Source organism: Theropithecus gelada, chromosome 8 (genome assembly GCF_003255815.1).
Source record: "Theropithecus gelada isolate Dixy chromosome 8, Tgel_1.0, whole genome shotgun sequence".
Lineage (NCBI taxonomy): Eukaryota > Metazoa > Chordata > Mammalia > Primates > Cercopithecidae > Theropithecus > Theropithecus gelada.
In genome coordinates, this window is record NC_037676.1 from 9801596 (window position 1) to 9873684 (window position 72089).

Sequence of the window (72089 nt, forward strand, 5' to 3'; positions counted from 1 at the left end):
TGTTGTTGTTTTTTTGTTGTTTTTTTTTTTTTTTTTTTTTTTTTTTTTATTGATTGATTGATTGAGTTGGATTCTGGCTCTGTTGCCCAGGCTGGAGTGCAGTGGTAACCTCCAACTCCTGGGTTCAAGTGATCCTCCCACCTCAGCCTCCCGAGTAGCTGGTATTACAAGTGTGTGCCACCATACCCGGCCTTTTTTTTTTTTTTTTTTTTTTTTTGGTATTTTTAGTAGAGACAAGGCTTCACCATATTGGTGAACAGGCTGGTCTTGAACTCCTGTCCTCAAGTGACCTACCCATCTCGGCCTCCCAAAGTGCTGGGATTACAAGCATGAGCCACCATACCCAGCCTTGTTCCTTTTTTCTGTCTTTAGAATGTCTTTCTTCCTATCTATGCTTGTGCAGTTCTTATTTAGAATTCAAACCTCAAGAAAATCACATCCACTTAGATGAGTTAACTGCAAAGTCTAAATGTGAACCTTCTGAAAATGCTGATTGTGAGGGTAACCTTGTTTAGAGAAATACAACTGTCACCTTCTTAATTTCCAAGAAGTTCAATAGATGTCTCTTTGAGGCCATGCTTAATCCACTAATTGACGAAATAGGTCGCTAACATTCAGAGGAAGCACCTTCCTTCTAACATTTCACTAAGTCAGTTAAACACGTGTCCACAGAAAGCAGCAGCTCAGTAATGAGGAACCCTTTACCGACGTGAATCACTACAGATTCCCAATGTTTCCACCATTTCTGAACCATTTTCCAGGAAAGTAGGAAAAGAAATGCTTAGGTTTCCTTAGCTTGTTTTTTCTTTTCTGTATAATTTTGACTTTATTTTATACTCCCTAGTAAGTTTACCTGCTACCTCTTTTGAAGCCAACATTAATGTAACTACACATCAATTTCTGAGTGAAGATTTCCCCAACTGCACCATCTTACTCTTCCCCAGACACTCTCGCCACAGCAGCCACCAAAGTGTTGGCTTCTTCTCCCCAAACATAGCACATTCTCTGTGCTTAATAAAGGAGTTCTGAATTAACTACCCAATGAATGGATTCGAGAGACATGAAGAACTTACTATTGTTAAGTATAATAGTTAATAGAGGCTCAGAACTAAACAGAAATATACAGCATTGACAAAGCTAGGCTATATTTAGTAATTCTTTACCTCAGCTTAAAAATATATATGGTAGACAGACAGAGAGACAGACAGACAGATAGATATTGATATAGATAGATATAGACACTTTAAATATATATATACTTTTAAATACATTTAAACTAATATTTATGGAACGTTTACTATGTCTCATAGTACCTGCATGCCTTATACTCTAACTCTATGTAGTGGGTAATATATAAGACATGCGATGGCTGAAGTAGACTTTCACTTTTATCTGTGATACAGTTGCTTCTAGTAGGACAACATTCTTACCCAGAACAAGTAACAATCCAGACAAAATACAGAGAGTGAGAGATGGAGAAAGAGTAATGAAAAAAAGAGAGAAAAACAGAGAAGTGAATGGACACATGAGCTGATGGGCAGATGAATAGATAGATGATGATGATGATGATGATAGGTTAGATTGACAGATTGATTGATAAAGAGATTGATGATATATAAGCTACATGATAGATAATAGATGATAGAGTGATAGAAAGATAGAAAGATATTTACCTTAATAGATATATTAATATCTATTAATATTAAGAGAAAAAACACTGAATGAATAAAAAATAAAAACACCTTTCTTTTCTATTTTTGAGTTCTAGGATTATCTTGGATATTTTCACTCTTTTCTTCTACAGTAACATGCTATCAATCCCACCAGTGCATTAAAAAATTCTCAGGCATTATATTGATTGATATAGATGTAAATAGATAATATATGATAAAGTGATAGAGTGATGATAGAGATGACAGATAGATAGAGATAGATGAATGATGGAAATAGATAGATAGATAGATAGATAGATAGATAGATAGATAGATAGGATACTAAGACAGACAGATGATACACAAGAGAGCTGTGAGAGCAGCCAGTGGTTCGAGGCCCAGTCCTAGTGAGAATTGTGCCTCCTAAAGTGGGCACTGTCTCTGCACATCACTTTCTATCTCTGAGCACTTTGCTGATTTGTGGCTGGGTTGAAGGTAAGGAAGAGGAAAGAGTGCTGCTGTTGAGAAGCAGAGGAAACAGCAGAGCTTCCCGCAATACTGTGAGGCTGGGGAGAGAAGAATTGGAGTCTGGGCCTGACAATGCATCCAGGATTTGAGAGGCCAAGATCCTGAAGAGAGGGAAGGCTCAAAGATCAGAGCCCAAATCTCAGCACCAGGTTTCACCTCAAAGTACTCCATGAGCATAAGGAGGCAAGCAAAAAGTGGTGAGAAACCAAAGCAGAGCTGCTGTCGGTTTTCCAGTGCTCTTGAGTCGGGGTTTAGGACCCCCCAAAAAGGTGGGGCCACGTTAAACAAGGCAGACTCTCCATTTGCCAATGGTGTATATTCTTTGGTGAGTTGTCCGTCCAGACCTTTCGCCCATTTTTTCACTGGGTTGTTTCTTTTCTTATTGTTGAGATTTAAGTGTTCTTTGGGCAGCAGTGCTTTAATGGATGTATATTTACAAGTATTTTCTTGCAGTCTGTGGCTTGCCTTCCCATTCTGTTGATCATGTCTTTTGTAGAGCAGACGTATTTAATTTTATTGACGTCTGGCTTATCAATTACTTTTTTCATCGATTGTGTCTTTTGTGTTATTTCTAAAAACTCATTGCCATACACAAAGTCATCTAGATGCTCTCCTAGAATGTGTTTCTGAAAACATTAAAACACAAATGGAAATTCTAGAACTGAAAAATACAACTAATGAAGTTAAGAACTTGACAGTTCTCATAACACTTACTGTCTCTCCTTTTTCCCTAAAGCCAATATGACCCCCATGCTGTGGGTCACATTCCCTCACGTGGAATAATCCCAGCTCACACAGTGTCTGGAACACTTTGTGTGACCATTAGCTGGAAAGGAAAACCTCAGAATTCATGGAACAGCTGAAAAATACTCAAAAGGGCATGGACTCAGTAGTGGATCAAAACCAGCCCTGTGTTAAAGGCTGATCTCATGTCAACTAAAAAACTTAAAAGCAAGCTTTGAAATAATCAAACTGTTTGGGAAAAAAAAAACCCTTCACTGTACTAGAGCCAAGCTCAAAAATATTTCTAGAATACAAAAATATCCAGCAACCAAGAAGTTAAAGTTCACAATATCTGATATTCAATTAAACATACCAGAAAAATGCAACATATAATGAGGAGAAAAATAATAGTAACATGTCCATAAAATTGGTAAACAAAGACATTAAAACAGTTGTAACTATGTCCCATGCACTGAAGAAGACAGAGAATAGATTGAACATACTAAATAAAGACACAGAAATGGCGTGAACCCGGGAGGCGGAGCTTGCAGTGAGCTGAGATCCGGCCACTGCAGTCCAGCCTGGGTGACAGAGCGAGACTCCGTCTCAAAAAAAAAAAAAAAAAAAAAAAAAGACACAGAAGATATTAAAAGATCCAAATCAAACTTTTTGAGATGAGAAATATAATGCCTGAGAATTTTTTAATGCACTGGTGGGATTGATAACATGTTACTGCAGAAGAAAAGAGTGAAGATAGCCCAGATAACCCTAGAACTCAAAAATAGAAAATAAAGGTGTTTTTATTTTTTATTCATTCAGTGTTTTTTCTCTTAATATTTTATTTTAATAACTAATGAAAATAAATCAAAAATAAAATAGTAAGAGAAAAAAACACTGAATGAATGAAAAGAGCATTGAGGAAAACTTGAAGCAGACAAATACACATGCAGTGTCCCCAAAGAAAGAACTCAGACAAAAGAAAACAGTTGAAAAAATAATGTCCACATTTTTTCTAAATTTTCTGAAAAATATGACTGTGCAGGCACAAGAGGCTCAACAAACATCAAGCTCAAAACACATAAACCACACTGCACCAAGTCACATCATAATCAAATTGCTTAAAGCCAGTGATTAAACAGGAAACCTTAAAACAGGGCAAGAAAAAGAAACACAGTGTATGTATAGAGAAGTGAAGATAAGAATGACAGCAGACTTCCCATCAGAAATGATGCAAACAGGAAGACAGTGACACAGTATCTTTAAAACGCTTGAAGAAAAGACCGTCAACCTAGAATCCTATACCCAGCAAAAAAAAAAAAAAAAAAAAATTCTTTCAAAAACGAAAGTGACGCAGCCCAGGTGGTGTCAATGGACACTTAGTGGGGATCCCAGCAGAAAGAAGGTGTCCCTGCCACACACACCTCTGATAAGGGAATCGGGACTTGTAGCCCACCTGATCATGCTCCTGCAGTAATAAGACAGCACCTCTTTCCTCTGCCAGTATGGTGCCTACTAAAATATAACAATATATATAAGACCCAGAGTCTCTTAACATAATACGCAAAATGTCTAGGTTTCAATAAAAAATCACTCACTCCTACTTTATGCAAATAACTTCCTCTCCTAATCCACAAAGTCATCTAAAGCCAAACATAGGAGATCCGTCAACTTCCCATTATCCCAACTACCTTCCCTCCCTGAAGCCAGCATCCCCGAGCTGTAGACCCCACTCCCTCATGGTGCTTAGGATGGGGATACGGTCAGTCCCTCACACCTATGTCCTCCACAACTGCATCTCTGTTGCTCAGTTGGGCCCTTTCCCATCATTATTGGAACATTTTTCAGGTCTCTCCTAAACTTAAAAACAACAAACAGTAAAAATCCTTTCTCAGACCCACTTTCTCCTCCAGCTGCTGCTCTGTCCTTCACAAGCAGTGTTCTTGAAAGAGTTGTGTATAGTCACATTTTTTCCATTTCTTCACTTTCCACTAACCCTATTCCAACCTCCCTTCCACTCATATCACATCACTAACCAAAATAGCTCTAAGCCACCAATGACCTCTGTGTCACCAAATCCACAGGACATTGTCAGCTCTCAGGTTACCTGATCTCTCCCCATTAGTTGGTCCACTTGACCCCCACCCCTTCCTGAAGCACAGTTTCCTTAGCCTCCGTCATGCCACACTCATCTCGTTTTCTTTCTGTACCTGTTTTCTTCTTCCCCCTTGGCTGGCTCTATCTTCTTCAGCCCACCATTAAGTATGGAAGTTGCTCCCACGCACTTCTCAAATCACTCTTCCTGTCTAATCCCCTGCTCCTTCCTAGGCAACCCCAAACACATGCTGTGTAGGAATGGCTTTAATTACTCTCACCTCCCTGATGGCTTCCAGAGGGAGGCTGGGCTCATGTTGAGTTGTCCCTCACACCTCCTTTGAATGATAAAATGGAACCTTAAACTCAACAGGTCAAAGACTAAACTCAGGAGCCCACCTGATCTGTTTGTCCAGTATTTTATACCCATGAATGGCCCATGCCAGAAACCTTTGATACCTCCCTGGGGCCCACACAGCTTTAAAATTTTCCCTCCTAAATACCCCACACATCCATGCACTTCGTTCCAGCTCCATTGCCACCCAACTCGTCCATACTTGATGGTGTCTCACCCAGATCCTGCAACAGTCTACACTCCCCACACTCCCACTTATCCCTTAGGATAAGGCTGAGGCCCTGCACCCCGACACCCACACTCATCCTCCAGGCTAAGGTTGAGGCCCTGCACACTCACCCACACTCATCCTCCAGGCTGAGGCTGAGGCCGAGGCCCTGCACCCCCACACCCACACTCATCCATAGGCTAAGGCTGAGGCCCTGCACCCCGACACCCACACTCATCCTCCAGGCTGAGGCTGAGGCCGAGGCCCTGCACGCCCACACCCACACTCATCCATAGGCTAAGGCTGAGGTCCTGCACCCTCACACCCACACTCATCTGTAGGCTAAGGCTGAGGCCCTGCACCCCCACACCCACACTCATCTGTAGGCTAAGGCTGAGGCCCTGCACCCTCACACCCACACTCATCCTCCAGGCTGAGGCTGAGGCCCTGCACCCCCACACCCACACTCATCCGTAAGCTAAGGCTGAGGTCCTGTGCTCCCTACACCCATGCTTATCCCCCAGGCTAAGGCCCAGATGAATATCTCAGAGTGCAGATCAGAGCAGCTCACCCACACACCCGTGAAAGCCACTGGTGTTTTAACAAGCAGCAGACGTACTGTGTGAAGCCCTGCATGGTCTGGCGGCCACACCACTCTTCACAACGCTCTGCATGTCCGTGGAGCTAAGCTCCTTTCTCCGCCAGTCCCCTGACCTGCACAGGCTCTTTCCCACCCTTTGCATTCTGCACACACGGTCCTGCTCCCTACACAAACTTCAGCAGAAGCCCCGACATTTCAGATGCCTTTTCTGACCCCGGTCAAGGTAAGGTTCCCTTGTGGCGGATTCGCCAAGAGCTGGGTTTCTCTCCGGCAGAGCCCTCCTTTGTGTCTGCAGGGTAGCTCATGGCAGGGATGTCTGGCCGGCCTGCGTTGCCCACTGAACCATGAGCACTGGGGGTTCCTCTGACCGGGGAGGTCCCAGGACCCCACTCAAAGTTCACCACACAAAATACACTCAACAAATACTTGCTTACTAGACAAACCAACCAAATAAACTAGCTAACCTGCCTCCTGTAATCGCAGCAAGACATTTAGCGGTGATAAAACCGATATTCTTCCCAAACAGCAAGGCAATTAGATTTCTTGGAGTTGGGCATTACTCAGCATCTCTGTAATACGGTGCAAAGTTTTCCATATTGTGTTAATCAAAACATATCCTAGGAGACCTGGCAGCAGGCCATGGCTATGTGCCTGGCAGATATCATACGAGCATCTGCTTGCATGACCCCCCTTGTATCCATCCACGGGGGTGTAGAGGGTGCCGTGACTACACACTGGGGCCTGAGGAACACAAAGTCCAGCTCAGGGTGGTCAGAAGTTTCCTCTCCAACCAGCAACGTTCGTCTGGACATGGTAGGGATGGAAATGCTCTCCGTGGACGGAAAGCCATTGAGTCCACAGACCTAATGCACACAAGGAGAGGAAAGGACGAGATTTCGGCCGTCGATCACGTGTCTAGGCAACCACAATTTCCCAGATCATGATAAAATTCAGGGTTATAATGTCATTCTTAATGCAGTACCCCTGGCTGTGTTCTAAAGCTGTGAAAGCTGCCGGTCTGCTGAGTCAGCACTGTGAGACAGGCGGCCTTTCTCCCAAGTGTCTGGCCCAGACGACCAAAGTTTGTGCAGAGATGACGACTGTCCTAGATTTGCACCTTCACTCTGACTGAAACAGTGCCTTGCACGTTGTAGAAGCTCAATAAATACATGTGCGTTCATGGGGAAGGCATGGCTTTTGTCCTGTGGCGACTGTTGACGGGTTTCTATCTTCAGAGGTGGTGGCATGTGGCCTCCAGCTATCGGGGAGTTTATCTCCAAATGCCATTCTGTAATCACACCAAGGCTGGGCCAGGCTCCGTCTGGCCACGTTGCCCTGAGCCCATTGTCAAGGGCACTGGCGCCGGGCCTAGTCTTCTGTTTGCTAATCTGTTGGTAAAGTTTCGTGCCCTGTGGAAAATCTCTTCACTGACCCGCAGCCCTGGCTTCCTCATCTGTAAGGTGAGCGTGGGATTAGATGATCCTCTGTAAGCTCCAATACGCTATCGTTTCAATCCTGAATGATTGTGCTGGGGAAGGGAGCCTTAACGCGCACGAACAGGGCGACCAAATGCCCGGCTCAGAACGGGATCCAGGAAACAGGACCCAGAGTGCAGCCAGCTGTGCCCAGGGAGGATTCCGTTCTGAAAGTGCTCGAAGGCTTAGCAATCACAAACTATGCAATCAAGCCATGTGTTCATAAGAAGAGTGCTTGTAATAAAACAAACATAGATGTCAGGCGTAAGAGCCATTCACTGTCAGGGGCCACCTGGTCCTCTGAGGAGCAGGAGGTGAGTCGCGTGCTCCAGGCCTCCAGAGGGGGCCGGGAGGGCAGAGACCAGGACAGGGTGGATGCCAGCCCCAGAGACATCCTAGACTGGGTAGAGCAGAGGAGAACATTGCCCTCAACCCCTCACTTCTCCCTGCGAATGTAGAAATGGAGGCCCAGATAGGTTTAAAAACCAAAAACAAAAGGCAGGGGTCACATTGCTGTGCATTTAAAGGGTATGGACTAAAATTCAAATATCTCAATGTCTACGCTTTGTGATGTTGCCTCCAGGAGAGGAGGGAGATGCAGAAAGCCAGGTGCAGGCCCAGGTGGGGCCAGAGTCCAGGTGCGGGCCCAGGTGGGGCCAGAGTCCAGGTGCAGGCCCAGGTGGGGCCAGAGTCCAGGTGGAGGCCCAGGTGGGGCCAGAATCCAGGTGCAGGCCCAGGTGGGGCCAGAGTCCAGGTGGAGGCCCAGGTGGGGCCAGAGTCCAGGTGGAGGCCCAGGTGGGGCCAGAGTCCTGTTCTGCATGTGACGTGAGCCAGACCTCCCCTCAGGTAGCTGATACTCCCGACTTCTGCACTGCCAGTCAGGCTCAGTGTGAGGCTGGTGGGGATTCATCCAAAACCGGTTTCTCAGGTCAAAAGTGTTTTAAACACATGGAAGTCAGAAATGGTCACGAGCATCCAGTGTCCTGTCATTAATATTTCTCTTCACCGTTGTGTCCTGGAGGCCTCGTTCCTGGGTAAACATGGACTGGAATGGGAGGATCCTGGGACTGGAGGGAGACAGTATCTGCCCGTAGTTGGGAGCTCAGCTAGGGAAAGGCTGCAAACACCAGCAGCAGCAGCAGCAGCGGCGGCAACGGTTTCCCCAGGAGGCCGAGTTCTGTGGTACCTGAGGTCAAGAGCGTGCATAGAGTTCACCCATGGCTGGTCCTAATGTGAGTGAACCTTCAGATTCGGCCGTGTTGGCAGCCGCACCTGCCCCATATGGACCTCGCACAGCAGGGTCCTGGCTGACTCAGCCAGCGGGAGGACGCGGGCGAAGGAAGCTTTCTTCTCAGGGCTCGGCGCAGGTCAGGGCTAACACTCACTGCCGTCCTCCTGCAGCGAAGCTTTTGGTCTCCCCTCTGGTTTAGAAGGAGAGCCATCAACAGCGAGGAGCTGGTCCTTCTTCGGGGTCCGCACTCAGCCCCCAGCCCCTTCAGCTCTGCTTGGTGCCACGCAGTTGCCACGGCCAAGCCTGCGTCCTCGCCAGCCACTCACTAGCTCTGTGACATTGGACAAGGCACCAAATAAATGAAAGGGGGTGAAAATGAAGGAGTTAGACAAAGGCGTCTCTGAGGTCTGTCTCTTCCCCAAATCCCACGATCCTGCTATAATTAGGAACAATACAGCTTGTCACCCAAACTGGGACCTCGTAAGAGAGAAATGATTAATAAACACTGCAGGAGAACAGGCGTGCACCTACGGCCACCCGAACTATTAATATAATCAGCAGAATCAACACAACTAATGCCCAGCTGTGGAAGTATTTGACATTGTACATTTTGCAGAACTATGTGCATTTAGGAGATATTCTATGCAAAATGAAATATTGAAAGCAGTTGCTCCTTCTGATAATATTTTTTTCTCCAAAAGGCCATTATGTTTCCTTCTAGATGGGTTAACAGCTGAGTAAAGATTCAGGTTTTCCATGTATTCCCCAAGAGCGCTGCACTTGATTATTTTCTTCTGTAGACATGTGGTGTTTTCATAGACTCGCTCACTAACCGTGGGCTTCTCATTGCCATTCTCCTTTAAACATTTCTCATCAGAGACTTCGCTACTGGTAAAGGACCCCGAGAAAAAAATGCATGGATAATACATCAGTGGTTAAAATATCCTAAATTAATAGAGAAGTTTTTTACATAACATTTTAATTTTGCTCAATTATATATACAATGCACAAGCTTGTGCTTATGGCCTAAAAGTACTCAATTATTCATAAATTAAAAGATGACTTTCTTGAGTTAAATTAAGGGATGACTTCAGAAAATTGAGCAAATCATTTTCAAAAGCATAAATACATGAGAGTTGATTTCTACCCTTGGAGAGGCAGAAACTGTCTCATTCCTTTTTTATTGTTAAAAACCGTTCCTGGGAACTGACAGATAATACACACTCAATAAATATTTCTTTTTCTTTTCTTTTTTTTTTTTTTTTTTGGAGACAGGGTCTCGCTCTGTCACCCAGGCTGGAATGCAGTGGTGCAATCTCGGCTCACTGCACCCTCTGCCTCCTGGGTTCACCCAAGTCTTCAGTTTCAGCCTCCCGAGTAACTGGGATTATAGGCGCGCACCACCACGCCCAGCTAATTTTTCTTTTCTTTTTTTTTTTTTCTTTTTGGAGATGGCGTCTTGCTCTGTCACCCAGGCTGGAGTACAGTGGTGCGATCTTGGCTCACTGCAACCTCCGCCTCCTGGGTTCAAGCGATTCTCCTGCTTCAGCCTCCTGAGTAGCTGGGATTACAGGCATGCACCACCAAGCTCAGCTAATTTTTGTAATTTTAGTAGAGATGGGGTTTCACCCTGTTGGTCAGGCTGGTCTCGAACTCCTGACCTCGTGATCCACCTGCCTCGGCCTCCCGAATGCTGGGATTACAGTGCCCGGCCAATTTTCCTATTTTTAATAGAGACGGGGTTTCGCTATGTTGGCCAAGCTGGTCTGGAACTCCTGACCTCAAGCGATCTGCCTGTCTCGGCCTCTCAAAGTGCTGGGATTATAGGCATATCCACCCAATATTTCTATATGTGGACATTACAAAGAAAATTTAAAAACTGAGTTAAGAGATGAGGGTGAAGTCAGGAATGAAACCTGTGTCAATACTGTAAAAAGTAGAGGTAAGCATCAACTGGTACCTTTTTGAATGTACAAAGTGATGTTAATTTATTGAAAATCAACAATATATAGGCATGTATGATCATATGACTTAAATCGTTCTGTTTTTTAATTCACTGCTACACATTATTATCATTTGCACTTGGTCAAATACCATTCCTTTAGCTTAAAGCTCAGACTTTTGGTCTCAGGATCCCTATGCACCCTAAAAAATTATTAATATATATTTTTAAACTTGTATTTAGGTAGATCATATCTACTTATATTGACCACATTAGAGTTTATATTTTTATAATATTTAGTTATTAATTCATTTTGAAATAATAATAATGATTCCATTGTAGGTTAACACAAAGAACTTTTTAAAGAAACTATTTTTTGAAAGAAAAATAAGCAGAGTGAAAGTCTTTTATATTTTTTTGCAAATCTCTTTAATGTTTGGCTTCAGAAAAGACAGCTGGATAGGTACTTTTGCATTTAATCTGCTGTGATTCCATTTTGGATCCAAATATATGAAGAAAACCTGTGTCAAGTAGCTGTGTAGTGGAAGAATAGAGAATAATTTTAGTAGTCTTTTTAGATAATTGTGAATGGCCTTTTTCGCTACACTAAAAATCTGATTTCTCAAAGATTCATTGCAATGTGGAATCTGAGATTGCCCTAGTGAACTTTTCACACTGTTACATTAAAATATTTTCATCCCTCTTGCATTTCAAAGGGATCTTTTACCATTTGTGATTTTGTAACATCACGCATCGGTCATTTGGAAAACAGTCGTTTGGAGTCATGCAGCTACTCCACATTTCATTATACCGCTGTGGATTACACACACATTGTTAATACAGCCACGGTCTCATCCGTATGATCAAACTAGTGTTCGCCTCCTGGATTGCCTACGAGGGTGTTAGAGGCGCTCGGGCATCTCCGGGACAAATCCGGCCTTGGAAGCCTCGCCGGTGAGCTAGCGACCCTCAGCCACTAGAGGGAGCGCCACACCGTCAGAACGGTCTTCATCCCTCTATGGGAAAAACCCAGCAAGAGCTGTTCCTTTAAGAAGAAATTCAGAGGCGTTTTACAGAAGAGAGACAGTTAAAATGTAAATAATGCCATACCAATCATCTGTTGCAATGTTGAACAAAAAGTTATATTAATCCTAATTCGGCTCTAGCTAGTTTTAGTAATGGTATCCAACCAACAACATATGTATAGGTAATGGCAAGCTAGTTATTTACAGCAATGCTTCTGTTGAAAATAAGTTTTGAAAACCTGGAAAGGGGAGATGAAAAGAGAGAAGATTATAAATGTATTTATTACTACTGAACTGTACACTTAAAATGGTAAAGATGATTAATCATGTAAATATATTTCATCTCAATAAAAATATTAAAAGATTCAGATGGAGACAGAGATACCTGTCTATAGATATCTCTATCTACCTCCACATGATATATTATATATATCAGCACATCGTGATGGTTAATTTTTATGTGTCAGCTTGGTTAGGCCACTGTAGCCAAATCTTTGATCATCATTATTCTTGACATTGCCATGAAGGCATTTTTAGGTGTAACTAGCATTTTCATCCATGGGCTTTGGGTCAAGCAAATTGCCCTCCACAGCGTGGATGGACTCACACACTCAGCTGAAGGCCTTCAGACAAAAAGCCTGACTTCCCAGGATTGTGCCAGGGACCGGCCTGAAGACTCAACAGCAACTCTTCCCTGGGCCTCCAGTCCACCCAGCACCTCCAGAATTACGTGAGCCATTCCTTAAGATAAATCTCCTTTTATGTTGGGTTTTGTGTTTTACATCCTGCTGGTCCTGTTTCTCTGGAGAATCCTGACATGCACACAAACATTCATGCATGCACACACAAATACACAACACACACACAAACATGCATGCTTGCACACGTGAGTACACAACACACAAACATGCATGCATGCACACACGAATACATGACACACAAACATGCATGCATGCACACACAAATACACAACACACGAACTTCAACGCATGCGCTCAAAAATACATAACACACAAACTTGAACGCATGCGCTCACAAATACATAACACGCATACACATGCATGCATGGACACACGAATATACAATATACACAAACTTGCATGCAGGCACACACAAATACACAACACACACACAAACATGCATGCACGCACACATGAATATACAACACACACATGCATGCACGCACACACGAATACACAACACACACAAATACAACACACACACACACACACACAAGCACTGAAGACTATCACCTGGGAAAAGAAGGAAATAAGAAAATCCCACAAAGTGAATATGAAAACAGTCTTCTTCTTGACAGTCTCTGTCACAAAAAATATTTTCAAGTGACAGCCTGACTTGGGAGCGAGCAGAAATAAAACCTGGCTGAAAGAAGGGGAGGAATGGAGTCAGTGAGCTCCCCAGGGACCCCGAAGAGGCATTCCCTGAAGGCGAGGATGCAGCTGGGTGCAAAGTTCAAGCCTCCATGCAACCCTGAGCATCCCCAGGAGACTCCCCAAGCCCTGAGCGGCTTATGGGAGTCCCAGGCTGAAGCTTCCCCACCACACCCGATGCCTGCAGAGGTCATTGTACATATAACCTGGAAAAGCTCCCTGATCGAAGAAGAAAAGTTATTCCTACAAGTTAATTTTAATGATTTATTTTGTTTGACCCAATATATCCAAAAGATTACCATTTCAACTACTTCACACAGAAAATCACTAATAAAATCTTACTTTTGTCACGCTAAGTCTATGAACTTGGTGTGTATTTTACACTCACAGCACATGTTGAATCTGACCAGCCTCATTTCAAATGCTGCAATTCTCCCTGTGCCCAGCCAGTGGCTTCGCCCAGGAACTGAACCTGGAGGGCTCCTTTCTGAGGCAGAACCCCACCCCAAACTGCAACTCCTGGGAGCAGGATTAAGCCCGAGTGAGACAGGATTGGCAGAGCCAGAAAAAAAGACAATGATCAGATCGACATGGGGGAAGGGGGCAGGCCAGGAAGCCTCAGCGAGTGAGACATCCTATTTTAAAACACGGATCAAAAACAAGAGCAGAGAATGGTCTGTGAAATTATAAAAACTTCATGTCCCCACCCTCCTCCTAGAGGTTCAGGAAAGTTAAATTCTTAATCTTATAGGCACTTTTATACGAATGAGCAACAGAAACATCAAGGTTACATCCCATAAACAGTCTTACACGGAGGAACGAGGAATAAACTAACTCTACAGGTGGAATTGAAAACGGGACAAATTCAATTCCAGTGAGGATAAGAATTGCGAGGAATCAGCCAGATGTGGAAAAAAGCACGAGTTCATCGAATGGGTTACCTTCTGAGAGGGATGGGAAACCAACTTCTTATACTAAAAACTGGGTAAATAAAAAGGAAAGAATCAAGTTCTTTTTTCCAGTCTCTTGAACGTAAATGGTACCACTGGGTAACCAAGTGTGGGTGAGGGGTGCATCTCCTTATAAAACTGTTCCAGCTGACATTTGAAAACAAGGTGATGAGATAGTAGCACCTTCTCAGACTCCTTTTCTGTTTTCCTCATTAAATTCTCAAATTCAGTTTTTTTCTTTCTTAAACATTTCTGAACTATATAAGATTTATTTTTAACATTCCCTATGTAGATGTGTGTTTTCTAAACAACAACTACTGGGAATTTGAATACCACTTCGGCCCTTTTGAACTATCTTCCACAGGTGTTGGCCCCTTGCTAATTGACAGGCATTTCTAACCCTAGTGCCTGTGTTATTTTATTTTAGTTTCCATGACTCTGTAATGGAGATTCTATTATTATTGTGATTTTATACATGAAGAGATGGAGGCTTTGAGAGGCTGGGCACGGTGGCTCACACCTGTAATCCCAGCACTTTGGGAGACTGAGGTGGGCCAATCTCTTGAGCTCAGGGGTTCGAGACCAGTCTGGGCAACATGACGAGACCCTGTCTCTACAAAAAGTACAAAACTTAGCCAGGGGTGGTGGTGCACACCTGTGGTCCCAGCTACCTGGTAGGCTGAGATGGGAGAATCACTTGAACCCAGGAGGAAGTCAAGGCTGTGGTGAGCCAAGATTGTACCACTGCATTCTAGCCTGGGTGACAGAGTGAGACCCTAGCTCATAAATAAACAAATAGATTTTCAGGGTCACATGTGGTATATGAGCAAGCCAGCCTGGAGTCCGAGCAAAGGATCTCAGCCTCAGAAGTGTGAGCTCCTTGCCTCCTTCTTGCAGGAATGTCTGCTGGGAAATGAATTATACCCCCGCCCCCAGGTCCTGGTGAAGCCCTAACTCCAGTGTGTCTGTGTCAGGAGATGAGGCCTACAAGGGGGTAATTTAGTCTAAAGGAGGTCATGAGGGTACAGCCCTCACATGGTAGGATGGTGTCTTTGCAGGAGGGAGAGGACACAGCAGAAGGTGGCTGTCTGCAAGCTGGGAAGAGAGCCCTCCCCAGGCACCGAGTCAGCCAGAATCTGTAACTGGGACTTGCAGCCTCCAGAACTGTGAGCAATAAATGCCTGCTGTTGGAGCCGCCTGGTCTGGGTGTTTTGTTCCCGCAGCTGCGCTGACTGGTACAACACTCACAGCAAAGCTTGTTTGAGTCTTGTGACCTACAGCCTTAAATTGCTATTTAACCATTACGGGTGAGCGCTCTTGCACCCACATCTGTGTTTCAGGCCCCCAGCCCCCGGAGCAGGGAGTACGCCCCGTGTTTCTTTTGACCCTCGACAGTCTACTCCAGCACAGTGCTGTCAGCAGGTGTGGTGGGAAGTCGATTGCTGAGTGAGGTCATGTTTCCAGGACGCACAACGCGGAGAGTGGAGCATGCACTTCAAGTCCTGTGTGCTCCAACTTAAGGAAGAGTATTCAGTGCTGCCCGCTCCCTCCCCTGCATCTCAACCACGCCCAGCTGTGACCATGGCCCCTAAGAAGCCTCCACTGTGGCTGGACACACGCAGAGGCTTTTGGTGGCTTTTAGTCTACCCCATGGGCCGTTGCTAGAAGTTTTGCTTCTCAGTCCCAAATGTTTATCTGCCAGAGATAAATCATAACAATACCATAGAACACGTGATCCGTCTATGATGAGCCTGTGAAATACGAGAACCGCAAACGCTGAAGAGGACTATTGGCCACCGATGATCCCAACTCTACGTAAAGGTACATTCACAAAATTCATGGAAAGTTCAAAAGAAAATTGGGCGAAAGTTTAAGACTTTCATGACACCCTAATAAAACACTCACAATGGCCCACATCAATGGCAATCTACCTCACTCGCAGGACGTGTTTATTTTGGAAACATAAGAAAATGTGTTTCTGGGCTTGCAGGCGAAGTGAGGGACAGCTCTAGGGAAGGAGCCAGGAAACCACAGCCTCCGGCAGAAGCTGCCCCGCTGCATGCAGCCCTTGTGCCAGAATGGCTTTGATGTTTGTTAAAGGGTTGTAAAAACAAAGCCACATAAAAACAAGACTATTTAACAAAGATTGCTAGGCCCACAAAACCTAAAATATTTACTATGTGGCCCTTTTCAAAAACAGTTTGCAAACCCCTGGTCTAGATCATCCAAGTTACAGAGTGATTTTTTTTTTCCATTTTATGTGCAAAAAGTTTAATTAAAATAGCAGCTTGGGCCAGGCACAGCGGCTGACGCCTATGATCCCAGCACTTTGGGAGGCCGAGGCGGGTGGATCACCTGAGGTCAGGAGTTCGAGACCAGCCTGGCCAACATGGCAAAACCCTGTCTCTACTAAAAATACAAAAATTAGCCAAGTGTGGTGGCAGGAGCCTGTAATCCCAGCTACTCAGGAGGCTGAGGAAGGAGAATCATTTGAACCTGGGAGGCGGAGGTTGCAGTGAGCCGAGATCACGCCACTATTCTCCAGCCTGTGCAACAGGAGCAAGACTCTTAAAAAAAAAAAAAAAGACACTGAGGGATGGGAGTGTGAGGTAGGAGTGCGCGTGCAAGTTACAATCCCTGACGAGACCCCCAGCCCACTGACTTGTCATTTGGAAAGCGACATTCCTAAACTGGCTACAGAGGGACCCCGCTCTGGGATGCCTCTGGCCGGTCTGATAAACGATATGATTTCCTTCTGCCAGCCTGCTTTGAGCTCTGTGGACAGGTTTCAAACATGGCTCTAAAATCCTGCAGTAACCCTGCAGCTTGACACAGAAAGTTTACTATGCAATGAAGCAAAGCTTCGAATCAGGCCAGTCTGTGTTGGCCCAGCTCAGTGTCATGCCTCCATCCTCACAGAGCATGCAGCATAAAGCCACCGGAACCTCCCCATCCACCTAACAAAGCAAGGTCCTTTGCAAAATAGCATTTTAAACCAATGAAGTCACAATGGCATAGATGAACTTACAATGGAAAATCTAAATAAAAATTTGTAAAGCAGACGCTTCCAAAACATTTGAAAATGTGAGGAAAGACTGCCGTTTTCACTATGCTAATATGTATACAATTAAAATTTGAGATTTTCCAAAAGGCGGCTCAAGGCTCCTTTGGTCGGTGGAATCCTCTAGGCTCACTCATTATAGTGACTTTTTTTTTTTTTTTTTTTTTTGAGACGGAGTCTCACTCTGCCGCCCAGGCTGGAGTGCAGTGACTTGATCTCGGCTCACTGCAAGCTCCGCCTCCCGGGTTCCCGCCATTCTCCTGCCTCAGCCTCCCGAGTAGCTGGGACTACAGGCGCCGCCATCACGCCCGGCTAGTTTTTTGTATTTTTAGTAGAGACGGGGTTTCACCGTGTTAGCCAGGATGGTCTCGATCTCCTGACCTCGTGATTCGCCCACCTCAGCCTCCCAAAGTGCTGGGATTACAGGCGGGAGCCACCGCGCCCGGCCAGTGACTTTTGTTTGTTTGTTTTTTGTTTTGAGACAGCTTCACTCTGTCACCCAGGCTGGAGCACAGTGGTGCAATCACAGCTCACTGCAACCTCCATCTCCCGGGTTCAAGCGATTCTCCTGCCTCTGCCTCCCAAGTAGCTAGGATTACAGGCCTGCTCCACCATACCCAGCTAATTTTTTGTATTTTTAGTAAAGACCAGGTTTTGCCATGTTGGCCAGACTGGTCTCGAGGAATCCACCTGTCTCAGCCTCCCAAAGTGCTGGGATTGCAGGTGTGAGCCACCACACAAGCCTATAGTGACTATTAACTCATCAAACTTGAATGTACATAGGACACCACAGTAGGCTCACATGAAGGGGGCCTGCAGTGTGTCCTGTGATTAGCACAATCACGATATGATTTCATTCATCATACAACATGCATTTTGTTTGAAAATAAAAATGCATTCGGCTGTCTAGCAAGCCTTTATTGTGTGTGTGCAATTTAAATAGTATACAATGTGCTGAAAAATTCTTTACATCCCCAGTTTGGTTTTGGTAGCTGTGATGGAATTTAAAAGAGTTTGATGTTTCTCTAATTCAATATCCTGAACGTGTTCTTCACATTTGGCCCCGAGACGTCATGTTCCCGCTCACCAGCAGGTGTCGGTGTCGGATGCGGTCCTGGCCTTGGACGTGCGGTGCCTGCTGATGGGCAGGTGTTGGAGACCCCGAAGCCGCAGTCGGAACCACATCTTCTCAGAGCAGGAGGCCCGTATTGAGCACTGTGTTCTAGCGTCTTGTTCTACGGTGAGAATCCAGAGCCAGAAATGGCCTCCTGTCACTCCGCCTTTCTGAGAGCAGCGCCCAGTGCCCGCCTCTCCTTCGCTCTGACCCAGCCCGGCCGCCTCTCCCTCCTGGCCCGTGGCCCTGGGAAGGCTCCGTCCTCCTCCCTGCAGAGGCTCCGACCCTGCCCAGCTCCCGCGGGGCTGCCCCCGATCCGGTCTCCAGCACAGCACCCTTCACGCTCCCTTCCCTAGGCTGATTACGACTTGTAATCATTCTGAGTAATTGCTTATATAATCTCATCAATCAAAACTGATGATGAAAAACATTTCATTTTCAGAAAAATGGATCGATACGCATTCATCAGTATGCTAATTCACCCATTTACTAGTCAGTCGATTTTTAGACCATCCCACTCAACCTCCAGCTCGCGTGGTCAGGAACCATTTCTGTCCTTCCCATTCTTGACTCCCCCGTGCTTCTGTGGCTGGTGAATCAACTGCGATGCGGGCGGAGGGATCAAACCAGTGGCTTCACCCTCAAACCATAGCGGCTTCACCCTCCAGCAGCCGCTCCCCTTCAGGGAACAGGATGGACAAGGGCAGCCATCGCTGGCGGGTGCGCAGGAGCCCAGCCTCTTTCCGACCAGTGGCTTTGCCGTTGGAGCCTGAGGGCGTTCACAGTGACTTGCAGGATGGCTGGAGCAGGTTGCCAGCTGCATATCCCACTGTGACCAGGCGGGTGTCCACGGGTACACCAGCTGAAAGGGCTGTGAACTTGAGCTGAGCCGGGCACTGCACGGCTGTGGAGAGGGGAAGTGGCACCGGCAACCCCCACGGCAGAGGACTCAGTGCCCAGCAGGCTGGGGGAGCTGTCAGATGGGAGGAGGCACGAAGCGGGAGGAGCCACGGAGCGGGAGGAAAGGCAGCTCCTCCTGGGGGTCCACATGTGGTTTGCTTTGCATTTTAAAAATTAGAAGAGGGAGTCCTTTGTCCCACCCCCAGCTGCTGCACAGCAACAGGAATGTCTAGCAACAGAAACACCGACATCTCACGACTGTTGGGTGTGACTTAAAGTGGAGGCCGGGGCAGACAGAGGGAGTCAGGGAGCCCGGGGCCAGTGTTCCCAGGTCACTCATGGTCCCTGCTCCTGTGGCTTGTGGAGGGCAGGACCCTCTGCTGCCACTTCTCGGCGGCCCCAAGGACAAACACACACACAGGCTCCTCTGTTTCAAGGGTTTATGGGGAAATGGAGAAAGGGAGAGGGGCGCAGTTAGGAAGAAGACTCTGGCCCTGTCCCTCAGCAGTCATGAGGCCGTGGTCACCGGGGCCTCCACTCTTTCTCAAGGAAGCCTCTCAGCACACTGCTGCCTTCCAGGGGCCTGGTCAGGACCTGCCTCTGTGGCCTCACTCTCCCTCTGGGTCCTGCCCCCGTTGGGAAGGAGAGCCTCCGCCCTGGGCTCAGGCTGGCTGCTTCGATTCCACCCTCCTGGGACCTGCAGGCCTCCCATGGGACACCTCCTCTACCTTGGCCTTGATCAGTGCGGACACCCAGCACTGCCTCAGCAGGAGCACGGAGCCCGCGTGGGTCGGGTGCAGGAGCACGGAGCCCGCACACACCAGGTGCAGGAGCACGGAGCCCGCGTGGGTCGGGTGCAGGAGAACAGAGCTCACTCATGTCAGCTGGGCGAGCGCTGCCCAGGCCCTGACCCCTGGCTGTAGGTGCCAGGGCGTGGAGCACTGTTGCCTAGAGATAGCCCTGGTTCTACCCCCCTCCAATACATCCATGGCATTGAGTAGGTCCCTAGTGCTCTGGCCCAGCTGGCGATGGTCCTTCCAAGCCTGGTGGCTGCACACACAGTGCAGCACCCACCAGGTGAGCCTCACTGGGCCCCACTGTCCTTCCTACCTCTCAGCCCACCTGGCATCTCCACAGATGCCCACTCCAGGCCCCCAGCCTCAGCCATCCTCCTCACCTCAAACCTGCCAGGTTGGTCCCCGCCCATAGCCCCTGGTGTCCCAGGTTCTGTCGGCTTGGCCTCCTCCAGGACGCCTTCCCTAGGTCCTCTCAACCCAGCTCCATCCCAAACTCTGGTGCCACCCTTGCCAGCAGCTCATGCCTGCCGGGCCTCAACAGATGGGGTCATTTTCAGGTCCCAGCCCCCCTGACAGTGGGATGAGCCGCGACTGCATCTCATTCATCTCTGCCCGGGCTGCACAGCTGGAGCTGGGTGCTGATTCATCTCTGCCCTGCTGTACACCCGTAGCTCAGTGCCAGCTGAAAGAATGACCTCCGCAAACGCTTTGATATTATCCATCCCAACCCAGAATACAAATATCTGATGCATTCAACCCAAACGACAAACAGGGAGGCATTTGGATTGTGCCACATATGTTGATTAAACATTTAACTAGACAGAGGAGTCAGAGACACAGAGTGAGGCAGAAAGGCCCAGCCATGCCTAAGGGTCCAGGGTCACAGAACGAGTCCACAACTCCAGCTACAAATCACTCAGCCCCATAGTTTGACCTTTTCAAAAGAACACAGAAAGGAACTTCAAAGGAAATCCTTGAATAGTTAAAAAGTATAAGGAATTAACATCTTAATGTTCTTTACTTCACTGCGAGGACCTCTTTAAACAGCAGAGACCACTAAGGGTTTCTCCAATGTGTTCCCTGAGTGCCATGGGGGAGGCAGGGAGTGGGTTCCAAGGTCTGGACGGTGCAGAGAATGGGCTGTTGTCCTCGAGCCCTGGTCCCCGTCCCTTCCGCACACAGGGGAAGACAATGGGCACCCTCTGTTCTGTGTTCTGTGTCTCTGTTTGCACAGAGGGGGATCTGTGACGGGGAGGTGGGGGGAAGCATTGGGGTACAAAGCTCGCCAGAGACGTCCTTTCTGCAAATCCTCCCAAGGAAAGGGCCTGGGAGGCGGCAAAACAGCAGAAAAAGAAAACAAACGGAAATTGCCAAAGCCGATTTCCATAGAAAATGTGAAGTGCTTTTATTGCATCAGTGTCCGGTGCCCAGCGCCTCTGCAGGCTGAGGACTGACTCCCTGCTGGCTGGGCCCCGCCCTGCTAGGAGAGTCCTGGGCTGCGCAGGCGCGTCTTGCTATCTGTGCCCGTCCAGGCTGTTTCTAGGTGACTCTGTGGCACTCTGTCCCCTCAGAGGGGACCGTCATGAAAGCACAAGGCCTGTGGTTCATTCCTCAGTCAGGATGGAATTTGACGTTAGAGCCACACACAGCACCACAGTGTCCGCAGGACTAAGACACCATGTGAACCACAAAACTACAGAGCAGTTTTAGGAATAAACATCTTCCAAATAGCAACAGCTGTTGAGCAGCTATTTAGCTGGAAAGGGAACGATGCTTGACCTCAAAACTGCCAGGAAATTCATCTGAAGGATAAGGGTAACTTTAATGGAACAGATTTTGTACCAAGTTGTCCTATATTATGACTCCAGCGGGGCCTGTCATCTAAAACCAAAGAGAAAATGTGTCTGTTTTGGCTTCTGCATGTATTTCAGGGATGATACGACATGGCGATGTTGCTAATGGACATAATGTATCTTTTTGATAGATTACGTCTTTTCTTAGATTGTGTGTGTAACGTCAATTACATTAGGACTATTTGACGTTTTCAAGATTTTCCAAATTATGCCGTGGAGGCAGGAGAAATTAGAAGACTATGCTGCAAAGGGTAACATCAACTTTTCAGTAAAACAAATGGCTTCACATTTTAATCTCACTCTTCTCTAAGTTCCTCCCCACAACCGAGCTACTCGATCTGCTTCAAAGTCCAGGAAGCTCACACTGTCCCACCCGAGCCTGTGATTTGGTGGAGGGACGACAGCTCCCGAGATGTCTTTGTGAGCACACAGGTGTTTAATGGGTGGTATAAATGTGTCAAGGTTGGAAGCCCGGTTTTGGGCAAAGTACATTCAGGAGCTGGAAATTACTGTGACAATTCTTCACAAGTATGCAGGCCACACACCTAGGTGCTCACAGGATTAGCTATAAAGTCTGTGAATGTGCAAAATTATTTTGAAGTCTCCTGCTGTCAGTGATAGCTGATACCTAAATTGTGTGAAAATGTTCAATTCTGAGTTTAAAACTGATTTCATTTTACAGGCTTTGGGGGAAGAAGAGGCTGTGACATCCAGCCTGCACCTTTCATAGAAGATGCTTTGTTCTGTGATTCGGAAAGGTGTTTTATACGCCTGGGGCTGTTTATTGTTTAGCATCTCTCACAGACAACTGTCTTTCAAACCCCCCGTTTCTCAAGTGTATCCTAATTCAACACCACTTCTTGGTTATGGCTTAGGTTTTGACAGTCCTGTTTAGTGTCCAATTTTGAATTCTTTTCCTGATTCCTGTTTTTGGTTTTGTCTTTTGAAGGCCATATGTAAGTGCAAGGAAACATGCTGAATTCTAATGAAACTTCAGGTTTGCATTCATTTCTTCAGGTGCTCATTTGACGTCCCTCCTACAATAAAAGGCTTCGTTTTTTTGTTTGTTTGTTTGTTTTTGAGATGGACTCTTGCACTGTCACCCAGGCTGGAGTGCAGTGGCACAATCTTGCCTTACTGCAAGCTCCGCCTCCCGGGTTCACACCATTCTCCTGCCTCAGCCTCCCGAGTGGCTGGGACTACAGGCTCCCGCCACCACGCCCGGCTCATTTTGTGTATTTTTTTTTTTTAAGTAGAGACAGGGTTTCACCATGTTAGCCAGGATGACCTCAATCTCCTGACCTCATGATCCACTGCCTTGGCCTCCCAAAGTGCTGGGATTACAGGCGTGAGCCACCGTGCCCGGCCGGGTTCATCTTTTTATGACACTTCTCTTCAGTCAGAGCACAGCTCTCCCTCACTTGCAGATGTGAGGCCACTGGGGTTTCCTCCAGGTGCCCTCACTGTAAGCTGTCAGGCTCCCCAAAACTTCCCATTGTAGCACATGGCACTTTCTTGATGACTTGTGTATTAACTTGAATAGAGGCTTGTACACCTATATATAAAGAGAACACGCTCAGAGGCAGAGTTTCTTATATAAAATCTATTCTTATTTCCTTTTATAAGAAAACTTGACAGTAAATTAAGAGATCAGGGAGTTTACATATTATATACTGTTATTAACAAATATTAAACATTTTCATTGTTAACGGATTAATGATTAACCCCAAAAAGAGAAACCATCAGGAAAAAAAGGATTGGATTTGATGTTCAATGATATTCAAGTTAAGGATTATTATTCAATAAAATATCCCACCAAAAAATGCTAACAGTTATGTGGAAGAATATATTTAACATTTCTAAAATAAACAAAATGGTAATATCTAAATCTATAAGAAATTATAAATCCACAGAAAACAACAAAGAAAAAATACACAGAAGTTAAATGGGCTGGTCACAGAGGTGAGTGGTTAATCAATAAATGAAGGCACTTTCAATCCCACAGGGTGGCAGATAAATGCAAATTAAAACAAGAGATTTTAGTTCCCTATCTGATGGAGACAAATGGAAAAGTTGCATCAAAGCAAGTGTTGGTGAGAATTGTGGCAGGACGCTGTGTGCCGAGGGCTGTGGGGTGTGCCCCACACAGCCTTGTGGAAACATGACCTGGCATCACAGTGTAGTTAGATAGGCATTATATCCAAGAGGCTTGGTGCATCCCAGGAAACCTGGCTGCCCTGTCACAGTGGAAAGCAACACTGGGAATCACCCATCCCAGTGGTCAGAACCTCTGCCATGGGCTAACGTGCTTGGAGTCCCAAATAAACTTAAAAAGCAGCCTAGACCACAAGGACGGCAACTCCTGGGCAAGCCCTGGTGCTGTGCTGAGCTCAGAGTCAGTGGAGTTGGGGGACACGTGGCCCAGTGAGATATCCGCCAGGGCAGCCGAGGGAGTGCTTGTGCAACCCCTTCTCCTACCCCCGGCAGCACAGCCCACAGCTCCAGGAGAGACTTCGTCCTTCCCCGGAGGAGAGAAAAGGGAAAACAGAGGAGGCCTTTGTCTTGCAACTTGGATACCTGGTCAACCACAGTAGAATAGGGCACAGAGTCCTGAGGCCCTCATTCCAGGCCCTAGCTCCTGTATAACATTTCTAGACACACACTGGGCCACAAGGCAATCCAGTGTCTTGAAGAGAAGAACCCAGTCCTGGCAGGATTCATCACCTGCTGACTAAAGAGCCCTTGGGCCCTGAATAATCAGCAGCAGTAGCCAGGTAGTACATGCCAGGGGCCTTGGGTAAGACTCTAAGACTTGGGTGAGACTCTTCAGGTGTGACCCAGCACATTCCAGGCTGTGATGGCAAAGAGGAGAGGCTCCTTCTGCTTGAGAAAAGGAGAGGGAAGAATACAGGTACTCTGTCTTGGTACCATCTTGGCCACAGTAGGGTGGAGCACCAAGCAGGCTCTTGGGGTCCCCAGTCCTAGGCGTTGGCTCCTGGACAGCATTTCTGGACCGGCCCTGGGCCAAAGGGGAGCCCATTGCCCTGAAAGGAGAGTTCTAGGCTGGCCAGCACTCATCACACACTCACTAAAGAGCCCCTGGGCCTTGAGTGCACATTGACAGTAGCTAGGCAGTACTTGTTGCAGGTTGGGAGCAATGGTGGCCATGGGGAGAGACTTCTCTGCCTGTGAAAATCAGAGAGAAGAGTGGGAAGGACCTTGTCTTGTAGCTTGGATGCCAGCTCAGCTGCAGTGGAATAAAGCACCAGGTAGATTCCTAAGGTTTCCAACCCCTGTCCCTGACTCACAAATGGTTTCTCTGGACCTGCCCAGGGCTAGGGGGAGCTCACTGCCCTAAAGGGAAGGAAAGAAGCCCAGGTTGGCTTTGCCACCTGCTAATTGTAGAGTCGTAAGGCCTTGAGCAAACTAGGCAGTAGCCAGTCAGTGGTCACCATGGGCTTTGTGTGAGTCCTGTACTGGCTTCAGGTCTGACCCGGCACAATCCCAGTGGTGGTGACCAGAGGGATGCTTGTGTCACTCTTCCCCAAGCTACAGGCAGCTCTGCACGCAGAGAAAGTAAGGGAAGGGAACAAGAGTCTCTTCCTAGTAATCCAGAGAATTCTTCTGGATCTTTTCCAAGACCACCAAGGCAGTACCTCTACACGTCTGCAAAAGCCACAGCATGACTGGGCTTGGGGTGCCCCCTAATGAAGATATGGCTGCAATGACTGAAAACTTAAATTCTAATACCCAAGTCCCTTCGAATACCTGAAAAACCTTCCCAAGAAGGACAGGTACAAACAAGCCCAGACCATGAACACTACAATAAATACTTAATTATTCAATGCCCAGACACTGATCAACATCCACAAGCATCAAGACCATCCACGAAAACATGACCTCACCAAACAAACTAAATAAGGCACCAACCCTGCAGAGACAGAGGTATATGACCTTTCAGAAAAAGAATTCAAAATAGCCGTTTTGAAGAAACTCAAAGAAAATCAAAATAACACAGAGAAGGAATTCAGAATCCTATCATAAATTTAGCAAAGAGATTGAAATAATTAAAAAGTCAAGCAGAAATTTTAGAGCTGAAAATGCAATTGACATACTGAAGAATGCATTAGAGCCTCTCACCAGCAGAATTGACCAAGCAGAAGAAAGAATTAGTAGCTTGAAGACAGGCTATTTGCATATACACAGTCAGAAGAGACAAAATAAAAAAGAACTCAGCACACCTCTAAGATCTAGAAAATAGCCTCAAATGCTCAAATCTAAGAAGTAGTGACCTTAAAGAAGAGATAGAGAGAGGTTAGAGTAGAAAGTTTATTCAAAGGGATAATAACAGAAAACTTTCCAAATCTAGATAAAGATATCAATATTCAAGTACAAGAAAGTTATATAATACCAAATAGATTTAACCCAAATAAGGCCACCTCAAGGCATTTAATAATCAAACTCCTAAAGTTCAAGGATAAAGACAGGATCCTAAAAGCAGCATGATAAAAGAAACAAATAACGCACAGTGGAGCTTCAATCCATCTCGAAGCAGACTTTTCAGTGGAGACTTCACAGGCCAGTAGAGGGTGGCATGATATACTTAAAGTGCTTAAGGAAAAAAGTGTATCCTAAAATAGCATATGCAGTGAAAATATCCTCCAAACATGTAGGAGAAACAAAGGCTTTCCCAGACAAAAAATCATAAACTCTAAACCTGTCTTACAAGAAACACTAAAAGAAGTTCTTCAATCTGTAAGAAAAGGAGATTGATGAGCAATAAGAAATCATCAGAAGGTACAAAACTCACTGGTAATAGTAAATACACAGAAAAACACAGAACATTAACACTATAATAGTGATGGGTAAACTCTTCATATCTTGAGTAGAAAGACTAAAATATGAACCAATTAAAATAATAACTATAACAACTTTTCAAGACATAGATAGTCCAACAAGATATAAATAGAAATACTAAAAAGTTTAAAAGCAAGGGGACAAAGTTAAAGTGTAGGGTTTTTATGAGTTTTCTCTTTGTTTGTTGGTTAGATTGGCTGTTTATACAATCAATGTTAAGTTGTCATCAGTTTAAAGTAATGGGTTATAAGGAATTATTTGCAAGCCTCATGGTAATCTCAAATCAAAAAATATACAATGGATACAAAAAAAAAAAGAAAAAAACACAAAAAGCAAGAAATTAAAACATACTACCAGAGAAAATCACCTTCACTAAAAAGAACACAGGAAGGAAAAAATGAAGGAAAGGAAGACCAGAAAACAAATAATAAAATAGCAGGAGTAAGTCCTTACTTATCAATAATAATATTGAAAATAAATGGTCTAAATTCACCCATCAAAAGGCATAGGGTGGTGAATAGACTAAAAAACCAAGACTCAATGATCTGTTGCCTTTAAGAAACACACTTCACCTATAAAGAAACACACTACTGAAAATAAAGAGATGGAAAAAGATATTCCATGCAAATAGAAATCAAAAAAAGAGCAGGAATAGCTACGCATACATCAGACAAAATAAATTTCAAGACTAAAACTATAAAAAGAGACAAAGAAGGTCATTATATAATGACAAAGGAGTCAGTTGAACAAGAGGATATACCAATTGTAAATATATATGCACCTGAAACTGGAGCACCTAGATATATAAAGAAAATATTATTAGAGCTAAAGAGAGAGAGAAACCCAAACACAATAATAGCTGGACCTCAGTACCCCGCTTTCAGCATCAGACAGCATCTAGACAGAAAATCAAAAAAAGAAACATCAGACTTCATTTGCACTATAAGCCGAATGGATCTAACAGTTATTTACAGAACATTTCACCCAAGAGCTGCAGAATACACACGTTCTTCTCTTCAGCGCATGAATCATTCTCAAGGATAGATGATATGTTAGGTAACAAAATGAGTCCAAAAAAAATTTTTTTAATGAAATTATATCAAATAACTTTTCTGATGACAATGGAATAAAACTAGAAATCAATAACAAGAGGAATTTTGGAAATTATACAAACACACAGAAATTAAATATCTGCCTGAATGACCAGTGGGTCAATGAAAAAATTAAGAAGGAAACTGAAAAATGTCTTGAAACAAATAATAATGGAAACAAAACATACCAAAACCTATGGGATACAACAAAAGCAGTACTAAGAGGAAAGTGTATAGCTATAAGTACCTACATCAAAAAGGTAGAAAAACCTCAAATAAACAACCTCACAATGCATCTTAAAGAACTAGAAAAGCAAAAGCAAACCAAACTCAAAATTAATAAAAGAAAAGAATAAACATCAGAGCAGAAATAAATGAAATTGAAATGAAGAAAACAATGCCAAACATCAACAAAATAAAGCTTTTTTTGGTCGGGCGCGGTGGCTCACGCCTGTAATCCCAGCACTTTGGGAGGCCGAGGCGGGTAGATCATGAGGTCAGCAGATTGAAACCATCCTGGCTAACACAGTGAAACCCTGTCTCTACTAAAATTATAAAAAATTAGCCAGGTGTGGTGGTGGGCGCCTGTAGTCCCAGCTACTTGGGAGGCCGAGGCAGGAGAATGGCGTGAACCCAGGAGGTGGAGGTTGCAGTGAGCCGAGATCACGCCACTGCACTCCAGCCTGGGCGACAGAGCAAGACTCTTTCCCACGTTCCCCCGCCAAAAAAAAGAAAGTGTTTTTTACTTGCAAAGATAAAATCTACAAACCTTTGGCCAGACTTAGGAAAAGAGAAAGAAGACCCAAATAAATAAAATCAGAGAGGAAAAAGGAGACATTTCAACCATTACTGCAGAAATTCAAAAGGTCTTTAGAGGCTTCTAGGAGCAACCATATGCCAATAAATTGGAAAAGCTAGAAGAAATGGGTAAACTCCTAGAGATGTACAACTTACCAAGACTGAACCATGAAGAAATCCAAAACCCGACAGACCAATGACAAGTAACAAGATTGAAGCCAGGCCGGGTGCAGGGGCTCACGCCTGTAATCCCAGTACTTTGGGAGGCCGAGACGGGTGGATCACAAGGTCAGGAGATCGAGACCATCCTGGCTAACATGGTAAAACCCAGTCTCTACTAAAAATACAAAAAACTAGCCAAGAGTGGTGGCGGCGCCTGTAGACCCAGCTACTCGGGAAGCTGAGGCAGGAGAATGGTGGGAACCCGGGAGGCGGAGCTTGCAGTGAGCTGAGATCCCGCCACTGCACCCCAGCCTGGGAGACAGAGCGAGACTCCATCTCAAAAAAAAAAAAAAAAAAAAAACCAAAAGACAAGATTGAAGCCATAATAAAAATCCCAGCAAAGAAAAGCCCAGGACCAGATGGCTTTACTGCAGAATGTTACCAGACATTTAACAAAGAACTGATACCAGTCCTCTTCAAACTATTCCAAAAAATAAAGGAGAAGGGAAAACTTCCAAACTCATTCCAAACTCATTCCACAAGGCCAGTATTGCCCTGATACAAAAACCAGACAAAGACGTACCGAAAAAAAGAAACTACAGGCCCCAATGAACCTTGATGTAAAAATCCTCGACCAAATCCTAGCAAGCCAAATTGAATATATTAAAAAGACATTCAACATGACTAAGGGGGATTTATCCCAGGGATGCAAGGATGGTTTCTGGTAGGCAAATCAATCCATGTGATCATTTCAATTGATGCCGAAGAAGTATTTGATAAAATTCAACATTCTTCATGATTACAACTCTCAAAAAACTGGGTATAGTTGGAAAATATCTCGACACAATAAAAGCCATAGATGACAGACACACAGCTAGTATCACATTGAATGTGGAAAAACTGAAAGCGTTTCCATGAAGATCTGGAACACGACAAAGATGCCCTTTTTTTTTTTTTTTTCAGATGGAGTCTCACTCTGTTACTCAGGCTGGAGTACAATGGTGCAATCTCAGCTTACTGCAACCTCTGTCTCCTGGGTTCAAATAATTCTCCTGCCTCAACCTCCCAAGTAGCTGGGATTACAGGTGCCCACCACCATGCCTGGCTAAGTTTTGTATTTTTGGTAGAAATGGGGTTTTACCATGTTGGTCAGGCTGGTCTTGAACTCCTGACCTCAAATAATCCACCCTCTTCGACCTCCCAAAGTGCTGGAATTACAGGTGTGAGCCACCACACCTGGCCAAGGATGCCCACTTTCACCATTGTTATTCAACATACTACTGGAAGTCCTAGCTAGAACAATCAAAAAAGAGAAAGAAATAAAGGACATCCAAATTGGAATGCAAGAAGTCAAATTCTCATTTGAATTTGTGTGCAGATGATGTGATCTTATCATTGAACTCTGGCAATGCTGCAGCCGATCCATGTCATTACACATTTGTCCAACCCCATGGAACTCACAACACCAAGAGTGAGCCCTTATGTAAACTGTGTACTCTGGCTGGTGATGAGGTGTAGGTTCATTGATGTAAAAATGCCCCACTCTGGTGAGGGTGTTTACAGTGGGGTTTACACTATACGTGTTGGGGGCAGGTGACTTATGGGAACTCTGAACCTTCCTCTCAATTTAGCTGTGAGCCTAAAACTGGTCTGAAAAATAGTCTTCTTTGGCTCACGATCAAAGAATGCTAAAAAGAATTTGATGTCTTATGACTTGCAGTTAATATAATAATACTATTATCAACTTCCTGCCCTTAAAACTTTACCACACAAAGAACAGAACTGGATGCCAAGAGTAAATACTGCTCTGCCTTCTGGACCCACAGCTGCCATTTTCCTTCCCTCTCCTCCTGTCACTGGCTCGTCTCAGGACAACCTCTTGTGTGCCTGTGGCCACTGCATTTCTGCTCTTAATCATCTGCTTTGTGAGCCTAGAAATGACAGTCATGCATGCAAGAATGATACTTAGATTACAAGAAAAGACGACGTGAGTGAGAACACAGGACGTTTGTGTGGCTTCTCAGAGCTGGGGACATCTGTTCCAGCAGCTGGAGGCTTGCTTCTCTGTGTCCTTACGGGCTCCTGGCTGCGTGTAAGTATTAGAGGACTCCCCTCCGCTTTATTTCACTGAGAGCTCATCACCTCTGTCACTCTCCGTAAGCGTCTTAAGCGTGGGTGTCCCACTTTACAGAGTCATAAATCCTCTCACAGTGACTCACAACACAGGGACCTCAATTCAAGTACATTTTGGACTGGAAAGCTGAATTTGTAACAGGCAAAGTTACAAGAAGGAGATTTCAGCCAGATGATTATTATTATTATATTATTATTATTATAATTATTATATTATTATAATATATAAATAATATATTAATAATATTAATAATTAATAATAATTAATAATATTAATAATATATTATTATCTATTATAACATAATTATTATTATATTATTATAATAATTATTATTATTATTTGTGAGACAGAGTCTCGCTCTGTAGCCCAGGCTGGAGTGCAGTGGTGAGATCTCAACTCACTGCAACCTCCACGTCCCAGTTTCAAGAGATTCTCCTGCCTCAGCCCCCTGAGCAGCTGGGATTACAGGTGTCCACTTGTACCTGTCAGGATGGGTGGCTGAGGTCCTCAGGTGCTACGGAGCCTCTGCTTTCTCAGCCCACTGTGGTTGGGTCAGGCTGTTCACATTGCAGTTCTTGGGAACGGTTTGGGATTTTCTTACTATAAGAGGGTTTGTTTTCAATGCCTAAGCCTTCTTTTATCCAAATGGGGTTTGTGACAAGCCACAGTCTCATTGGGGTGATACAAGTTAATAACCACAGGCATTTTTGCCAGGAGAGCATGTGGAGAGGACACCAAGCACCTGGTGAGCTCTGCACCGAGAGTGATCCCAACTGCACTTAGATCCAGCCACCTGCTGGGAGGTCCTCCAACAGTATTTTTAACGGCATGGCAATGTGAGCACTCACCTCTGAATTCCCTGTTAAAACGCACATCTCTGGCTGCATCCAGGATACGATGGAGTCAGGGAGAATCTCTCATGTCAGGACACAGAATCCCTATGTTTAAGGAATAGCTGCAGTGACTCTTCTGGGCCCAGAGGCTGGACGCTGCCATGGTTATCTCCACACAGCCGTCTCATTAGCACTCTGGGGCCTGCTCCGATCCAGATTTCAGGAATACAAAGCTGGGAACGTTGATGAGGCTTAGTGGCGTGTCCCAGACTATACAGACAGCAGAAAACAGAGCTGCAATAATGAACTGCGAACGACCCTCAGCGTTTTATCTACTGAGTCACAACCATCACTGAGGACCACGCTGTGGAGATTGATGACCGAGGCTCCACCACCCACTCACGCCCTCCGGAGCCCTCAGGTGTGGGGATTGATGACTGAGGCTCCACATTCCCACCCTCCGGAGCTCTCAGGTGTGGGGATTGATGAACAAGGTTCCACGACCCATTCCCGCCCTCCGGAGCCCTCAGGTGTGGGGATTGATGACCGAGGCTCCACGGCCCCCTCCCGCCCTCCGGAGCCCTCAGGGAGCAGGCCTGGATGATGAATTCATCGGCCCGCGGCTGTCTGCATTCAACTGTTCAGTTTCTGCTGCTGAAGCGTTTGGAGGCACCGTTCGGGCCTGAGAACCCATTCTAAAGTGTTTGCCACGCAGCGTGGCCCACCAGCAGCAGGGCTGCCTCACTGTGCCAAGGCCCAAGGACAGGCATGACACACGGTGACGTCAGCAAGATGGGCTCTGAAGGGAGGCCCTTAACACACCTCCTTCGTGACCTTTGAGGAACTGAGCACAGTCAGCTGTTCTGTGCACAAATAGGTTTAATTGGGCTGGGCGCGGTGGCTCATGCCTGTAATCCCAGTACTTTGGGAGGCCGAGGCAGGCGGATCACTCGAGGTCAGGAGTTTGAGACCAGCCCGGCCAACATAGTGCAACCCTGTCTCTACCGAAAATACAAAAATTAGCCGGGCATGGTGGTGTGCGCCTGTAATCCAAGCTACTCGGGTGACTGAGGCGGGAGGCTTGAACCCGGGAGGCGGAGGTTGCAGTAAGCCAAGATTGTGCCACTGCACTCCAGCCTGGGTGACAGAGTGAGACCCTGTCTAAAAAAAAAAGTGGGGGCTGGGGGCAGACAAATAGCTTTAATTTCATTTGTCTGAAGAGGTGAAAATTCCCCCTTTCTTGCTGAGAATATTAGACTTCTGCAAATTGTTCTCACTTCTTTCTGTTGCCTCAATTTATAAGATTCATCGCCTCAGTCTAAAAGGCCTATGTATTTCCTGGTGTTACATCAGGTTTAAAATACTTAAAATACTCAGTTAAGAAAACCATTCTAATTTATAATAAAAATCCTAAAGCTCAGCACAGGGAAATGTTGACACCATAGGAAAGTTCAAATAGAATTCTATTTCCACAGAAGAAAATGCTATGACAAAAACTAAGATAAAAACTTCAGGTTGGAGAGCTTCTGTCTCCACTCTTTGCTTAGGAATATACTTTTAGCAGCATTCCTTTTTTCCCCGAGAAAAATAAAGATTTTAAGCGGAAAAATAATTTTTTCAAGACCCCTCACAAATGAACAATAACACTTGGTTCGGGCTCATGTTGAGTACAAATTTTGTATAGAAATGTTTGGGTCAGCTGCAGTGGCTCACACCTTAATCCCAGTACTTTGGGAGGCTGAGGCAGGAAGACAGCTCAGGGCCAAGAGTCCAACACCAGCCTGGGCAACATAGTGAGACCCCATCTCTATAAAAACAAAAAAAGTTAGCTGCCCATGGTGGCATGCACCTGTAGAACCAGCTACTCTGGAGGCTGAGGCGGGAGGATCACTTGAGCCCAGGAATTGAAGGCTGCAGTGAGCTGAGGGTGCACCACTGCCCTCCAGCCTGGGCGACAGAGGGTGACCCCATCTCAAAAACACAAACACATGAAAAAGAAGAGAAATGTTTGTGTCTACAAATTTTCAACTCCAAGTTTTTCTTGGTAGGAAGCCAGGTGAGGGTGGAGGAGGGGGTCTTGGGGTCAGAGGAAGAGAGAAGCCCAGGTGGCCCAATGGCTGGGTGTTATTATGGCCGTTGCCTTATCTGCTCTGAGAGTGGGCTGGTGGTGACATGCAGGAGCACCAGGTCTCACCCTCACTGCAGTGTTCACGCAGCCCAGGCCCAAGCACACGGGACGGGAAGGAGTGTCTTCCTCCCACATCCTGGCGGCGCTTTTCATCTGCTCTGAACCGCTTTCTCCCTGGGCTATCTCAGCGCAAACCCCACGAGCCTGGGAGGCCCATGTCATTTTCCAGTGCGGGTATGGGGCTCGAGGCCACCCCTCCTGTGCCGAGCTGGTTCGAGGCCCACACTTGACCCTTGGGGTTATCATTGGAGACACCGGAGGCCACAGGGTCCTGAAGACCCCAACCCTGTGTGCAGGGCCCCGTATTTAATATTCTAATCCGAACTCAGCCCAATCTGAAGACAGAGGGTGATCTCTAAGCTCCAGTGGCTCAGAAACGTGCAAAGGCACCTCCATGCTCCTCCAGGGCGTGGAATGGCCACGAGAGGACAGGTGCATCCCCAGGGAACGAGGCTCCAAGCCTGTTTCCACAAGGAGGGAGTTTCCAAGGCTCCTGGTCTCAGTCTCCCTGCAGCTCCTACCTCAGCCCCTTCTCCCCAGGGGAGGAGCATGGGGAGCGGCCCCTCCCTCACATCTGGGCTCTCCGTGAGACCTGCCCCAGGAGCAGAGGGCTCTGTGCTCACTCACAGGGCATTCTGGGAGCTGCATCCTCCAGGAGTCCTGGTGCCCTGACACCCTGTGGGTAGGTGGGGGCTGAGTGCATCTGACCCCCTGGGGTGGGGGTTGAGTGCATTTGACACCCTGTGGTGGGGGGGGCAGCTGAGTGCATCTGACCCCCTGGGGTGGGGGTTGAGTGCATTTGACACCCTGTTGGGGGTGGGTGGGGGGCAGCTGAGTGCATCTGACCCCCTGGGTGGGGGAATGTGTGCACTGACTCGGGTGGCCTTCACAAGCCCACGTGGCAACAAACCCAGTACCGCTCTCTGCCTCAGCTCCTACAGGTGAGGCCGTGGCTGTGGGTCCCACCTGCCTGGTTTATGAGCCATTTCTCAGTGTGTTCTCACCCGAGGGGTGGGTGGGAGGACGTGTTCTACGTTAGTTCCCCCAAGCCCCAGTGCACCTGGGAACTTTCATAGAGGAGGCGCTGCTGGTGGAAGGAGAGGGGACACCGGAGAAGACACAGGATGGCCCTAATGCTGTGACCGGTCTGCCCTGGTACATCCCGACCCGCTCCAGGGGCAGGGGACTGCGCCTGGCAGTCCTACTGACCACGTCTTTCATTTTCTGTATTTTGTGATGTTTTGGCATCTTACAGAGCTTGCTGGCCAGGCCTGGGACAGGCTGTCCTCCTGGGGTCAGCCCATTCTTAGAGATAGGCTTGGCTGGGAGCTCATGTCCAGACCAAACGGCCAGAGTCCACACCCCCAACCCCTCCTCAGCTACTCTCACACACAAGCCCCACCCTTTATCACCCCTGGGCCCGGTACCAGGCAACTGGAGACCACCGTGATAGCACAAAGCCCACTGAAAGGACTCCAACCAGTGCAGTGAAGCGGCTCCCTCTGCCCCGACTTGCCTTCCCCGGGAACCAGTCAAGGCGCCGACCTTGGCTTCCACGTGCTCCTGTGCTGCCCACCCTGGTGTTCCTGAGGCCCTATGTGGTGTGCCCTGATCCCCTGCTGGGGTCCGTGAGCAGACCGAGGAATCCAAGGCACCTGGGAGTGGGAACGGACACCCCAACTTAGAAGCTCTGTGCAGGGGCAGCTTCAGGAGCCGGTGAGGGCAGTTCCTCACTTGACGGTGGGAGGTGTCAGCCCTGGGTCCCGCGTGCAGAGCTAGGATCCCTGATTCACAGGAGAAAACGCCTCATCAGACACTCGTTGTGGAGAAAGAAAAAAGCAATCCAGGCACGCCAGGAGCACTGGCACTTTCTGCATGATTTATTTCATCTCGGCATGAACTGACAGACATACAAGGCTCTGCACTATTTATGCCCAGGATTTTAAAACTCAAGCATTAATAAATACATTACGCAGATCACAACAGCTGGCCTGAACTTGGCCTTCAACAGGTGTAGTGTACCTTTAATAAATGGTAACATTTGAGAATCGCTTAGAGCTTGAATAGGCTTTGGAGGAGCTTTGATCTCACATGAGAACCCGTCTCCTGTTTTATGTGCATTCCATCCAAATCCATTCACTTGGCGTGTCTGAAGCACCTGCCAGCACAGTGTCTGTGCCGAGTGCCTGAAGGCTGCACAGCCCAGACTTCCTCCCAGATGTGGAAAATGTGGAAATGATGTGGCCACTGAAAGAAATTCAAGGCAACTGAAACAACTGCAGATTTCCATTTTCAGCTCGTGTTATCTTCTTATGAATAATAACATTGCAGAAGGGGGAAAATCAGAAAGTTGATTGATTTTTAACCCAAGAATAAAACGTTTTGTAAGCTAGGAAAGCATCTAAAATTAACAAGAACACAAAAATGCACTTTTGCTTACATTTGCTCTACTAAGGTCTTACAAGAGATTATGTCTTGAATCTATCTCGACTTCAGGAAGACAAAAGAGCGCTGCAAACATCCTATTTCCAAATCGTTTACAGGAAGTGACCGACAGATTCAATGGTTGCTACCAGAATTACTGAAGTGACACCAGAAATTAGCAGAAACAGAGCAGATGATTAATTTCTTATTTGTAGCCAAACTGATACAGTCACGAGTTTTAGTTAAGTAGCCAAAGGATTTCCACAACATTCATTTTCTTGGAGAAGTCGGTGCCTCCACAGACTCAGAAACCAAATCCTGAAGTTCCAAATTCAGCTCTACAAAGCTGCAGGAAGCAGTGCAGAGTGGAGGGCTGTTCCCAAGATGAAGAATAAAACCGGAAGGAAAAGGAGGAAGGCTCAAGCTCATTCCTCTGCATCCCAAATGAACCTTGATTGGCAATAGAGAAGGGATTGCTGTCAACTGAGCAAAAGGTCAGGCTTCCGTGCATAACATTTTCCCCAAAGGACACCACTGCTTTTCCAGACATTTGGAAAGGCCCCTGCATATGCGTTAATTTCATGAGTCAGACATTTGGAAACCCCCCAGCATATGGGTTAATTTCATGAGAAGTGTGGATAGCTGTTATCAAGGCACCAGCCTCATCTAACTCTTTTAACGGGTGGATGACCAGGAATATTTTTGCACCAACCTTTTTCCTACACAGTGTTGGACGCACACTTAGACCATCACTTTGAATTCGAAAAGATCCTACCTGGGGCATCCGCTGGCGCCAGGCAGTCTCAGCAATGCCTCTGCCCTCCCCACAGCAGTCCCAGAATCAAAGCCTTGGAGGGTGTGGCTTTTCTCTGTTTCATGGGTGCAAACCCTAGCGGCTCCAAACCCCAGGGACCGGCCCCCAAAAGCAAAAACGTGGCTCATGGCGTGGCAGGTCCTCTAGTATGTGTTTCTATGTGATATCACTATTTAGAAACATGGTGTACACTATTGTATATATTTCCACAATAGGTTGGCTGGACATCCTTTAATGGTTGGTATTAATTCCTTTCTCTTATTCTTTAGGTTTCTTCGTGCATTTTGCTGTGAGGTGACAGGGAGTACCTGGGGCTTTGCTGCCGGGGCCCCACAGGAGGCTGTGCTACGTCTAGTGTGGGCATTCCTTCACTAAATGAAATGCTGGAAAGCCACAGGAACTGCACGTGACTGCAGCCGCCACTTCTCATATCCTCTTGCGGGGACAGTGTTACTCTAGAAGCCCAATTTCCACATTGCATTTTCAAACAATAAACATTACAGGAATGATTTCACAAGTAAAATCACAGTGATAATAGCATATGAGTTTGATATTTAAGGACTGAAAATATTAGCCTGGTCCTGGTCCCATTTCATATAAAAATTTCTACCATAATAAAATTCTAGAGGGAAAGGCAGGACAGTGTGAATGGTACATTGCTGAAAATGAACATTATTTGTTTCCTTTTGCTGTAAATACTGTTTCTACAACCATTTCTCCAGTATACTCCCATAAAAGGCGAATCAAGTCAGGCGATATGAAGTGTTTTTCTTTCCCAAGATGATTAACCAAGTTGCCAAGCTATCCCCTCAGTTCATGAGTAACCATGGGCAAACACATCCCCAGAACATACTCTAACCCAGATCATAAATTCCAGTCCCCGAGTCATGCATAAGGTTCAAGCTGATCACTTCTAAACACACTTAACTGAGACCTCTCATAACGACAGACTCTTTAAAAAGCATAACCTATTTTTCAATTACCCACTGATTTCTACAGAGATGGCAGTTCCCATCACTGGATTAACAAACAAATAATATTAAAGCAGGCATGATTTTAACTAGTTACGTTCCAGTAACTTTCAGTTACTTTTACAGTAAGAGAATGGGTCGGATTCGGAGTTCAAATATTTGCCTCTATTTGTGAGCATGAATCTCATCCTCAAACTCGTAAGTCCTCTGTATACACACTTGAAAAGTAAAATGTTAAAACAAATGAGAAACGACCCAAATGGTTTGTTTTTAATCCTCATACCCTGTCAATGCAGTGAGCCTCATGTTAATTCTATCAGGGTATTTTGGAATTTAATTCAATACAATTAAGTACATGCAGTTTACTTGCTAATCTATGGTGATAAGCATGTCACTTCCTTGTTATAAACCTTACTATGCCCACTGTCACTCGGCCACACTTTCTTAGAATAATGATTGTAAAAATTAATCTCCCTCATCAGAACTACACGATCCATATTTAAAACATCATAAACAGTGGGTTCAAAATGTGCCTACACTTTTTTTTGATAGAACTGTCAAAACAAAATGATTTTCCCCGTTTTTTAGGAATAATATTTTATCTTGTTCCAGAGTATGAAAGCGGCCGGGGATACGGAGTGGGCTATCAAAGATTGCTTTTCAGACAAGCACCCCGGTAAGTTTTTCTTACTTATGATGTGCTGTTTGGTAACATTTAGCCACTAAAGACTTAAAATTTAAATAATGGTAAATCATCGCTACATCAGTTAACATCCCTTAAACTGAAAATATGAAAGCCCCGTTGGTCCAACAGTGCGCCGGAGCTGCTCTAGGCACGTGCGTTTGAGTAGCAATGGTGTGGGGAAAGAAATACTTCCAATGCATATTGGACAAGAAATCTTACTGGTAATCAAAGATTTTACCTTTAATGCTTACTAAATTACTCTTTTTGGAGTTGAGCCAACCAAAGCAAGCACATGGTACGAAATTTTCAACTAAATTAGAAAGAGCTTTACTTATCAGTTATAATTTTAAATCTCAAGCCAAAAATAAAAAGCGTGACCCTCTCTGCGTGCTTCCCCTGATAGTTCGCGGCGACCTACTTCTGCGTCCCAGGCTTCTGCACACAGCCTCGGTGCTCTGCGGGGTTCGGGACACCCCGGGGCCGGCTGCAGGCTGCCTCAGGACCCCGCACTGTGCCCTGAGGATGACCCTTTGGATCCTACAGCCTTCTCTGTGTCCCGCATCCAGTCTGTCAAGGGACCCATCCGCACACCACCTGGGTCTCAAGGCATCGACCCCCAGAAGCAAAGAGAAGCAAAAGGAAAGCAAAGCGGAAGCGGCCCTGAGAGCGTCCTCGGGGCTCCTTCGAAGCATCCACACCACCAGCACGGCTAGCGGCCCCGACTCCCCGCGTCCTCCTCCGTGGGCTCGATGGGGCCCGGGCCCCGCAGCCCCCTGCGAGGGAGACGCCCGCCGACCCCGCCGGCCTACGCGGCTCCCTGCTCCCCTCGGGACGACTTCTCGGGTAGGCTGAGAGCGAACGGGATGAGCACGCCCCGGACGTCCAAGGGGGCGCCCAGCGCCTCGAAGCCGCCGCCCTGGCTTGCGTCGCCACCGGCCTCGCCGTCCCGGGCGGGCTGGAAGCGCCAGGTGCCCGCGCGGCTCACGCAGTAGATGGCGCCGTCCAGGGCAGCGCAGCGGAAGGGCTGCAGGCCCGTGGAGGCTCCGGGGGGGCGCAGGGGCGCGGCGCACGGGCTCCACTGCTTGGCCAGGCAGTGGTATCGGGACACGCTGACCCCGCCCGGCCCCGCCGCCTGCGCCTCGCCGCGGCTGCTGCTCAGGTCGAAGCGGTAGATGAAGCCGTCGAGAGCCACCATGTCGGCCGAGCGCTCGCGGCTGCTACTGCACGGGCACTCCTGCCACTCGTCGCGCCGCGGGTCGTACTTGAGCAGGCGGTAGAAGAGCGAGCCCCCGGACACGTAGATCTCGCCGTGGCAGGTGGTGGCCTCGTGCGCCACGGCGAAGGCGCCCCGGGGCAGCGGCGCGACGGGGGCCCAGCGGTCAGCGCGCGGGTCGTAGCGCTCCACGCTGAGCAGGCACTCGCCGCCCACGGCGTAGAGGTGGCCGTCCAGGGCCAGCAGCCGCAGCTGCGAGCGCGCCTGGCGCAGGGGCCTCACGGCGCTCCAGGTGTCTGTGGCCGGGTTGTAGCAGAAGACCTGGTCTGACGGGCGCGCGCGGCCGTCGGGGCCCGCGGGCGCCACGCCGCCCGCGACGAAGAGGTAGTTGTAGAGGACACACAGGCCGCAGCCCCGCGCCGGCGCGCCCTCGGGCAGCCGCGTCAGCTCGCGCCACTCTCCGGCCGCCTCGTGGAAGCAGTAGACGGCTGCGTCCCCGCGCGCGTCCGCGTCCCCCGAGGGGCTCTGCGGCCGGCTGCCCGCGCGCTCCCCCGCCGGCCCCAGCGCCGCGGCCAAGAGGTGGGCGCGGCCGGCGCGCAGGCGGCGGCGCAGCAGCAGGTCCCGCTCGGCGCCCGACAGGCGGCCGAACACGGCGGGCTCGCGCAGCACCTCCAGGTAGTGGTCGCTCATGAAGCAGTAGGCGGCGTCGCGCAGCTCGTTCAGCCGCTGCCGCTTGGCCGCGCTCAGGACCTCGTAGCAGTTGGCCAGGCTCAGCTGCGGCCCCACGGCGTCGGTGGCGCGCTGCGCGGCGCCGGGCAGCTGCAGGCGGCGCGCGCCGGCCACCACCTCGGCCACGTTGTCGGGCCGCACGCCCGCCATGCGCCCGCTGTAGGCGTCGGCCAGGAGGAGCCGGAGCGCCGCCAGGCTCACCCCCTGCACCCGCAGCACGTCCCGCGACGCGCGCGCGCGGAAGTAGTCGCTGCGCGCCGCCAGCACAGCCTTGTGCGCGCGCAGCCGGCGCCCGGACACCTCCAGCACCAGGTCCGGCTCCCCGTACACCGCCCCGAACCCCGGGGGCACGGGCGCGGGCTCTCCGGGCTCCTCGGGGGACGCGGGGTCAAGCCAAACGCGCGGCTCGGGGGACGCCGCCGCGGGCTCTTCCGGGCACGCGCGCTCCTCGGGGGACGCGAGCTCCTCCGGGGACGCGGCGCCCGTGCTGCCGGCCTCCCACTGCCGCTCCACCACCCGCGGGCCACCGCTGGAGGGCGGGGAGGTGGCCGCGCCTTCCGCCGCTGAGGCGAGGGACTGCGGCGGGGACTCCTCCCCGGAGCTGAAGCACAGGGACGCGCTAAGACTGCAGGGTGTCTGCGCCGGGGACGCGGCGCCCTCGCTCTCGCCCTCCCCCGCAGCCCCGGGCTCCGTCCCTGGGTAGAGGACGCAGGGGGCCACCGCGTGCTCCATGGCCCGGCTGTGCTGCGCCCGCACTCCCCCGGCTCCACAGCCTGCAGGTCTGGCCAAGGTCGAGCCTTACTCCGGGGTTTCCAGCCTCACAGCTTTTCCTGGCACGCGATCAGATTTCACTTCTGTGTGTCCACGCTTTTTTGCTGTGTGTGTGAGGGGGGTAATCTCACACGCTGCTCCCAGTTCCCCGCCTTTCCCCTCTCCTCTCCAGTGAGGAGGGGTGTGTCCAACTCTTGCTGAACTTCTGAACCCCAATCACTTTAACTCTGCCCAAGAGTCTTGGTGAATGGATCTCCAGCCGGTGCAAGACCACGTCAGCCAACATACAGCACTGACTGGAGCTGCAGTTGACTGTGGTTGTTTCTGCAGTCTGGGTGACAAGGTGTGTCTCTCTGCAGTCTGAGTGACCAGGTAGGTGTCTCTCTGCAGTCTGAGTGACCAGGTGTGTCTCTCTGCAGTCTGAGTGACCAGGTGTCTCTCTCTGCAGTCTGACTAGCTGTCCCTCTCTGCAACGCCGGCTGACCAGGTGTCTCTGCAGTAACGGATAACCAGGTATCTGCTGCGCCCTTTCAGGAGTCCGTGCTCACCCACTCACTTCACATTCCATCATATCACCGCACCCCCAGGACGCAGAAAGCTGAGATTGGCTGTGGCCCCAACTTCAGAGCCCTGATTTAACCCCATGTCTTGAAAAGAGTCCCCCTGTGGGCTCTCCTTCTTTGTGGCTCCCACTTGTGGCTACACAACTGCAAGGTCACGGGGAGGACACTGGTCCTGCGCGCTGGTCTCAGGAGCTCTCCCCGTGTGTCGGCGTCCGCACCTCCCCAGATACGGGGTCATCCGTAATTCACTGCCAGGGGGGTGTCAGGAGAAGCCGCTGTGCTCCTGGAGGCCGTCCTTGCTCACGGGGCAGGACCCTTCCTCTGCAGCTTCCTTTGCTGGGATATCAGGTGTTTCCGCGTCCTCTCACCATTCTCTTGTTCCTGTTTATAGGACAGAAAGAGAGGATATTTGTGCGTTTTTCACTAAGGTTATTTCGTGTCAGTGGAGTCTACCACCCTTCCCTCTCCAATATTCAGATTACAGAATTCAGTTTTGGTTGTAAAGGGGTTGTGATTTTTCTCTGCTGGAGAGTTTGATGAATAGGACATGCAGAATTATTTAGGAATTTGTTAAAGTACCCTCTCGATATTCCTTTCCTGATTTTGAGAACTCAGGAGAGCCCAGTTCAAGCAATAGGGACCATCAAACATTAAGGCCTGACACGCATCGGTTGAACCATATGAAGTTACTAGTTCTGTAGGTCAAAAGCAGTCGAGTATCAACAATTTCCTGTTTTCAACATAAAAAATGTAAGTAGCATCAAGAACTCCTTTTAGTGAGAAAGCCTGACTGGATTGTGTGATTTTACTAATTTATTAACAGATCACAAGTTTTCTTTCAGTGTTTCCCAGTTAATTATTTCAAATTCGGTTACAACTATTTGTAGAAAGGCGTTAGGATGCTTCTCTGGAATCAGCTTCAGCCAACAGCATGAATTCAGGACCCCAAATGGCGCCAACTCCTAAATCTGTTTAAACTCTTAGAATTACAACCCTGAAAAACCTCAGAGAAGCAATTATCCAAACAGCCTAAATGCAGCAAAAGGAAAATCAAAGCGGAAAGACTGAATGAAGTATGTGGAAGGCAGATGTGAGTGCCGGCAGATGCATTATAGAATACAATCAAATATCCAGCCTAAATTGGCAAACGCTTCACGGACACTCCCTAACGTACTGGGAAGAAACTTAGAGGTCTTAGAGTCCACATAAGGCAACTTCATTCTGGCTTTCTAAAGAAAAAAATGTAGACAACAAAATCATCCAAAACATGACCAGGCTTATCTTTACACAGAATGCGTGTTCAGCTCTCAAGTGAGATGGGTAAAATGATACTTAATCCCCAGCATCTTCTGATGTTCTACTTATTATACGCAATAGTGTTACCTGCTTACTGTAAATGCCCTGCTCTTCCTGTCACTCTGCCCCTGAAAAGGCTTTCCCAGTATTCTCAGAAATAAAAGTGTCAAGTTGGAAACTCCAGACGTTTAACTCTCCCCGTCTCTTTCTCTCCCTCCATCTGTCTGCCAGATATCTTTCACAATAAAATGTTGGCACACTCCCTATGTGCACAGAATTGTCATAAGATGCCTGGGGAATGTAATATTAAGAAGATTTTTGAGTATCCTGAAGCTCTGATCCCCAGGGTAGGTCATAGACAATGGCTGGGCAGGACACAAGGGTCCCCGTGTGTTCACCCAGCCATGCCCACACTGACAGGTGCTCACCCCAGGCCCCCATCCTGCTGTCCAGTGGTGCCCAGTCCAGGGCCAGAGAAAGGACCACAATGTAAGGGTGACCCAAACTAGAAAAGCTGTGAAGCTGCATCAGTGAAGGGCACCAACCCTGAAGACGGTAGAGTCTCTCCAGCCAGCTGAGTCATACAAAGGAGAGGGAGAGCAAATCTAAGACCAACTTCTCTATCGGATTAGAAATACACACGAACCTCATGTCTGAAATAAAATCTGAGAACTGGCTGTCTCAGTTGGCTTACTCATTTAACACTGCTTCTGTAAGATACAGAAGACACAGCCCCTAGAAATCCAATGTAGTAAACTTTCTTCTTGGCCTAGAAAGGGGTCTCAGTGCTCCCTAGTTCTTTCCCTGGCTGGACTGTCCTGCGGTGTAGAGGAGCCTCCATGCTGAAAGTCATCTTTATGTAATTAATCGTCACAGACTGAAGGGAAGTCATGCAATCAGAAAAATGCATTTTAAAAGCTTAAATTTGGAACTCTGCCCTGAAAAGTCCTATGAAATCAGTTCAAGGCCTGAAAGAGTGTTTGATAAGTATACATTTTGTTATAACCTCAGTTAAGCAAGAGAGACATCTCCATGATGAAACATACACTGGAAAGCAGCCAGCAGCGCCCCCAGCGGCAAGGGACCCATCTCTGCTGTGCCGACAAGGAAGCCGTCTGGCTAGAGGCTGAGTAGCCCTCATCCCACATGCTTGAGCTCTTCAGGACTTCCCATTTTTTGAATTTTGGAATACTTGCATTTATACTTACATTTCAACTCCCCAAACCCCAAATCTGAAAGGATCCAATGAGCATAATATGTCAGCACTCAAAACGTTTCAGATTTTGGAGCATTTTCAGTTTCAAATTTGGGATGTTCAACTCACACCTGGGATAGAACTGGTTCTTATTCCAGCTGGCCTCAGAAAGAATAAAACTCAGTCAAAAGTCATGATTCAAGCGGTCTTTATGTTACTTTTCCAACACACACACGTTATTAAATTGTGTCCTTCTGAGGGGCCCCTTCCAGCAAGAAGTGGAGGCCTTCTCGTATTCTGTGGCCCTATCATATTCTGTCGTCTCCGCCGTCTCCCTGCTCACATTACAGACAGAGCAAGTTGGCAGAGCCAGGGATGGTCTCAGCATGGTACAGCCTCGCACTCTCACCAGGAGGAATCACGAGGCCTCTTAGACACCACTCCACTGAGATCACCTACCATACAGCCAAAGCAGGCCAGCAGGTCCCTGTCCACCACCATCAGCGATGTTGTTTCTGACACCAAGATCTTCAGCTACGCTGTCGAGGAGCAGCAAGGCTGCATCAGGGGCTCAGGAGCCCTCCGCTGCCCCCTCTAGGAGGCTCTGGGCAGCGTTTCTGGGAGACGGTCTCACAGCACTAAACGTGCCTGCCCTGCCGGGGGTCTCCCTGCAGAATGGATGTGGTGTCAGACACCACGTGGAAAATGAGGTTAAGCAGGAGGCCCTTTTCTGTCTCAAATGATGTTAAAAGAAACTCGACATTAAGAGATTTTTGGGTTTTGGGGTTTTTTTTCCAGAATGACCCATTACTGAAATGTTTACCTTAAAATAGATGGAAAGGAGTCGGCCTTTGGGTTTAGCAGTCCTCTGAGGCGTCAGCAACTGCGGTGACTGTTAGGGTCAGATTTTTTTCGGATGGGAAGTCAGGGATTTCCAAAGGGATTCCTCCCACCACCATTGTGCGGTTGGCTCTAGAATCAGAATGTCACCAAGAGGCTCCCTGAGGAGCATCCATCCTTGTTACTGTGAAATTTACTGAAACTCTCCCGCCCCCCACCAGAGCGTTTGGAAGGAATTTTTCCCTGCGTGAAAGTCAACAGGGGTTTCCTGAGCCCACTTCTGGAGTCACAACCAGGTGATACACAGAAAGTCAGCACTGCAGTTTCCAAGGCAGGCATGTGGGGGTGCGGCAGTAAGTGACCAGTTTCCTTCTTGCTGGTAATTAGGAAATCATTTCATAAGAACAAGGGCTAATTAAATATAAATAGTATTCAATGAAAACAATAAAATAGACATAGTATTTCCCCTCCAGAGGATGTAAGTTTCTTCTGGGCCTTATAAATATCTAAACTTTTAAGTTTCTATACATTTCTTTAATACAAATTAAAAAATAAGATTTTGTAGGATTTCCCAAAGTGCACATTATATATTTAATGTGGACGTTAGGATTTATTCAGAATTAAGTATCATTCTCTATTTTAGTAATACTGCTTGCTAAAAAGAATCTTCCTTTCAAATCATTACAGTCAGCTTAATTTTTTTTAAAGAATGCATTAATTGACTTAGGCAGTTTATGTAAACTTCTGTGGTATGTTTTGCTTCTAAGTCCTTCAGCCGGGCGCAGTGGCTCAAGTCTGTAATCCCAGCACTTTGGGAGGCCAAGGCGGGTGGGTCAACTGAGGTCAGGAGTTCAAGACCAACATGGCGAAACCCCGTCTCTACTAAAAAAGTACAAAATTAGCCAGGCTTGGTGGCACAGGCCTGTAATCTCAGCTACTCAGGAAGCTGAGGCAGGAGAATCACCTGAACCCGGGAGGCGGAAGTTACAGTGAGCCGAGATCACGCCATCGCACTCCAGCCTGGGCAACAAGAGTGAAACCCCGTCTCAAAAACAAACAAAAATTCCTTCCAGCGTCTTACACACACTGCCTGTGTCCCGCCACACCCCGCTAGACCACAGTGTCCCTGGAATAGTGCTTGTGTGGGCCGCACCCACATGGCCTCCATCAGCACCAGAAAGATGCCATTCACACAGTTAAATAGCCAATGAATCGCGAGGTTAATTAAGAAAGAAAAGCCATAAATCTAAGAAAAATTATAGCATCTTAGAAACCTCTAGGGAATCTCAGGATTTGTTTGTTTGTTTTTTGAGACAGGGTCTTCCTCTGTCATCCAGGCTAGAGGACAGTTGCACAATCATGGCTCACTGCAGCCCCAACTCCTGGGCTCAAGAGCTCCTCCCACATCAGCCTCCCGAGTAGCTGCAACTACGGGGGTGCACCACCACAGCTGGCTAATTTTTGTATGTTTAGTAGAAACAGGATCTCGCTATGTTGCCTAGAGTGGTCTTGAACTTCTGGGCTTAAGTGATCCACCTGCCTCGGCCTCCTAAATTTGCTGAGATTACAGGTGTGAGCCACCACGCCTGGTCAGGATTTCTCTTTGATTCAATGTATTGATTCACTTTCAACTGTTGGTACACATACTGCTTTTCAAAGTTATTTTCTCTCCAGGCCCAAATGAAAACAGGCCCACAGCTTCTGGGCAGGCAAGATCGAAGGTGGGGGAAGCAAGAAGGGATTCGGTGCCGTCACTGACACCGATGCTCCGTGGAGATGGCCGTCCTTACGCCCAGCTCTGATCCACATGTTCTCAGGACTCTTTAAGGCATAGAAAATAGTGTAAGGGGACCATCAAAATGTGCAGAATTACACAGCCTAAAGCTAGCCAGGAGGAAACACCACTCAGGAAGTATATTTTCCTTGTAAAATGCAGCCCATATTTAACTTGGCCGTACGGCTACTAAAAGCAAAAGGTTCTGTGCTGTCCTGGGGGACGAGAAAAGTGGATTCTGCTCTTAGTGCCTGCCTTCAGGATACCTACAATGGTTCAGGCAACGAGATACTACAGGGATAAAAGCAAACTAAAGCCAACTGTAGGCAGTATTTTCTGTGTAGTTTAGAAATGGGGAGGGTGTCTACTGCGGGGTGGAGTTTCTCGAGTAACTGAATAAATAAGTAAATGTTCCATAATATACCTAGCAACATGAATTAGCGTCTGTCCCACCACAGCACAATCTATACTCTTTTAACTTTTTTTTTTTTTTTTTTTTTGAGACAGAGTCTTGCCCTTGTCACCCAGGCTGTAGTGCAATGGCACGATCTCGGCTTACTACAACCTCTGCCTCTTGGGTTCAGGCGATTCTCCTGCCTCAGCCTCCCGAGTAGCTGGGATTATAGGCACCCGCCACCGTGTCTAATTTTTGTATTTTTAGTAGAGACGGAGTTTCGCTATGTTAGTTAGGCTCGTCTCGAATTCCTGACCTCAAGTGATCCATCCACCTCAGCCTCCCAAAGTGCTGGGATTACAGGCGTCAGCCACCACACCTGACCTCTTTTAGCTTGTTTTTTTATGAAGGACATCCTAAGACACCAGCTGGACTGCAGCATGACCTGACGACACGTAAGTCCGAACGGACACAGAGCGGTGGCATCTATTTTGCCAGGCAGCGTTCTGGTGTGTGTTACATCATGTTCACACACGGCACCCGCAGGAGCCTTCTGGGAGGGAGGTGTTGTGATTAGCCATTTATGTGATTTCATCAATATGCATTTTATCAGCCATGCAGTTTTAAGGGGCAGAGCCAGAAATGAGCCAAGCAACTGCCTCCACTGCCCACGCCATCAGCCACCGTGCCATGATGCCTCTTGAGTCATTCAGACTCCCGGCCCCGTCCGAGCTGACGCCTGTCACAGCCATGCACGGGGCTGAGCGAAGCCTCGGGAATGTTAAGGCAGGTTGCCGGTTGCCCCTGCACCCTGTAGGCAGAACCCAAGCAAGTCAGGGTGCTCTGTGCAGTTCTGAGCATGATGCAGTGGGAGACAGGGCAGCACTGGGTCCTGGGGCAGGGCAGGGCAGGCCCAGCCCGGCTCCACCAGCTGTCTCCCACCTGCCTTCCCGGGGGTCATTTAGGGGAATAACAGTAGGCTGAATCTTCTAGCAGGACTTAATTGGAAGAAGTAAAAGTATTGGGAATTTCCTGAAGAAGAGCTTTTACACAATAGATATTCTTGAAGTCTATTTACCATAGGCTGGTAAATAAAGTATTGAGCAATCTGCTCCTAACCCACTCGCCCTCATGCCTCACTCCCCTCTGTCCTACTGCACGAGCTTATGGAATTGCCTGTGGCTCTCCTGATGAACCGTCTATGGGTGTGTGTGTGTATGTGTGTGTAGGGAGTATTTGTGTATTCATATATTAATAGTGGAGCTTTTCCCTGTGCAATTCTCGCTGCCTAAGACAACCCCCATTCTGGTTTGAGGAGCAGAATTCTTGCTCATTCTTTAAGCTCAAGCTGCCATGGTGCGTTCTCTAATAAGCCTTCCTCACTTCTGGTTTTAGTTGCTCCACAGTCTGTGTTTGCAGAGAAAGTCTTATTTTAGCACCACATAGTATCATTACAGATAGGGAGGTGTATGTGTCATCCTTTTCCTTAAAAATATAAAATTCACAAAAAGGAGGGTTACCTTTCACTCTACCATTAGCACAGGCTGGGCTCTGCAAGGGCAACCGGATGGATGGATGGATAGACAGATGGGTGGGTGGGTGGGGGATGGACGGATAGATGGATGGATAGACAGATGGGTGATTGGATGGATAGATGGATAGATGAATGGATGTTAGCCAGGGAAGCTAAAACAATGGCAACTCTGAAAATACTCAGATGTAACCACAGAGGCTGGGCATGGTGGCTCATGACTGTAATCCCAGCACTTCAGAAGGCTGAGGTGGGTGGATAACCTAAGGTCAGGAGTTCGAGACCAGCCTGGGCAACATGGGGAGACCCTTTCCCTACTAAAAATACAAAAAAAAAGAAAAATTAGCTGAGAGTGGTGGTGTGCAGCATTTGTAGTCCTAGCTACTCGGTAGGCTGGGGTCAGAGGATCACTTGAGCCCAGGAGAGGTCAAGGCTGCAGTGAGCCAAGATCATGCCACTGCACTCCAGCCTGGGCAACTGAATGAGACCATGTCTCAAAAATAATAACAATAATAAAGTAAAAACAAGTTTTTAAACTACACAAAGAATGGCAGATTAAGATATTATCCACATGACAGCTCCAAGTAGGGGCTATCTCACAAAAAAGGTTTTTTAAAAAAATAAATAAATAAAAGAGATCAATAGTTATATCTGGATGTTGGATTACAGCTAGGTTTTATTATCTCTTAAATAAAATGCTGAGTTTCAATATTTTCTAAAATAAATATATGCTGCTTTTATAATCAAAAAAAGTTGTGGGTTTTAAAGCATAGAAAAAGTCTATGAAACTTGAAAAAGTCTTAAGATACAGAAAGAAAAAAAGTATGACAATAAGGATGGGGGTTGAGACGATTATTATTATGATTTTTTTTATTCTTTACACATTTTTAAATCTATTAGGAACAGGCATGATTTTAAACTCATATTCCTGAACTATGGGGAGCATTTCCAACCTTGGGAAATCTCTCTAGGTACCTACACCTCCAGCCAGTGTTTCCTACCCCCGCTTCCAATGTAAGAAAAAGCCTCCACCAAGCTCACGCCCCTCTCCCTGCATCCGCCCAGCCCTTCCTCCCCTGCCTGTTCCTCCTCGCCGAGTGTATCTGGGGGACGCGTGGGTCACGTGCAGGAATTAACATTTGTGTTTTTTACTGCGTGCAGGAACTGTGCGGGTGACATCAGTTACCACAGTCTCCAAACACCCCGGGAGGTAGGCAGCACTGCCCTGTCTTCCAGTTGAGGAAACCCAGGCTCGGGGATGAGAAAACTCATCCGTGCTCCCCTTCAGGCAGCGACAAAGCGCGGCAGGAACCCGCCCCTCTTCCTGGTGGAATGAACAGGAGGGGCAGAGTCCAGAAGTGCGTGTCCTGTGTGACAATCAGGTACTGCTCAGGCACCTTTCAGAAAAGGGAAGGTGGGCTTGAAAGTTAGACGTTCCTCAACTAAAGGCCTTGGGCAGACGATCTCCCGTCTCTGGCACTTCCTCGTGTAGGACACCTGCCTCACGGTGTTTCTGCCGGGATGAAATAAGCACGTGTTGGCAAAGCTGGAAGATCAGTGTGTTTCTGAGGCCTTCCCTTTGGTGTCGGACACACCCGAGTCAGAGTCTCTTCCCTGTAACTTACTCCCACCAAGAGCCCAGGCAATTTGCTCAATTCAGTGATCTCGTCCTAAAACGCGAAGACCCACTCACCAGTGGGCGCCTTCTCTGCCACTCCATCACTGAGTTCCCTTAGGGAAGTGCAGGGCCCCCAGGAAGCAGGTCTCGGGATCCTGGCTGGGCTGGTCACAGCTCATTGTCCACAAGATACCCTGAGCTCTCCTGACCCGGTGTGGGCGATACACGAGCCTCTGGGCTGATGCGGGAGCAAGGGCCTTGCCCTCATGGATCACAGAGCTGGAATCAAGGGAAAGCTCATTATCTCCAGCAGAAGAAAGGAAACAATGCACAGAGCAGAAAACCAAGAAATGGGAAGAGGACAGGAGAGTGACACCACTGCAGCGAGTGGTGCTGAAGAACAGTTTCTGGGGGCTTCTGAGGTAAGTGTGCTAATAAATGCCACTTCTGGGTTAGGCTAGTGTGTGGGGATTCCCATCCCTAGAAACTGTAATCTTTCTGCCTAAAAGCAAAAGCTACTTCACCGGGCGGTCCTGGAGTTAAACAGGGTATTCACAGGAGCACAGTGCAGCCGCTACCCTAGCAAGCCTTCCACACGCAGGTGGAGTGCCCCCCAGAACAAGGTCTTCCCAAATGACAGAGGCCCCCCAGCAGGACAAGAAGGGGGCGCCGAGGCCCGGCAGCACCTACCGGAACAGGACGCCGAGGCCCGGCAGCACCTACCCAGACAGGGCGCCGAGGCCCGGCAGCACCTACCAGAACAGGACGCCGAGGCCCGGCNGGAACAGGACGCCGAGGCCCGGCAGCACCTACCCGGACAGGGCGCCGAGGCCCGGCAACATCTATCCAAACAGGGCGCCGAGGCCCGGCAGCATCTACCTGGACACGCTCCCAGCATCTTCCCGGCAACTGTCCCATTTCAGTCTCACAGTTCACACTCGAGACAGGCAGACCTACCAGCATCTTGATTCAATAAATGAAAAAATGCTCAATGCATAGAAATACTAAGTTTCTAGTCTCAGAAGACTGAGCAAAATTAGCAGCAGACCAACACCAAAGTCCAATATTCTCCTCTCTTCCTCTGTCTCTGGAGCCTTCAACAAGCGGCCTCAAAAAAAAAAAACAAAAAAACACAAAAAAAAACAAACACCTGAGACGTTGTTATCTGTTCCCTAGTAAGCTGGTGCTCACAAATTAGCAGGAATTCATCCCTGCTGGTCACAAGTTTAAGAGGTTTGGTCAGAGCCATGGATTCCAGTCCCTGTGGTCTCACCCCGTGAGGATGCCTGCTTCTGACTCTGCGGTCGGGTTCGCAGCGAGACACAAGGGAGGTGAGGGGGCACCCGTGTGTCCGGACCCTTAGCCGCTGCCTGCTGTGAGCTCTTCGGTGAGGCGATGCATCGTGCAGAGGGGGCACCTCAGCTGTGAAACGTGTTGCGTGGATTTCCTGATCTGCTTCCTGCATCTGATTGGTGGATTTTTAAAAAATGCAAATGTTCTGAGATCCATGCCGTATGGAGCTTAGTGTCTCCGTCATTCCTTCATTGCTGACATGATGATATACCTGCATGGACCATACCTGAAAGTAGGAGAGGAATGAGATATCCTTGCACAGGAAGTGTGCGGTCGACTTGGTCCAAACCAGATTGGACAGGGAGCTGCTGGCACCTGCCCTCGCTCTAGTTATAACACAGACTGTGCTCACTGGAATCGCAGATTTGGAAGTACTGAAAGAAAACTGGATGAAAATAAATCAGTGCATTCACTCAAAAGAGTCTTCGAGTCAGAGGAGTACAAATCTTACTCTAGGTTTCTGTGAGTGTCCTTGGGGTGCAAACTGAAAATATGTTGAAATAGGAAGCGTCTGCCCTTCCCTGTGGCTCCAATTCAAGAATTATTGATTCAGCCAAACATAAAGCATGAATACCAAGGTCGCACCAGAGCACCAAGGCTCTGGAGAGAGGCACTGGCTGAAAGACTCTCCTGAAAGTCCAGCCCTGAAGCCCAGCTCTGAGCAATGTCTGGGTCAACTTGACTCTTTCAAAATAAATGTTTCATTTTAAAACTGAAATCAAAGTTGAGTGTCGTACCAAGCAGGCTCAGCTGGAATCAGAAATGAGAGATTCCTGGGCTGAATAAATCCTACAATTGCTCACAACTGTTCGATCTGTTAAATTCACATTGATATCTCAATACTGACAATTAATTAACAATATTCATTCATTTGCTCATTTATTGAGCATATATATATTAAGTATTTACAATGTGCCAGACAGTGTGCCAGCTACTAAAATAGTAGCAAGCAACCAGACAGACTTAGGCCCCACGGGGCTCAAGCCTCAGCACGGAAGGCAAGCGTTGAGCCACTGCACGCATTTGAATGGAGTCAGGAAACAGGACAAAGGCTTGAAGGGACCAGCAATAAGACTCCAGGAGGGGCTAATATCCAGAATCTACAAATAACTCAAACAAATTTACAAGAAAAAAGCAACCCCATCAAAAAGTTGGCAAAGAATATGAACAGACACTTCTCAAAAGACATTTACGCAGCCAACAGACACATGAAAAAATGCTCATCATCACTGGCCATCAGAGAAATGCAAATCAAAACCACAATGAGATACCATCTCACACCAGTTAGAATGGTAATCATTAAAAAGTCAGGAAACAACAGATGCCGGAGAGGATGTGGAGAAATAGGAACGCTTTTATACTGTTGGCGGGAGTATAAATTCGTTCAACCATTGTGGAAGACAGTGTGGCAATTCCTCAAGGATCTAGAACTAGAAATACCATTTGACCCAGCCATCCCATTACTGGGTATATACCCAAAGGATTATAAATCATGCTACTATAAAGACACATGCACACGTATGTTTATTGAGGCACTATTCACAATAGCAAAGACTTGGAACCAACCCAAATGTCCATCAATGATAGACTGGTTAAAGAAAATGTGGCACATACACACCATGGAATACTATGCAGCCATAAAAAAGGATGAGTTCATGTCCTTTGTAGGGACATGGATGAAGCTAGAAACCATCATTCTCAGCAAACTGTCACAAGGACAGAAAACCAAACACCACATGTTCTCACTCAAGAGGTGGGAATTGAACAATGAGATCACTTGGACACAAGGCAGGGAACATCACACACTGGGGCCTGTAGGGGGGTGTGGGGCTGGGGGGCTAGGGGAGGGATAGCATTAGGAGAAATACCTAATGTAAATGATGAGTTGATGGGTGCAACAAACCAACATGGCACATGTATACCTATGTATCAAACCTGCACGTTGTGCACATGTACCCTAGAACTTAAAGTATAATAATAATAATAATAATAAAAGAAGACTCCAGGAGATAAGGACAGATGGACCTGGTTCTTCTGTGGGGACAGGTGCATCCTCCCAGAATGTGAAAGTCATGCTGCAGCCTGAGAGAGGAACAGGAGAGCAGCCAGAGGAGTCCTTGAGATAGAGACAAGCTTGACGGGGTCTAGAGACTGAGGGTGGCTGGAGCGCAGGGAGTGCTGGGGGTCTGGGAGGGCCAGCACAGGGGCCCGGTCACCTTGACCACAACGGGATCCACTGACGGCGTTCTAAAGAAAGGAAGCAGTGACGGGAACAGTAATATGATCAGTCTTGGGTTTTAGAAAGATTGCTTTGTGTCCTTTTCTACAAAAAAGGACTGATTCAGCTACTCCTAGATGGGTTTTGTGTCACGCTAACACTGTTCAAATAAATGACCTAGATCTGCATGTCTCAACATGAGTCAATTTCATGAACAAAATTTTGAATTTCTGAAGGTTTGCAGTTGCAGAAAGATACTGGATAATTCTATTTACATACATTTTAACCATTAAAAAACACCTATGTCTTCTAGGGAAGTGTAAAAACAGAGAAATGAAGGACAGGCATGGATTACTGTGTATTGATCACTTCTGAAGAGGAGGCCGGTGACAGGACCACAGGGCTTCCAGTGTCTCTGTTCACGAGATAGACTATATCACTTGGGTTCCTTCTTTTTTTTTTTTTTTTTTTTTTTTTGGAGAGATAGGGTCTTACTATGTTGCCAAGGCTGTCTTCAACTCCTGGGCTCCACAGGTCCTCCTGCATCAGCCTCCCAGAGGATTACAGGAGTGAGGCACCACGCCTGGCCTCATCTGGTTTCTTACATACACACAAAAAATATTTGAAGCGTAAGTGGCAAAATGATAACATGTATTAAATCTTAGTGGGATCCATGAGTCCATGAGTGTTTCTTTGTATTGCATTATGGTGTTTGAAATATTTTACAATTTACAATTTAAAGTGTAATGCCATATGTTTAAATAACTACCATTATTTATCAATTAAGTAATCTGGCCTGCTAATAAAAATGAGTGCAAACCATACAACCTTAAACATACCTAAGTAAAGTTAATCACCAGGTAAGAATGCTCAGGTTACTTCTGTATTCTTCCTGCCTGTGCCGCTGCGTAACTTACTCAGTTACTAAAAGTTCCAGCCAAGTGGAAATATGGAAATCTAAATAAAAACTTGTGTTTTGTCATTTTTAAAGTTCTGAGCTGTTGGTTTCATAGAGAGACTTGTCCAAGATCACAAACAAGTTATGGCAGAGTTGGATGTAGAACAGATTCCCAAACTCGGCCTTTTCTAATAATCTCATGGGTTTATTTGCATCACTGGTATAAACTGAAAAGAGGGCAGAAACCCCTGTCTCCTACTTCCTTTTTGTGTTTTGTTTCAGTTAAGATTTGACAGAGTCCCAATTCTGCCTCACCTGCATCATCAAAAACGTCAGCATGATTCTCAAAAGTAGGATGTTATTCAGCTTGTACTTGCTACTCAGACTTCGTGATGGGGGAACAATGACCATTCGCTGCTTTAGGTCCAGGGAAAATGCCTGAGATCCCCAAAGGCAGGTGCACCGCGGCCAACCCCAAACCAGCCAGGTGACTGCGTGCAAAGGGAAGGAAGGTTGATGACATGAGAATTGATTTGTCATTGTTACTGATATTTTAGCTACTATTTTTGATACAGAAATCAAGACTTGTGGTCTGTCAAGTAAGAGTGCAGTTCTGTGAGCAGGAAGAGACAGTTTCATATCCAGATGGTCCTGCAATTGCCAGGCGGCAGTGTGGATGCAAAACCAATGTGTCTATAATTATACCTTGAGACTGAAGAGGAACAACCTGATGTTATCATCTGTTCTTTACAAACTCTTTTAACATCTGACTAAATATGGTTTATAGATGAAGGTTGTCCACAGACTGGTTTTTATTTCATTATTTGTTAGAAACAAGGTCTCACTGTCACCCAGGCTGGATTGCAGGGGTGCGATCATGGCTCACTGCAGCCTGGGACTCCCAAAGCACTGGGATTCACAGGCATGAGCCAATGCACCTGGCCAACATTTTTATTTCATTTTTTTCTCTAAAATGCAGGTTTGAAGTTAACATCTGTAGCGTGTTCGGGGTGAGATGAGAGAACAGTTCAGTCTCACAAAGGTGCCTATTTAGGAAAACAAGGATTCCACCTTGGCAAACGCCACATGGCACCCAGGCTGGAACCTGAGCAGGCTGCCGTGTGTGGCTTGCCGGGCGCCAGGCGCCAGGACAGACCCTGCTGTGGAAGAGCATCTCCCCCGAGACCGTCCCATGTTTGGAATTCCCGAGGGGGAAACCCCTAAGTGCATGAGACAGTTTCAGAGGAATAAAGCCAGGTGACGCGGGAGTTGGCCAGGTCAGGCAGGCTGCCTCTCTGCAGAGAAGCAAAGCACACCCTGATCTTTGCTCTGATGAGCTCCTGACAGCTCACCCTCACCAAGGTCTGTGTGGGCTCCACCCGTGGAAACCTCATGAGGTGCTCTCCTGTAAGAGCTCTGCCTTCTCCTGCCAGGTCACCTGCATTCGGCCATCGGCCGCCCTCTTTGGGGGTCTCTGGTGAGCCGCCTCCCACTCTGACTGGCTCTCGGCAACAGGAGTTCCTACAGAAGGGCTTTTGATTTTGTCCAGGGGCTTCCAAGGACCCAGAGCATACTGTGGATGCCCCATAGAGCATGAGAACGCGATACCTGATCACTCTGCCACGCCATTCCACCCTGATTCGAAAGCACATGACCTTCTAGTCGCAGCGACTCAGGCGGTGAAACACCCTTATGTTGGGCTTTGCAAACAGAGACCCTTTCAGATAACAGCCGACAAGGCCAAACAGCAGCAACATGGCCTGAAACGTACATGGCCTTAAAGTGGGGTTTCGTTTCCAGTGATCGGCTGCCACTTTTGCTTAATGATATGACCTTTTACTGCAGGAGATGCCACTAAACTAATCACAGTTTGTTTCAAAAGTCTGCCACATCTGCCCAAATGCTATGACTTCCTGTTCCTGTGGGAATTCAAGCATGAAGCATGGTTTTGCGTGCCTACCCTACGTGTGTTTTTTAGGTGGCCACTCACCTAGCTGTTCATGTGTGACTTTTAATTAATTTTTTAAAGAATTTTTAGAGATGGGGTCTCACTATGTTGCCCAGGCTGGTCTCGAACTCCTGGGCTCAAGTAAGCCTCCCACCTCGGCCTCTCAAAGTGTTGGCCTGAGCCACTGTGCCTGGCCCACGTGTGAGCCTTTTTTTATGTTTCATTTTTTTGAGATGGAGTTTCGCTCTTGTTGCCCAGGCTGGAGTGCAATGGCGTGATCTCGGCTCACTGCAACCTCTGCCACCTGGGTTCACGCCATTCTTCTGCCTCAGCCTCCCGAGTAGCTGGGATTACAGGCACCCGCCACCACGCCTGGCTAATTTTTGTGTTTTTAGTAGAGATGGGATTTCACCTTGTTGGTTGGGCTGGTCTCAAACTCCTCAGGTGATCCTCCCACCTCAGCCTCCCAAAGTGCTGGAATACAGGTGTGAGCCACCACGCCCAGCCCCATGTAGGACTTTTTTGATGCATATTTCCAGTTTGTACGTTAGACTTCAATAAAATTTTCTTTAAAAAGCAATTCCTGCCTCCAAGCGGTCTCCAAGTTAATTGGGAGACGTAAGCTAAACACCAGTGAAATACATTTCAACATGCATGGTCTTACTTGCACAAGATGGCCCCAGGTCCTGTAGGGACAATGTGAAAAGTCATCAGCTTGACCCTCATGGAGGTGCCGTCAAGCACAACCAGTGAAGACCAAAAGCAGAAAAGATGCATCATGAGGTCACGCAGCAAGTGCTGAGGGAGGTGTTACAAGATAACCCAACAGATGATGGAAAGAGAGAGGGAGTCACTCCCTAGCACCCTGGTCAGGTCACGGAGAGGTGGCAGGCACAGGGTTATGAGGAGCACCCAGCTGCCTGGGACAGGACTTCAGGAAGAGGAGCATCGTGACTAGGGACAGATGTATGGTGGCTGTTACGTCCTGGCTGAGGAGTTCAGCTGTGATGACCTGGCCTAGATGAGGTCATCCTTTTTGGAGCATGGGGGTGGCACACAGGGTTACAGCAGAGGTGACATGATTCCGTGGGGACACAGCAGACGTGCCCAAGGCTGCCAAGTTCTAGGTGTGGCTCTGTTTTGTGGGTGGCACAGAAGGGAGTCCACCCAACTCCAGGCCTCTAGCAGGTCACTGCTGCCTCAGGGCACACATGCCCAACATGTGGCAGGAGGGGACTGGGTACAGTCAACATTATCTAAACCAAACCTCACCCAGGACATCAAAAGAGCCCACCTGGCCGGGCATGGTGGCTCATGCCTGTAATCCCAGTGCTCTGGGAGGCGAGGTGAGTGGATCACTTGAGGTCAGCAGTTCGAGACCAGCCTGGGTAACATGGTAATACCCCGTGTCTACTAAAAATACAAAAATTAGTTGGGCATGGTGGTGCGTGCCTATAATCCCAGCTACTCAGGAGGCTTGAATCTGGGAGGTGGAAGTTGCAGTGAGCTGAGATCACACCACTGCACTCCAGCCCGGATGACACAGTGAGATCCTGTCTTTAAAAAAAAAAAAAAAAAAAGTGCTCAGCAACTTGTACTAAAATTTTACTTCTGATGAATTGGCCCCTCTGGCATTATAAAATGCTGCTGGCATTAGACAAAGCTTCTGTGTACTGCTTGACGGTTTTAACTTGAAGTCGATTTTAGCTTATATAAGCATAGCTCCCTGTGCTCTCCAATGCTTTCCATTTGCATGGAGTATCTGTTCCCATCCCTTCACTCTCAGTCTGTTTCCTCAAAGGCCAAGTAGGTCTCTTGTAGGCAGCATACAGTGGGGTCTTATACATTTTTAACCCATTCATACACTCTATGTCTTTTGATTGGAAAATTTAATGCATTTATGTCCAAGGTAATTATGGTAGGTAAGAACTTACGACTCCCATTTTCTTAATTGTTTTCTGGTTGTTTTGTGGGTCTTTTGTTCCTTTCTTCCTCCTTTGCTGTCTTCTTTTGTCATTAGATTTTCTCTTGTGGTATGCTTTGATTCTTGACTTTCTACCTTTTGTGTATCTACTATAGGTTTTTGCTTTGTGGTCACTATATTTTATGTGGAAGCCTACATAAAATACCTTACAGTTCTAACAGTCTATTTTAAGCTGACGATTTAACTGATTGAATAAAACAACTCTACACTTTAAACTCCGGCCCCCCCACCCATTTTATGCTTTTGATGTCACTAATGACAGGTTTTTGTACTGTATATCCCTTAACATATTACCATAGCTGTATTGTCCAGGGTTCTCCAGAGAACCAGAACCAACAGGAAGGCTAGATAGATGGGTAGATGAGAGGGGATTTACCAGGGGAACTGGCTCACACTGTTATGCAGGCTGAGAATCCCACAACAGGCTATCTGCAAGCTGGAGAACCAGAGAAGCCAGTGGCATGGCTCAGTCTATTGTCAGAGGCCTCAGAACCAGGGAAGCCAATAGAGCAACTTAGTCCAAGGCTGAAGGCCTGAGAACCCAGGGGGTCACTGGCACAGTCCCAGAGTCCAAAGGCTGGAAAACCTTGAGCTTTTATGTCCAAGGGCAGAAGATGGTGTCCCAGCTTCAGGACAGCGGAGAGGGGGCGGGGGAGAGAAAGAATTTGGCTTTCTTCTGCCATTTTCTTCTATCTGGGCTCTCAGACAATTGGATGGTGCTGAGGGCAAATCTTCCTCACAGTGGTTCAAATGCCAGTCTCTTCCCCGAACACCCTCAGAGACACTTCCAGAAAAAATACTTTACAAGCTATTGGGGTATCCCTTAATCTACTCAAGTTGACACCTGAAATTAACCATCACAGTATCTTTTATTGTTTAATAGTTTTGTCTTTCAGTCTTCAGACTAAAGATGTAGTTAATTTACATACCACCATTACAGTGTTCGAGTATTGTGAATTCAACTGTTTACTTACATTTACCAGTGAATTTTACACTTTTCAGTGTTTTTGTGTTACTAATTAATGTCCTTTTCTTTCAGCTTGAAGAATTCCCTTAAGCATTTCTTATAAGACAGGTCTGGTGGTGGTGAACTCCCTCAGCTGATGTTTGCCTCGGAAAGTCTTTCTCTCTCCTTCATTTCTAAATGACAGCCTTTCTGGGTACAGAAATTTTGGTTGGCAAGTTTTTATTTCCTTTAGCACTCTGAATAGATCACCCCACTCTCTCTTGGCCCCTTAGGTTTCTGCTGTGAAATTCACTGACAGGCTCACAGGGTCACACAGCCAATTAGGGTTGGGGCTAAAATTAAAAACCAGACCCTGAGATCCTACGGCCCTTGTTACTATTTTGCACTATTGCAATGCCAGACATATGAAACAAGCTGAAAATAAGTCTGTGATCCAGCCGTTCGTAAAGATTTCCACAAACCCCATGAAACTGCGGGAGACTCAGCCCATGCAACAAGTAGGCAGGCTTTCTGTGGCCCGTCGGGTTGAGCAGATGGCTAAAGTCGTGCTGAAAATTGTGAGGCACTCATCTGCTCTCGCTGGCACTCTCTGAGAAAAGACAGTTAATAGAACCAGGAGATGGTGTCCCTGCCCTGCCCCTGCCCTGGCGGCTGCATGGTGCCACCTCCAGCTGGCGGAGGCTCCAGGGCAGGGACAAGCACCTCTCAGCACGCGCTGCCACCACAAACCACACCCCAGCCACCCCATCTGGATGCGGAAGCACGTGGTGTCCCCCGTGGAGGCTGCCTGCAGTGTGGAGCCAGAGGCTGTAGCTTCATGGAGCTCATTTCAAAAGTTCTGATTATCGGCCGGGCGTGGTGGCTCACGTCTGTAATCCCAGCACTTTGGGAGGCCAAGGCAGGCAGATCATGAGGTCAAGAGATCGGGACCATCCTGGCCAACATGGTGAAACCCCATCTCTACTAAAAATACAAAAATTAGCCAGGCGTGGTGGCACACGCTTGTGATCCCAGCTACTCGGGAGGCTGAGGCAGGAGAATTGCTTGAACCCGGGAGGTGGAGCTTGCAGTGAGCCGAGATCGCGCCACTGCACTCCAGCCTGGTGACAGAGCGAGACTCCGTCTCAAAAAAAAAAAAAGAAAAAAAAGTTTGATTATCAGTATTTCACTTCATTTAGGCCGGCACACAGACTGGGCCTCTATCTTCTTATCTCAATATTTGTCCTCAAAATATCAACTCCCATCCAGTAGGATGTCATGCTTGGACATGGGATTCTATAAATCCCAGCAGATTCATAGAAAACGAAACACAGCAGCATTTTTAGGTAATTGAACGATGAAATACTGCCAGCTCAGGCTACAGGGAACAGATTCAGTACAAAGCGAGACTGGGCATTGGACTCCCAAAGTACTCTGGGCAGGATGCAAAAAAAAACCTCTCAGCTACAAACACAGGCCTCTCCATGGAAAGGAAGAGCCACTCCCCAAACAAATCCAAGAGCCCAGAGGGTACAGCCAGGAGCGTGGAAGCCACCCAGGATGAGGCCCCAGCCCTGTCCAGAGGCTGCCGACCAGCACCCAGCTGCACTTCAGGACCACGTGGGCCAGAGACCCCCTGTCTGCCGCCCACTTCCCCCTTTCTGAACAGGAAGGTTATGATAAGTACTTTTATGTGTCCACTCGGTTAGGCCATAGTGCCCAGATATTCAGTCATAGTCCGAACGTCACTGTGAAGGGTTTTTTTTTTTTGTTTTATTGTTTTGTTTGAGATAGAGTCTCGCTCTGTAGCCCAGGCTGGAGTGCAGTGGCGCAATCTCGACTCATTGCAAACTCCACCTCCTGGGTCATGCGATTCTCATGCCTCAGCCTCCTGACTAGCTGGGATCACAAGCACGCACCACTGCACCTGGCTAATTTTTGTGTTTTTAGTAGAGATGGGGGTTTCACCATGTTGGCCAGGCTGGTCTCAAACTCCTGACCTCAAGTGATCTGCCTACCTCAGCCTCCCAAAGTGCTGGGAGCCATGGCACCTGGCCTAAGTGTGTTTTTTTAAGACATGATTAACATTTTTACATGGGAAGATTTCTGAGTAAAACATGTTTCTATTCACAATATGGGTGGGCCTCATCCAATCAGTCAAAGCCTTAAGAGAAAAAGACTGTGGTGGCCCGAGGAAGAGGGACGGTAACACCAGCACTTCCTTGGATCTCCAGTCTGCCGGCCTGCCCTGCAGATCTCAAACTTGCCCCGTCACCATCAGATGATCCAGGCCCTTCAATCTTGCTCTCTAATCCCTCTCACATGTGTAGACACACACACACGCACGCACACACACGCACACACGTACCCAGTTGGTTCTGTTTCCCTGGAGAGCTCTGACCAGCACGAGGGCCTACAGCAGTTCTCCTGTGCCTGCCCAGGGCTGTACACTGTGGGCTGGGGGTGGGTCTCTCATCGGTTTGGAGCACCAGCCTTCGCCTCGGAGGAAGGACTAGAGCCCAGGGAGGTACCTTCACACCTGACTTCCATGAGGACTTCCTGGAGCCCAAGTCTGATGCCACAACAGAATGAGATTTGGGGATCGCCGTGGCCTTTTTTATGTGGAAGAGACATGACCTTAGTGGAAAGAGCAGATTCTGTTTTCCAAAGATGCGCCATGGATGCACCCCGCTCGGCACGTCCTTCCCGCCCAGTGAGCTTCCCCTCTGCTCACAGCTGGGACCCTGTTCCCTCCCCTTCCACATGGCCGGCCGGGGACTGAGGGGGAAGCAACACAACGCGACGCCCGCCTCATGAGAAAGGTGACCCGGTTCCACCTGCTGTTTTATCATGCCACAGTCCGTGGTGACCCTGACTGCACACACAGGGAGTCCACTGCATCAAGGCTGCCACGCTGGAGCGAGTACACGGACGTCCACAGAGTGACGGAGAGGTCCCCGAGGGGCCCCTGCTGCGCCAGCCCCAAATGTGTGAATCCTCCTGGCGCAAGCCTCAGGCAGCAAGTCAGGAGCCCCCATGGTTCCAGCCCTTGGCCTTCAAGTTCCGCATCTGGTGCTGAGTGGCACCAAGGTGAGCTGTGCCCAGCGAGACTGCAGACTTTTAAGCAAAATGAATGCTATTGCTACTAATACAGGAACAGAAAACCCAACACCACAAGTTCTCACTTAGTGGGAGCTGAACAATGAGAACACATGGACACAGGGAGGGGAACAACACACACTGGGGCCTGTAGGGGGCGGCGGAGGGAGAGCATCAGGATAAATAGCTAATGCCTGCTGGGTTTAATACGTAGGTGATGGGTTGATCAGTGCAACAAACCACCATGGCACACAGTTACCTATGTAACAAACCTGCACCTCCCGCACATGTAGCCTGGAACTTAAAATAAAATATAAATAAATAAATGCTATTGCTCTAAGCCACTAAGTTGTGCGTGGCTTACTGAACAACCATGATATTGGAACAAGGGTCTTGCTATCAATATTGAGAACTGTGGACTGCATCTTGCAGGAAAGGGAAGCTATGAAAGGCCCAATATTGTAAGATCTTAAAAAAATAATTGCTCTGAGCCAGGCGTAGTGGTTCATGCCTGTAATCCCAGCACTTTGGGAGGCCAAGGCAGGAAGATCACCTGAGGCCAGGAGTTCGAGACCAGCCTGGCCAACATGCTGAGACCCCATCTCTACTAAAAACACAAAAAAAATTGAGCTGGATGTGGTGGTGGGCACCTGTAATCCCAGCTACTCGAGAGGCTGAGACATGAGAATCGCTTGAACTCAGGGAGGTAGAGGTTGCAGTGAGCCGAGATGGTACCACTGCACTCCAGCCTGGATTACAGAGCAAGACTCCATCTCAAAATATAATAATAATAATTATTATTATTATTCTGACTTCTGTAGGAGAGTCTGTTCAAAGAGAGGACGTGCAGAGCCTCTCCAGAGACTACTACAGAAGTCCAAGCATGAGATAGAGGTGGCCTGGACAAAGATGGTAGACTTCGTAGAAGCACGCCCATACGTATGTCCCCAGGACTCCACGTCTTTATAATAAAACAGTAACAATATCATCTAACATCGGCACCATGGTTTTTCATTTACTAAACATTCTATGTGCCTCCTCCTATGTAATGATTTCACTTTAGGATTCAGGATGTCTCCATGCTACAAAATTAATCCATGTGAAACTCCATCAAGCTCTAAAGCAGGGATCTCCAATCTTTTGGCTTCCCTGGGCCATACTGGAAGAACTGTCTTGGGTCACACAGAAAACAGACTAACACTAATGACAGCTGATGAGCTAAAATAATAATAATAAACAAAACCAAACTCATAATGTTTTAAGAAAGTTTACAAATCTGTGTTGGGCCACATTCAAAGCTGTCCTGGGCCACAAGTGGCTCGTGGGCCGTGGGCTGTAGGAGCTTGCTCTAAAGTGTGAAGCTCCATCAATTTATGAGAAGGAAATGCCACAAGTCAGTCATAAAATCCAGTGACATTACACTTTTACTAGGCTCTGCTCCAGCGCCCCTCACTAGCCTTTCCGTGCTCTAGTCCTCACCACAGGGCCTTTGCACACGATGTTGCCACAAACTTCCCCCTCCTGGGCTCCTGAGCCACCCCTCTCACCCCTTAGTTCTCGACCTTAGATTCCTCTGTTACGTGCATTCACGGGAATGTATTCCTCTCCTTCAAAGCACTAGTCTCCATGTGTTATTACCTCAGAATTAACATAATTATATGCTGAATGCCTTTCACTGTATTAAAGTCTCAGCTGCAGAGAGCAGGGAACTAGGCTGACTTTATTTGCAACTGTATCCCCAGCACCTAGGACTGTGCCTGACCCACAGCAGGGTGGCGGGGGGTGGGAGGCAGGGAGGGCGGGGTAACTCCACAACTATTCAGAAAGAAATTCATGCTAATCCTTCAAACAAAACGCACGTAAGACATGCAACGGTTTCTATTTCCAAGGCACCGTTTATTTCAAAATCATTTCTAGCAGGAACCTGGCTGTTGGCAAAAAGTAAACTCCTACATGTTTTAATTTATTCTTAAAAGTTTTTGCTCATTGTTAAATACTTTGCAAATATGTGCTGGGTACCAACACTATAATTTCAGCTTAATTACAATGATTTCAAGGGAAAAAAAAAAAAAACTCAAGACCACAATTGACACGATGAGCCCTTGACCTCCAGAGAAGGGCAGATATTGCCCTGAGTCACCCAGGGAACATATGCTGAATGACAGGCTGGTTTGTGATCAGGAAACTCGCTGTTCTCCCGGCCTTTCTCAAGCCCACTCAGACATCACTCCTCCTTGATCACAGCCTTGAATGCAAGAAGGCTTAGAGGCACTGCAGCTGCCTAAGTGATTCCAGATTTGCAGGAAAGCTATTATTACTGAACGATCTGTGCTATTGGTATTTAGAAAACAACTGAAACGTGTGCCCAGATGGAGGCGTCCACAGCACGGAGAGTCTCTGGATCAGCACAGGGACAAAGAGGAGACCTGCTGGGTTCCCACTGGCAAGGTTGCTACTTGTACCGGAACATACGGAAACCCCACTGAGCGGGTTTGCCTTGGAGTTTACAAATGATGCAATGACCTCCAAACCACCTTTCTGGATTCTTCCATCCTCCCAGGGCAAGGTGCTCTGAGGGTCAAGTTAGGCCCAGACATCAGTCAACACAGAGTCCTGCTCCCTGGGAATTTCTTTAGTCTCAGAGTCACAACATTAAGTTTTCTTCCCTCCTCCCAAGCCCAATGCTGGCTTAAATACAGTCATGAATGGTTCAGATGCAGACAGGTTCTGAGACATGGTAGTCAGGTGACTTCATCACTGTGCAAACATCACACAGGGTACTTATACACCTAGACGGTGCAGCCTGCTGCACACCTGAGCTCCACTGCACAGCCTCCTGCTCCAGACTGCACACCTATATAGTGCACACAATACTGCAGGCAATTGTAACACAATGGTGTTTGTGTATCTACACATTTCTAAGCATGAAAAAGACACAAGGAAAACAGTCTTATAATCTTACGGGACCACTGTCATCTTGGCGGTCTGTAATTGATCCGAACGTAGCTGTGCTAACGTATGACTATACTGTAAGCAACATCTTTTAACTAATTTTATTATGTGCTTTATAATGCTATGGCCAGCAATGCCTGTGCAACTGACATGAAAAGTTCAAAGGCTTTATCTCATTACAATTTTTGCTTAGTTATGCCCTGATGGGAGCATTGCAATGCCAATTACCATAAATTTGCAGGCATCAGGTTGTTGCTGGAGCAAATCTGAAGGCAATGAACGCTCCCTTCCGTGATGTCAGGAGTGGGGAGGATTATTCTAATTATGCACACTATTAGCTCAGGATAAAAGGCTGAAGGATTCCATTGACATCCATTAAGGGTTCCTAATTGGAGCCTGAGTAACGGCTCCTTAGTGGGAAATGGAGGCGGGAACCCGGCGAACTTCTCACTTAGTGCCTGAGGGGATGGCAGGAACTTTAAAATCTGACGGCGGTGCCTTTCGTGGGCTGAGTAGAATAAAGCTCGCTGCACTGATTTGTTCCTTTTCTCTTCCTTAGAATAGACACTGGAGTGGGTGGAGGGGGAAACGGTTTTGTAGGACTCTAAAAAGGTGGAGGGACTTTGGTTAACCCTCTTTTCTTGCTCCAGAAGGAGCCCCGCCTGAGAGGAGGGACCCCTGCGGAATCCCGCCCAGACCGCCCGGAGGTCTCCCCAGCACGTGGGGCGGGGGCTGGAGGGGGTGCCCGGCAGGGCTCGGGAGCCGCGGCGTGGTGGCGCGGGTGGGTCGGGGTGCTCAGGGCTCGCGGGGGGTCAGCGGCCCGGACACCCCCGCACCCCGCGCGCAGCCGCGGAGGACCAAGGGCCGCGCTCCCCTTCCCGGGGCCCCGAGTCCAGGAGGGACCCCCGTCCGCTCCGGGCAGCCGATCCCCGCGACCGCCGAGAGCCAAGCGGAGCAATCCCGGGTGGAGCCCCCGCCCCGGCCCCGCGCGCTTGGCTTCGGCTTCAGCTCCGGCTTGTGCTCCGGCGGGGGCGGCGGGACCCTCGGCGGGGGGCGGTGACCATGGGCGCGGCGCGGGCGGCTCATTGTCTTCAGGCCGGAGTCGCCGCGTCCCGGGGGAGGCTCTGGGGCAGACCCCGCGCGGAGGCCCCCACGCCCCCTACGCGCTCTCCCGGGGGCGGAGCGGAGACCACCCACCGCCGCCCACCCCGCCGCAGGCAGCACCGCCCCCTCCCCTCCCCTCCCTTCCCCTCCCCTCCGCTCCCCTCCCTTCCCGTGTCGGCCTCGCCTCCCCTCCCCGCCTCTCCCCTGCCGGCCTCTCCTTTGCTCCCCTCCCGCCTTCTGCCGCCCTCGCCGACCATCCGCCACCCCTCCGACCCGCGCCTCGGACTCCTTCCCGCTCTGCCCGCCGGGCCCCGCCGCTGCCTCCCCGGGGTCCGCCCTACCTCGCCGCGGCTCCTCTTCAGCCCCCGGGCCCGGGACGCGCAGCCTGGCGGGTGGGCTCCGGCGCATGCGCGCGGCCTCCTCCCGGCACCTGTGGGAGCCGCGGCCCGGCCTCTCCGAGCACCTGCGAGCGCTCCTGCTCCTCCGACCCGCAGCGGGGCGTGGGCGGCAGAGGGGGCGGCGGACCGGCCTCTCCGCCTCTCCAGGCCGCGCGGAGCCAGCGCTCCGGCTCCCGGCTGCGAGGGGCGCGCGCGGGGTGCGGGGAGGGGGGCGGGCGCGTGCACACGGGGCGTTCTCGGGCGCGCGCCGCCTGGCCTGGGCTGCGGAGCGGCTGCGGCTCCCCCCGGGCCTCCCTGCCCCGCGCCCGCCCGCCGGGCGCTTCACCCCTTCCGGGACCGCGGCCCACGCCCCCACCCGAGCCCGAGCCCACGCGCGGGGGCTGCTTCCTGCGAGGAGGCGGAGACAGGTGGCCGCGGGCGCAAACAGGGGAGTTTTGTGCGCCTATTTTTTGGTAAAAGTAGAGGCGATGCGTTGTTGACATATTTAGTGGTTAAAAACCTATTGCCAAATTCTCACAGATTCCAGAATGTTTTAAAGTTTACAACACGAGAGTGGACGAAACGTCGGAGCTTTTTCTCATATCCAGAAATGTGGCCTCTGCCTCCCACCCGGGCCCTGCGGCGCAGACGGGGCTCAGGGCGGTGAGGACGGAGCCAGGATAGCAGAGTTCCAGCTGCTCCCAGACTGGGTCCTAATTAACACTGGATCCCTGCTGGCAAATGCTATTTTCAATGGTTTTGTGCAAATTAATGACGATGAGATTTCCATAAGCACGGAGAGCCGGAGGCTTTACTTTCTCTTTTTTTGTTCTTTTTGCTTCTGACAGTCTTTGCCAGTTGCATGCTGTATACACATAATTAGCCATTATGACTCCAGCACCAAAGCTAACGCCCCGAGAACATCTTTAAAACCCTTTTCACTCAGTTGCCAAGAAGAGTAGTACCTGCCATCAGTACCTGAATTACAGGAGGCCGAAACTAAGCGAGCTACTTAGATTTTTTGAAAATTGAAAACTTTCGTTAAACAGACCCTTTTGGTGGGGGCTAAAATAATTCCCATGCTGCTCCATTTTTATTTTGTTCAATTTACTCCAAACATTTTCAGACTCTACTGTGATTTAGTGCATCTCTACTTCCCTTTGGCTGCAGAATACTTCTTCTTTTTCTGTCGTCCTTTCTTTTTCTTTTTTTTAGAGATGGAGTCTCGCTCTGTCACCCAGGCTGGAATGCAGTGGTGCAATCTCGGCTCACTGCAACCTCTGCATCACGGGTTCAAGCAATTCTCCTGTCTCAGCCTCCCGAGTAGCTGTGACTAGAGGTGTGCACCACCACACCCAGCTAATTTTTGTATTTTTAGTAGAGATGGGGGTTTCACTCTACATTGGCCAGGCTGGTCTCGATCTCCTGACCTCAAGTGATCCACCCGTCTTGGCGTCCCAAAGTGCTGGGATTACAGGCATTAGCCCCCACGCCTGGCCTAACTACCCCCATTCTTTTCCAGAGAACCGTGAGCAGGCCAAACAAAGCCTCATCTGGCTTTCCCACCGCCCTGGGGTTGGGCCCCCAGAGGCCCCGGAGGTCACCTAAGACACGGTGCTCTGAACATACAAGCCCCACAGCATCTTGTCTGCCATCCTGCCAGCATTCAGAGACCTGGGAATAGGTCACACTGCCCACTGGATTTTACAAGCTTGGCATACACTAGGTTCTCAATAAATACTGAATGAAAAAATCGCTGAAGTAACTTATAACATCCATCCAAACGCCACACCATCTAGTAGATAAGTAGTCTGTGGGGAGTCCCATATTTTTCTTTCTTTAGATATTTATTTTAGAAATGGACTGTAGGCCCAACATGGTCTATGAAACTTGCAGAGGAGCATTTCATGCCTTTAATTAGTTCTTCATAACTACAGAGACCTCTAGAGTTCCTGAAATTGAACTGGGTTGTAATACTGTCAAGAAGAAGGGGGACCTATCTTAAATCTATTTCAAGGGTAATACTATTTTACTATGTAAATTTTCCCCTGCTCAGGGAGAGCCTGATCAAAGCATGCAAATATTTCAACATGCAAAACCACCCTGAACATAGAAGTGAAGCTTACGGAGTTGTCCAGGGCACAGTGGTTTACTGGCCTCTGAATGCTGGATGCCATCAAACTGGGCTCCAGGCTGGGAGGACTCTGAACCGAATTTGTAGACAGCCCGCTTTGGAGTTCAGCTGATGGGACCTTAGACACCAGCCTCACCCTCTGCCGGTCTTGTGATCTGGAGCCAGATACTTGGCCTCTCTGTGCTCCAGGGAGACACCATTGCACCTACCTGAGAGGGCTCAAGGAGACGATCCGTGCAACTCACTCAGGATACTGGATCTTAAGCCAACGGGCGGACTCACATTCGTCTCCTCTGATTCTGTCGCTGCCCGCACGGTGACTTAGCAAACACTTCTTCCTCTCCAGCTCTGCTTCTTAGTCTCCAGCTCCGCTGCCCGGCTCGGGTACTGGATGTAGTTTTCTAAATGTGCTAACACCAGACAACAGATAATTTCCCAAATGCTTGTATTATCCCATAGGAGTTCATGTATTCCTCCCCCAACCAATAAAGCTGTTAAATCCCAATAACTGTCAGGAATGGAGCCAACTGCTATAAAGTACTTCCAGCTTCTTGGCATGAAAAAATAATTAGAATATATGTGTTGGCTTTGAAACAATACTCACTGGTTCATTTAAAAATTCTGTGCATATTGTACAGAAGTAAAGTCTTGGCCCTGGCACTCCCTTAGATGAACCTTACCCGGCCCTGGCACTCCCTTAGGTGAACCTTACCCGGCCCTGGCACTCCCTTAGATGAACCTTACCTGGCCCTGGCACTCCCTCAGATGAACCTTACCCAGCCCTGGTACTTCCTTAGGTGGACCTTACCCACCTCGGTGCTCCCTCAGCTCTGATGAACTGTGTGCAATTGCGTTTTTCTCACAAGCTGCTTCGTAAATACTGTGAAGCTCTTTCCTTATGTCAGTCTCTCCACCTATGTCACCAGCCAGCGCCTGAGACCCTCATATTCAGGAAACTGTGCTCCTAAGTCCTCCAAAATATTGTCCACTATTGACCATCAATAGCACACATGTATTGGCCGTGTGCTAATAAGCATGTCATTCCCCAATTTGTTTTTTTTTTTTTTGGAGACAGAGTTTCGCTCTCGTTGCCCAGGGTGGAGTGGAATGGCACGATCTCAGCTCACTACAACCTCCACCTCCCAGGTTCAAGTGATTCTCCTGCCTCACACTCCCGAGTAGCTGGGATTGCAGGTGTGCGCCACCATGCCCGGCTAATTTTTTTTATTTTTAATAGAGATGGGGTTTCACCACATTGGTCAGTCTGGTCTCAAACTCCTGACCTCAGGTGATCCGCCCTCCTCAGCCTCCCAAAGTGCTGGGATTATAGGCGTGAACCACTGCGCCTGGCCCCCAGATTTTAATTTACAGACAGTCCCAGGTTTAAGATGATACCCTAATTGTGCTGATTTGAATAGGGAAACAAAGGCCATGCGGGCCCAGCAGTGTGAGGAAATGAAGCCAAGTTCGGTAACTGTTGAGTAAATGAAGGAATGAGGCCTGTTGAGCCCAAATGTCCATCGCTCATCATCCCTGACAGGCTCTCCCAGGGGCTGCGGGGGCTGGGCATGCGGTTCCCTCAAGCAGACTGCAGGTTACCCGCAGTGAATTAATGCTGCTGTCCCCAAATGGCCATTATGTTTATTAGTGGGAACCCTAGTAACCATTTTTCAGAAAAATAAAGGAAATAAGATGGCAACCATTACTTTAAAATAGTTTCAAGTATCTATTAATAATGTTAGAGCAAGTTAGCTGCAATTTAAAATATTTTCAGGGTTGGGGACAGTGACTCACACCTGTGGTCCCAGCACTTTGGGAGACTGAGGCAGGCAGATCGCTTAAGCCTAGGAGTTGGAGACTAGCCTGGGCAACATGGCGAAACCCTGTCTCCACAAAAATACAAAAAATTAACTCGGCGTGCTGGCGTGCACCTGTAGTCCCAGCTACTCAGGAGGCTGAAGTGAGAGGATTGCTTGAGCCTGGGAGGTCAAGGCTGCCATAAGCCATGATTGCACCACTGCACTCCAGCCTGAGCAAAACAGTGAGACCCTGTCTCAAATATATATATACACATTTATTTATTTATTTTAAATATAAAATTTATATTTTATATTCTTTACATTTTCTATATAATATATAATTAATCTATAATATATAATTATATTATGATATATAACAATTATATTATTATATATAAGTTTATATTTTATATATATTATAATATATATAATACTCATCCCAGGGTTTTGTGTCTCTTCCATACAGGCAGGGCTTTCCATGCTATTGGGAGTAACATGT

At 47.9% G+C, this 72089-nt stretch overlaps 1 protein-coding gene and 1 long non-coding RNA gene across 2 annotated transcripts; both read right to left on the reverse strand.

Moving 5' to 3' along the window:
- Positions 1 to 35817: 35817 nt before the first annotated feature.
- LOC112630009 lies at positions 35818 to 36699 on the reverse strand. The gene is made up of 2 exons (XR_003120794.1): positions 36653 to 36699; positions 35818 to 36207 (listed from the first exon to the last, which is right to left on the reverse strand). It is a non-coding gene; the product is annotated as an uncharacterized LOC112630009 (long non-coding RNA).
- Positions 36700 to 39621: 2922 nt separating this feature from the next.
- KBTBD11 (kelch repeat and BTB domain containing 11) lies at positions 39622 to 41528 on the reverse strand. The gene has a single exon (XM_025395229.1). The coding sequence runs from the start codon at positions 41526 to 41528 to the stop codon at positions 39660 to 39662; it is 1869 nt and encodes a 622-aa protein (XP_025251014.1). The 3' UTR covers positions 39622 to 39659.
- Positions 41529 to 72089: the final 30561 nt, after the last annotated feature.

Coding starts and splice junctions, on each gene's coding strand:
- KBTBD11 (XM_025395229.1), bottom strand. CDS start 41,528: ATGGAGCACGCGGTGGCCCCCTGCGTCCTCTACCCAGGGACGGAGCCC.